We start from the raw sequence: 70,132 nt of genomic DNA on the forward strand, positions 1-70,132 counted from the left end.
ACCATGCATAGTTAGATACCAATAGCAATGGAAAGCACCGAAATTTTGTCCTAAAGAATATCCTCCTAGTATTGTTAAGTTTTTTACTTGGGTTTCACATTTTCATCTTTTTGAAGGTGAAATATCTTGAAAATTATAATGGCCGAAAAATCATTGAATAGTCAAGTATATGCATTTAATAGAACTTATTGTAAACGATACAAGATAAACTTCTATTTTTAAATTATTATTTGTCAAAATTAAACTCTTAACTATCATAGTTGAAATTAACGGAAAATTTAATTAAATAAATGTACACTATTTAGAATTGGTATTATGAATTATTCAAAAGATAATTGTGAATTAATTATATCCGGAACTTGAGCGTCCTCGACAAGTCTGTGTACAGTGTCATAACCCCACGAGAATCAAGGCAGCGAATAGCCGTAAATCGGGAAAATCTTGTTTGTTGCGAAACATCATCAGATGCAAAACACTTACTCCGGAACAAGAAAAAACAAAAAAGAAAAAGAAAAAGAGTGAATAGAAAAAAGCATAGAGATTCGACACCAAAGGGTTAGTTGCATTTCATTAAACAAAAAATACATCCAAAATAATTTTTAACATAATAAATAAATAAATCACTAAATCACTTACTGTCAACTGCTGAATCCCTTTCTTCAGCGGAAAAACTCCGAATAATTTACATAATAAATTATTAATGTAGTAGTAATAAAAATAAAAAATAAACCCCACCCATGGGCAGAATAAAACCCCCTATATCTGACATAGTAACTCTTCCATACAACATTGAAGAAACCCTCACCTCCTTTGGCGGCTCTCAATTTTTCGAACCCCAAACCCTAGTTTCATTTCGATTTCTTCTCTAATAATTACACTCACACATAGTTTCACGCGTAGTGTTATCATTCATGAACGTATTGTTTGAAAGAAGTTAAGTAAAGAGAGAGTAGTGGGTTGTGGCTCGGTGGAGAAAGTAGTAAAGTAATGGAGGAATCGTTAGGGCAGAAATGGAAGCAGCGAGAGTTCGCTTTGGCATCAGTTTCCGACCTCTCTTCGGCTCCTTCTTCGGCTTCGCCGGGAATTGCTCGCTTCGACTCTGACGGTCTCCAAATTCATCATCAATCTCACCAGATTCCATTCAATGTCGATCCTCGAACTGTTCAGGTCCATTTCACCCCATGCTTCTCTCCTTAGCTATTTGCAATAATAAAAAATGAATCTTTTTAGCTATGATACTATGCTGTGCGTTTTATCTTATTATTCGGCGGCAGGCTTAATTTTGAAATTTTGTTTTTTCTTGTCGTTTCGTTGTTATTTTTCGACCAATTCTAATGCTGCGTTTTGCTTTCTTTATTCACTTAATGGCTAAGCATTCACTGAATTAGATTAGACGAAAATCTTCATTAGGATCTCTTAGTTATTATTGTTTATTTGTGGTTTAACTTAACAGCTATTCAAGGTGAGTCCTGTTCAATCGGTTTGCGTGGTGGAAGGATCTGATGTTGGTAAAAAGGTACGAAGCAGAATCTTTGTGATAAACTATATAGGCTGGAAAATTAATTACAATACTTGTGTACTTGTTGTTTGTGTTCATAAGTGTACAGTGTATACTGGGTTTGCGAGGTACATTTTGTGATATAGGCGTGATATTGCTGTTAAGTAATTCATTGGTTTGTTCCCAAATGCTTATGCATTTTTAACAGTTCTATTTTTGAACCAGACATTGTATTCCAGGGGAGTCACAATCCAGTTTAGAAATGATGAGGAGAGTGCAGCCTTTCATTGTGTAGTCCAACAGTGGAAGAAGGAAGTCAATGCTCAAGGTGCTGCTTTGAAAATTTGTGTAAAACTTGTTGTGGAATGGTCTCTGTCATATGACATTATTCCAATTGTGCATCAGCAAAGGCTTTTTTTTGGTGCTTTCATGTTTTATTATTATTAATTATTTGCTTCAGGTCATGTTTGGTGGTCAGAGTGATATTTATGCACCAACTGACTATTTAGTTAGTTATTAGACCTCCAAAACATGGAATGAACAGGTGTAAGCCTTTTCTTTTACACTGTTTGGTAGAGAGGGAAGAAATGGTGAGAGTGAAAATAGGTAGGTGAAAAAAGAAGAGAGATAAGAAATCAAGTGGAAATATTGGTTGTTTGTTTCAAGAGAAATAATGTGGAAATAAAATTATGAGGTTGTTTGGTTTGAAAGAAAGGAAAATAAAGAAATTAAATCATTACTAAAAAATACCATTTTACCCTTCAAATATGTAAACATTTATTTTTCCGACCGTAGCCCCTATATGGCTTGCCATATAATCAATTATACTATCAGTGTAATCGATTGTATGGCTCCTCTCCTTATAATTGATTAGACGGAAGTATAATCTATTTGGTAGAAATTGCAAGAAATCAATTAAGGAAGTTAATAATAAGAGATTATTTTGTCCTTTTGTTTTATCATAAGCAAGATTTGTATCTTATACTGCCCAAGCTTTATAAGCTCTACTTAAGCCATATCTCTAGTTGATGTGGGACTAACCACCACCTTGTAGGTTGCAATTAAGGCAACCCCCAAAGATGCTGCAGCTAAGGCATGTTAGGGGTAGGGAATTGACATGTTCTTCCATAGAAGTCAGGCAGCTAGTAGACCACCTCAGTGAGCAAGCCAGGGAGGTGGCCAGTGAAATTTCAATGGGAAGAACACCCATAGCTTTTGCAATGTGGATGGCTAGGCTAACACTAGCATTCACTATCTCCATTGCACTTGCTCAAAAGGTAGGAAGGCTTTGATATCATCTTAGAATTTGGGCTTAAGGCCTAATTCAACCACACAAAACCGGCTTATAAGGTGAGTACTACCCAAGCTTTATAAGCTATACTGAAGGCATATCTGTAGTCAATGTGAGACTAACCACCACCTTTGAGGTTGCAATTAAGGCAACCCCAAAGAGGCCACAACTAAGGTGGGCTAGGGGCGACCACAATTAAGGCAAATTTTCAACAAATCTCAATAAGCTAACACACTTCCATGCTATTTCTTCGCATATGAGAGTGGAAATATACTCATGTGGGCCCCACTGTTTTTAAAAAAAAATCTCTCCTCTGTATTCTCGCTTAACCAAACGAGTGAAATTTGCTGCCTCACACCTATTTCTCTTCCTCTTCGCCATTTCTTTACTATTTCATACATACCAAACAAAGTGTTAATGTATTAATCTTATTCAAAAACCTTTTTCCTTCATCATATTTGTAACTTGTCTGCTGGTTAAACAAATTCTCTTCTTTCATGCACTGATTAATTTGGAAGTTGATCTTTAGCAAACTCAACAAATTTTATTAGGCTAGTGAAACCTTGTTTGATGCCAAATATTGATGTTTAAAAGAGGAACTGAGATATTTTTATTTTATTTTATTAGTTAAGGGTAAAGAAATTTCATATTGCAGTAATTCTCATGCTATATTGGATGATGTTACCTTTACTATTTTCTATGTAGTGTTGAGTGTTAGTTTTCCAGTTTTCCTTAATGTTGCTGGCACCTAAATTGTTATTTGGACAACTCATCCTCCTGCCAAACATTTCTGTTGATTATATTTTTTTTAATTTTAAACATGGATTATGATCATGGAGGTCCTTTTATTTTACTTGTTCTTTTAAGGTCCTTTTCACTCCATTCAGCACTCTTGTTTCTTTTTCTTTTTCAGTAAAGCATGATATTGTTTAATTTTATATTTATTTTTTTAATCCAGAAGGAAATGTACGAAATGGAACTATTACAACTTCCAAAAGCAAATTTGATGAAAAGATAGAGTCATCATCTGCAAAAATGTATTTTCATTATTATGGACAACTTCTGCATCAGCAAAATATGCTGCAGGACTATGTGCGGACAGGTTATACTTTGTGTTCTAGTGGTCCTCATTTTGTTTGAGAATTCTTCCTATATGTGTTACCTTGATCTGACAAATTAGCTAATATTGTTTCAGGGACCTATCATGCTGCTGTTCTTGAGAACCGTGCTGATTTCATTGGTCGTGTTGTAGTTGATGTGGGTGCTGGTAGTGGTATTTTGTCATTATTTGCTGCTCAAGTAAGCTAAGCACATTAATTGGGCATTAAGTCTATTTGTAGCATATGATGATACGTGTCATTGTTTGATTTCTTACTTAATGAAAGTTCTTGGTGTTTCCTTTCCCCCTACAATTAGAGCCTTTTCTAAGTTTTTGGCGTTCACTTTTAGGCTGGTGCAAAGCATGTTTATGCTGTGGAAGCATCTGAAATGGCAGAATATGCGCGGAAACTTATAGCTGGAAACCCAACACTGGCTCAACGAATTACAGTGAGATCTGTCTCCTAGTTTTTTGCTATAATTGTTATTTATTGGGTATCTTATTATTCATAGAGTTGTTTTGTTTAATAATTATATATAGGTGATCAAAGGCAAAGTTGAGGATGTTGAATTGCCAGAGAAAGCAGATATTCTGATCTCTGAGCCCATGGGTAAGCTCATTTTCTACTTCCTTCCAGCAAACTTGTAAATAATGCCGATTTTCAATGTATAATTTATATATGTATCTATATTGTCAAATATGTTTTGTTTTTGCTATCTCTAGTGGATAGTTAAGTTGTAGCATGGCATGCTGAAGTTCCACTCTTTTATTGGTTGGACAAATTTCTTTGTTATGCAGGCACCTTGTTAGTCAATGAAAGAATGCTGGAGTCTTATGTCATTGCCAGAGATAGGTTTCTCGTTCCTACTGGGAAAATGTTTCCAGGTGTGGGAAGGTAAATTATCACCCTTTTCTGTCTTTCTTTGAGCCTCTAGCATGTGACAATATTAAATGTGATTATGACAAAATGATTCTACTGAGGTAAGTTATTGGCAAATAATTCTCTCTGCTTATTCAAAGTGACATTTCTATTTAAATTTATTTGTAACCCTAACATCTATTGACGTATTAACAACTTTTATAAATGGTAACATCCATTGCTATTTTAATGACAGTTCACAATAGTATCAAGTACATTATGTTTAAAAAACGTGTCATTCAAGTTTTACACCAACGTTTTGTTTGAATAATTGAGTCAAATATGAATTTTCAAGGTCTAGCTGCTTGCTTGCTCAGAATGATAGATATATGATACATTGTTCAATTTCAAATGATATAGGATTTTGGGTGCATTTGGATAAACTTTAAAAAAACGTTTCTATGATTTGACTTTATTTTCATAAGCCATTCTTTGCAACTTATGAGAAATGAAAAAAGCAGTAAAACTTTTTTTGTTTTAAAAAAATCCTGAACTAACTTCTTTAATAGTCAAAATTATTTTAAACTTAATTATCATAAAATTCTCTAAACTTTTTTTTGAATTAAGAACATTTTTCCTTAAAAAAATGAACATGCCCTTTAAAGCATTCAGTTTTTCTTCTAAATGCTTCTAATCATCTAATTATTTTATTGTCTTCTCCTAACCTTGAATTTATTACTGGTGTAGGATTCACATGGCACCTTTCACTGATGAATATTTGTTTATTGAAATTGCTAATAAGGTGTGTAATTAATGCATGCTTGTGTTTATTTTTCTAGATGAGTGTCTCTCTATGTCTGCATTCTCCCTCACAGACATTTTGTTTTATAGCTCATACTTCAGATAAGTGTGCGTGTGTGTTTATTATCTGTTTCTTGAAATTACGTTGCATAATTGTTTGCACATGCTTGTTCAGACACCCCCACATTTTTTTTCAATATCTTATATTTATACAGTTTTAAAAGCAGTGTTATCATTGATGGATGGTGGAGTATGGCAGAAGGATAACATTTGGCCACATAAACACACCATTGCGGCCTATGGCGCTGCCATAGCCTCCCTTCACATATTGCTAATGGCGGTTGGCAAAAAATCCACCATGCCATTCTGCCAAGGCAGCCATGGTGCCACTATTTAACAACAATGTTTTAAAGGATTGTTTTACCATCTGGAATTGGCATCACGATATAATGATGAAAGAGGCTGTAAAAGTATTCATAGGATTACAAAGAAGCCAGTCTGGAGTTTCTCTTAACTGAGCTTTGCTTCAGTTGTCCAGTTAAACAGATTTCACTGATATTCATCTATGATTCCTTACACTAAAGGGGGATTAGAAAAAAAAAAACAGCAAATTTGCATCATGGTGTAAAGCATCATAGTGATTATTGTTAAGTGGAAATTTGCTGTTTTCTGCCTGTTCCTTTCTCTGTCTCTGTAATCTATATACTCCTTTTCTTCTTTTTAACTCATTATTTGTTGTTGTTCAGGCCCTGTTTTGGCAGCAGCAAAACTATTATGGTGTTGATTTAACACCCCTACATGGGACTGCATTTCAAGGATACTTTTCTCAGGTATCATATGTTTTCTGAAATTTATTGAAGGTTACTATACAGTAGGCTGGATTACAGTGTGAAATGATTGTTTTAGGGGAGGATCCCTCCTTGAACAGGGAAAAGTTTAAATGTGATACTTTCTTTTCTCATGCTATTATGTGTAACAAATTAAAATTTTGCTTCCATTTTTACCTTTTTAATGTCTGATTACTTGCAAGCTTATGGATTTTATAAGAAATTATGACTGTTATGATTTATTCAGATGAGAATGATGCAGACTTAGAAATGCACGGTTGTGGTTTGAATTGGCAAACAGAAATAGGTCTAGATATGAAAAGATTTGTTAGCCACTATTGCCTTCAGCCATTAGGGATATATTTTTAATGTTGTGTAGTACTTGTATACTCTGTTGGTTTATTGCCATTAATTTGGCCTGTTAATAAAAATAATTATGTCACTAATGGGGTCTTTCTGTTTCCTCCATAAAGCCTGTGGTGGATGCTTTTGATCCAAGATTGTTAATAGCTCCTTCAATGTTCCATGTGATAGACTTCACCAAAATAAAGGTAAGAATCCATGAATCACCTTTCCTTTGTTTAAAGTCAATTTTATTTTCTGAGATTGTTTCATTTTGTTAGGGTCCTGTTGGTTCTGGTAAATTGCACTCTGATCAAACAAGCTGATTTATTTTGATTGCATCCAATTTTCCATTTAATCAATTTCTTTTAATGCGAACACTCTTCCTTTTTGAAACCCTTTTAATAGAAGTCCCAGTCATCTGATAGCTTGTAATTGTTTCTTGAGTTGTTCCCTGGAAGAAGAAATTCTTTGAAACTAAATAAAGAGGCATGCATTTTTCTGGTTATGAATCATTGTTTTATACAAATAGTATACTTTTGGCCAAAGACTTAGTTGTGTAATGTGTGCATTCCTTTTGTTTTTATTCTATTCTTTCAATGCTTGAAGTAAAGTTGACTATGATTTTTTGACCACTGACCAGATCACTTTCTACTCTGTAGGAGGAAGAACTGTATGAAATTGATATTCCTCTGAGATTCATAGCCTCTGTGGGCACCAGAGTGCATGGGTTGGCATGTTGGTTTGATGTGCTATTCAATGGAAGGTACACATTCCTCTTTATTAATAAGGTCTAGCCTGCTTTTTATTTAGAAGGTTCGGTCACTGTTCTGATCTGTTGATTTTTCTGTAATTATTACAAATCTGCAGTACTGTGCAAAGGTGGCTTACCACTGCTCCTGGGTCACCGACAACCCATTGGTACCAGTTGCGCTGTGTTCTCTCTCAGCCAATTTATGTCATGGCAGGACAAGAAATTACTGGCAGGCTTCACTTGATTGCCCACAATGCACAAAGCTATACAATATACTTAACACTGTCAGGTTGGTAATCTCTCTTTTCTTTTTCTTATTATTGCTACACTTGCACAATCATGTTAATGAGCAAAATCTCTATTTGCATTAGCTAAAATGTGGGGTCCTGGTGCTGAACAAGGAGGAATTCTTCAAACATCATCCTGTAAACTTGATCTGAAAGAACCTTACTATAGAATGTCTCAACCGCAAGCTTATGCATTAGCTCAAGATCAGCAACCTCAACCACTTATACAAACACAGGTATTGAAGTTATGGTCTCATCTGTCTGTTTCCATGCTCACTTTGTGAGTTGAAATTCAGAAAAATTTGAAGCTTGAAAAAGCTTTTTTTTTTTTTTTTGTATTCAGAGTTTTTCAGATTAAATTTAGTGTAGAATACAGAAAGGATGACAAAGTAGGAAATCTTAATAAGTATATTTTTGGTCTTTTGACTAAAGTATTCTTATAGACATTACTAGGAGACTAATCCTTCACGTATGTGTAACTATTTAGTATTTACTAACCAAGAAGCCCAACAACTTTTCTCCAGATTTGAATATTTGTCTTCAATTTAGAGAGAATTAATCAAAGTCAGAAATAATTGTTATTTCATTTTCAAAAATGATTTAATGGTTAACTAGCCAGAACATGCAAAATTGGAAATTGCCCACATAAGAAAATGAAACAGAATCTTGGCTATTCCCATGTTGGCTCCCTAGGACAGCTAGTCTATTGGATCAATTGCCTCAATGATTTAACAGCAATCCAATCTTGGGTTTTATTGTTTTTAATATATTTTTGCTGTTTGTGTTGTCAAACAATGACTTTCTTTGACAGGATATACATATTCAATCTCAGGATTTGGATGAACCAGAAATAGTGCAACAGCCTTTGCCTAATTCATGTGCTCAGATTGATTCACTGATGCGGAATGTTTAACTCCTAACCCAAATTTCTGTTTGTAACATGAATTTACCATGCTGCAGCAAGTTGGGGGCCGTTTGTCTGTATTTGGACATTCCCCCTTGCCTGTAAATTATCAACATTGTTTTCTATTGCGGGTGATTGTGACCCATTCACTCGATTTCGTATTTTAACCAACATGAGCTAAAATTTGCCCTTGTAAGATGATCAACTTTGCAGAGAATGAGGACCCGTCGTAAACATACTCTCTGCTTGTACTCTAGTGATTGAAAATAGATCATTGGGCTAATTAAAGCCATGTTTTTCAATGTATGATTATTTGTTAATTTATGAATTGGAAATCAGGTTTTTATTGGAAATTCATTAAAGGTACTTTTGTTTTTTTAGTTTTATATTTTAATGTCTTTGGCTCTCAAATTTCACTTAAAAAGCATTTGTGCAAAAAGATGAAAACATATTTTTGAAGTCTACCTGCATAACTTTTTGAAGTGGATCAATCAAGTCTTGTATAGGTAAGCCATGGTGTTCGACAGAAATTGGGCAATAAAAATTGAAATGTTTGTCCGAAATTATTACATGTATTTGGAATAAATTTATCAGTTTGGATGGGGAATTTTTAGAGAGGAATTTACTTTGTTAGGGAATTTCAAATGTTATAGAAGAATTTATTGATGGGATGGGAAATTTAAAAAATTCTAGTTATTTGTGAAAGTATTTTGATTACTTAAAATCGTAGAATTTTAAAATCTACCAAAAAAGTAAGAATTTAAAATTCTTTATGCTCACTCTTCTCCATCTCCTCTCTTGTCTCTCGATCAATACTGACATTACATTATCTGTATTTTTAATTATTAATTATTATTGTCTAATATTAAAATCATTTTCAAATAATCAAATATTTAAAAATTAGCTAATTTTTATTTCAATAAATTTTCATTGAAAATAAAAATTTACATTATGGTGAAAATTGAATTGTCTCGTCTAAATAGAATTTGAAATTTTAAAAATTTGAATTAACTTATCCAAGCAAAATTTGAAACATGAAGGAGTTTTAAATTAAAAAAAATTAAATTTCAAGCATTTAGTTTCCTAAATAAATTCCTCATCCAAATGCATCCTTAGTGAAATTTGTACTAATTAGCATATCTTTTCTTTTGACCTTGATGAATTGGCTCTCCTTTAATCTTCACAATAATATTAGACGCAACGACAATCTGTATGCAACTAGGGCAGTTCCTGTGTACTTTAACAGAGAGAGAGAGATAATAAAATATTCAAATAAATTATGTGCGGACACGTGGATGAGAAAATGGAGATCGGATGGTCTTAATAAAATCATTGACGATACGAACAGAGATTAGCAGATTAATTCGTACAGCATTTTAAGGTAAATCTGTTCCTGACAAGTTAGCCTCAGTGCCTCACCCCCATAAAAATGCAGGAATTGGTTTGAATATTTCTCCCAACGGCAGTCACCCTTTTTATTCGATAGAATGACGTGTCCCTTTTTCCCTAAAGTGGTTTAGTTTTTTTGGTTATTCCCACTATGTTGACCTAAACACACCCAAAAAATAAATAAATAAGTTGAAGTTCAAATGAAATTACGTGTACAATCAATTGCTCAGTGCCATAGAATATTATTTATTCAATTTGTTCTAAAATTTTCCTATAAAAATGTTCTAAAATGACATACCAGATGATTATTGAACAAAAAATGACATTTTGGAATAAATAACTCAGTGGCATACAAGTTATTTTTATTTTTTAATACATAATGCCAGACAGTAGTGAACAAAAAATGATATTTTGGAATTCAAACTTTGCTTCTAAAATTTAACTGACTGCTGCTACTTGAGGGGGCATCTGAACAGCAACAACATCGTGGCAGCGGCTGCAGAGGGTAGGGTGGTCCAAAAATGAACCAACCTGCTCTGAATAATTCCAGCATCTTTCACACTTGGAACCCACAGCACGAGATATGCCAATCCAGATTTTGTTCTTCCCTTGAATTAGGCATTCACCACTATATGGTATATTTACAATTTGTTCGTCGTCCAATGAGGGAAGAATCTCAGCCTGCACATTATCAATCAGATCACAAGATCATTATATATATTCTGTCGTGCCATTATTTGTGCCTCAAGGCTCAATATGTAAGAATTGCTATATCAAAACACGAATCCTAATCTGATAGGCCATGGGCAAGATTTTAATACTCCCAGCATCCCCTTAAAGATTGCATTTTTCAATTTCCATGATCTTCAAGTCATTTACTGAGAGTGAAATGACTATAGACATACCTGAGATGTTATGAGTAGACGCCGCAATGTATCAGCATCATTTTTGGCTGCACTTAGTTCACATAATTGGGATGCCAGGCGGGCATCAGATGTATAGATATGAACCCTTGCATCTAAACTGGCCCCAATTAGTTTGCCTGTTCGAGCAACTTCCAAGACTCTATTTACTTCTGTTCTCAGCTGGCAAAAGAAGTTTTCATTAAGTAATAAGCACTAGCTTAAAACAAATATCTGATGTGATTAATTTCATAATTGTATAACTTTGCAGGGAGAAAGAAAACGACACTGAATTTAACCGATAAAAAAGTAAAAAGGAAAATCACGGTGGTCACATTTTTTACAGGAATAACCAAATCATACGACCCTCTGAAATTTCACATTTTTATGGCAGTATAAGTATATTCTTTAATTTTCTGTCCATCATGTTTACATCCTTATATGATGTTGATAGCTATTGCTACACTTTGTATTTTGATCATTTTGAGGTGACTATGTAGCCATGCTCTTATTTATCTTTTTCATGGCCAGCAGGACTATCCTTCTTACTTTTCTGTCATTAACAACTTTGAAACATTGATTCAGATTTACATCAGCTTATCTTGAAATCTGACATAGAGAGTACCTCAAGAATATTCTCCCAGAAATTAATTTCTTCAACAGGGAGGGCAAGCCTTCTTTCATTCGAGATGGGCCATCTAGATTCAAATACATATTCAGCAATAGAACCATCTTGAGTTATATACTGAAAAGGAAGATTCTGCCACACATCCTCAGCTAAATGGGGCAATATTGGTGCTATTATTCTCACAATGGAAAGGAGATGAGCTGCAAGAACTGTTTGGCAACTTTTCCTCGTATAACTTGTTGATCCACTGCATATTTTAAGATTATAGATATGTTATGGAATTAAACAGAAACAATTAAGAAAATGCAAAACAGGTTTCTATTCCTTGATGCCATAAAAGGAAAGAAAACATTAAGCAGAGAAACTTACCCAACATAAAGTCGATCCTTGGCAACATCAAAATAGAAATTTGACAGGTCAACAATAACAAACCTCTGCAAAATCTGAGAATGAAAGGCAAAAATGTGAATTTTGAAAATTAAACAATTAAATTAGAAAATTTCTGCCAAAATGAATGACATGCTTAAGCAAACAAAAGTTAGATATAAAGACTTCCCATGTCACAAACTTGCCAAGCGTATAAAGCTATTATGAGCACTGGTTTCCTAAATGAACCCTATGCTCTGGTTTTCCCCCTTTCATCCCAAATATCACCACCACGAAGTCATCATGAAATTTAAGCGTTGCATTAACACACATTACAAATGCAGAAAATGTTTCATCAAGATACAAAAAAATACCTGAAATATTTTAAAAAACTGGTAATTTTCATAATTTCCTTGAATGGCTTTTACAACATTTTCAAGCTGAAAAAGTGCATGTTGATCGATCCTCGGAAGTTCATGGTATGGAACAGTGTATTCTGTCTGTCAATGAAACATGAACAGAGATATGACATAGTGGGAAAAATATATAAGCAGAGACAAGCAAAGATAAATGTGACAATATTATAACATAACCAGGTGACAATAGGCAGTAACTTTGGACAAAGAAAAAGAGTAGTCATCCATTCAAACTTACTTTCCAATCATGAAGATTTGCCAAGAGGTATCTCAAAGTTCCTCGCAACTTTCTGTAAACCTCAGACATTTGCCGAAGAATCTGTGGGCCAATCATCACATCACTTGTATAATCTACACTAGAAACCCAGAGTCGGAGGACATCAGCTCCATATGCAGGTGATTCCTGTGAATAAGGCAGGAAAAACCCCTTGAGCCATGGCTTTGATAAAAGGGAAATGATAATTTGATACAAATCCAAGACCAATTTAGTTGATGATACATCAACATTACTAACCCTTTGATTTTTACTTCCTTCAATCACTAAACGTGGATCCACAACATTACCCAAAGACTTGCTCATTTTTAAGCCTTTCTCATCCAATACAAATCCATGTGTTAAAACACTCAAATATGGAGCCTTCCCTGTATCAGACAAGAATGACAATTTTATAGCATCTATGATAGAATACTAATTGATAAACTCTCAAAATACAACACAGAATAAAGAAAGTCATACATAATACTACAATACACCTGTTACCCCAGAGATAAAAGTCTTTTACAGAGAGTATTCTCTGCCACTACATACCGTGAATAACAACAGACTATCCTAATTACACACCCTACTATTAGATATAATCCTAATACATAAATGTCATCAGTTATTTTGTATGAATAACTGTCATCATGCAGTTTCTAATACAGAACTAATGTAGAATTACTTATAAAAAAAAAAGTTGTATCATAACACATATATTCCTAATAATAAATGCCTTCAGTTCCCATTAATTTATAAACATATGAAGATGTTCACAACCACAAAACCTTGAACACAAGTAAGCATGCATATATCTACAGGTATTACCAGTTGAATTATATAATATGAACAAACAAATACATAAGCTAATGGTGTTGTGCATGTAACTTCTTTGTTGCCTTACCAAAGAAAGGGATAAATTAGTTAAAGATAATCAATGTAATGAAAAAGTCAAGTTGCCTATTACCTTTTGTAGCTACACTTGTTAACAATGAACTCTGAAACCACCCTCGATGTTGATCTGTTCCTTCGAGATACAAGTCTGCAGGATAACTAAGGGAATCTCTTTTTCCCAAGACTGCAGCCCAGGAGGAACCTGAAGTTAGAAGTAAACAGCCAAAACAAATCATCAGCATTATCTCAGGTAGCTGAGGGTCGGGAGTAAGGGAGTAAGGACCCAGGTTAATGTTACTAAGGTCTAAAGAGCAATAAGAAAAGAAGGAATATCACCAATGACCAAAAAACTGGATAATCCAGTTATGGGCATGGATCTAAATAAAATCTCAATTATATTAAACATGTACAGTAGCAATCACTGACAAATGTATTTAGCGGGTAGTACTATGTAGAGCAGTCCCTGAACACAAAAGTGGAAAAGGAAGTACTTAAGGAGCTCATGAAACCATGCATTTGTGGAAAAACTATTTGACACCAGAATATTGTACCTGAATCAAACCATACATCCATAGTGTCAGTTCCCTTTTCATATTCTGCTGCCTTATCACGATATTTAGTTGGGAGAAGATCCTCTACTGTCATGTACCACCATGCATCACTACCCTTTTGGGCTATGATAGCTGAAAAACTCTCAAATTAAAATAAAAGATAAATTTCAGTATCTATTACCTTCACAGAACAATTTAGATAAGCATAAGCCATTAAACAATTTTAAATATTTGCCACTACATTCAAATATGTAGAATAAATCATTGTTTTGTTCATTAACATTTGAGATGGTACTTGTACCAAAAATAAAAAAGAAAAAGTCTGATAGTTTATACTGTTGAGAATTAAGAAAACAGGAATTTGCCATAATTAGGGCTCTTACATTTGATATGATCAATAGTCTCTTCATTCATAAGAGGTTCTCTAGACTGAAGATGATAAAATACTGGAATGGGAACACCCCATGTCCTTTGTCGTGATATGCACCAATCGGAGCGAATAGAAGTCATTGATGAGATTCTGTTTGCTGCCTAAGCAGTTCATGTAAATCAGCAAAAGACAGCACCAAAATATGATAAGAGGCACATCTATAAGAAAAAAAAAAACATTTTACAAATTAACGGTATTATATAGCAACGGAAAGTTGAAAAATAGTATACCTGAGGTGGAACCCATTTTACATGGCCAATAGCATCCATAGCAGTGTGACGAAATCCCTCCACAGAAGCAAACCATTGCTCTGTTGCTCTAAATATTGTTGGTTTTTTTGTTCGCCAATCATATGGATACTTGTGTTCTGTACCAGGAAAGATGGGAAATGATGATGATATATCAATAGTTAGAATTCTCATGATTGGTTATAGAAAATTAGAAAGAACTTACCATATGATTCTTCCATGATGAGTGAGAGATGTTCATCCAAATATTTTACAACAGCAGTGTTACCTTCACCAAGAACATCAAGCCCACTAAACTGCCCAGCTTCTTCAGTGAATCTTCCATCATCATCTACTGGAGAAAGTATGGGTAGCCCATACTTCTGACCAGTCACATAGTCCTCCTGACCATGTCCAGGAGCTGTATGGACCAGTCCAGTTCCTGTCTCTGTGGTAATATAATCTCCACCAATTACAACAGGACATTCCCTATCATCTACTGGATGGATATACCTGAGACAACAACATATACCCTCAGCGTAAAGTTTTCTTCCCCTATTATTGTACTCCACCCAATCCAAAATGACTGTTGTTTAAGGTTTTTCATGTAGATTAAGAAAAACAAGTATTACAAGACAATAGTATTTATTAGGGGAAATTTTACTAAAATATCCTTACTCTCTACAATATTTATTAGAGGGCAAAATAGGAATAGATGTTTTAATATCTCATTGAAATTTGAAAACTGAAAAAATAGTAAATATTGAATTTTTTTAATGCCTAAACATCAATCAATTTGGAATGGAGGGAGTAAAAGGTAAAAGGATTATTAATGTAAGCACCCAAGCACTTGGTGAACCCACCCTTAAAAGCTAGTTGTTAAGGGGGGAGAACCAAGCACTTAAATACTACTCTATGTGGGACTTGGGCACCCCTTAATACCCAAGTCCCTATCAATTAACATGCAAAATTATGGAAACAAGTAACAGAAATAAAAAAGGAAGTAAAAGAAAGTAATTATTCATTTTCATACTTCCAACAACCTGTAGTTTTCCAACTCTGAACCCAATTGTCTTGTCTTGACAACAAGCTTCACACCCCATTTTGCCTCTAAACTTGGCACAAGCTCTGAAGCAACAATGAGAAACGGCAACTTCTCATCCTTCAAAACAAGTCCAAGCCCTTTCTTTTTATTTCCACCAGATGAAGGGTCAGGCTCTGGTAATGACTTTATTTCAACAACAGCATATTCAAGCTTAGGATTCACCGCAACAGCTGAGCATAGAGGAGCAGAAAGCAGATAAAAAAGAGAAAGAGTGACATATGACAATTAAATTTAAAACATTTAAGAACAAAAAAGAGTTAAATCTTTGAGTACTTATAGCATGTTTGGAAAACCGTTTGGATACACATAAACACCTGTTCAATGCCAATGACAAAAAATTTCCTTCTGTTTGCTGCATTGGAATGTGTAAACGTCATTTTGCAGCATTCCAAACAGATTTCCAAACATGCTCTTACTACTTAACCATTATGTCCTACAATTGAAAAATAATTTTAGCTACGTTATCATCCACATATGCAGAAATGATGTTTTCAGAGAGAAGATGTATTCAAACAACTTTGTTCTCTTTTTTCTCGTTTAGCATACATAGTATACAAGTTCTGCCAGAAAAGGAGCTACTGCCTTGCCTTGTTGAAATTATAGGGATTTAAGGAAAGGAATCTGAGTAATAGAATATAATATCAATAATTCAATATACAGTGTATAATGATGTTTTACAAAGGCAATGCACTAACCCCTGTTTTCACTAATACTAGACTCTTAATCCTAATTAAATATGAAAACAAATAATGATATATAGTGAAATATGAAACCACTTCTCCAAGAATACGTGAGGCTCGAAAATATTGATACATAACGAAATTAAGAGAAATTTTCAAGATATTCTAACATGTCTAAAGTCTGCTTCAGTAAAGTCTCAATTGTAAAGAATAATACATTATAATTTCATGCACCAAATAGTTAACAAGAACTAATCATATACAAAATATTGGCAAAAGGACAATCTGTGTTGACTATAGCATGTTAAGCAGTATGCTGAACTATCATATAAAATGATTCTGATTAAACATGATTAAAAAACCATGGATACAGAAATCAAGAAATATCTGTTTACCACTGAGACTGTGTGAGCGGAATAAGTTTATGGCAGGGAAATTAAAACCACTAAGACAACCATAGGCAATGAAAAAAGATATCCAGAAATAACAAGCTAACATGGAAAATGCAACAAAATATGAAGCATACCTGCATTGGCAGGAATAGTCCAGGGAGTCGTAGTCCATACAGCCAAATACAAATTTGGAAATTCTTGTAATAGGGAACTTGGTGTTAAAGGAGCACTCACAACTCTAAAAATGGCATATATGCTTCTTGAAACATGCTTTTCAGGATACTGCATAGAAATCAAACAAGTAGCAATGTAAATTATCTAAGCCACACCATATCAGGATTTAGAGAAAAACAGGATAGCATGGACATACACAGAGAAATGCAGAAAATTTTTGTATATGTAAAAAATATGCAAGTTCCACACACACTATACACCATATTAGCAACATTAGTAATTACGATTTATAGTTCAAGGCAAGAGGAATAACATAGTATATTATTATACCTCCAACTCAGCCTCAGCAAGTGCTGTCCGTGATGAAGGACTCCAGTGAACAGGTTTTCTGCCTCTGTAGATGTAGCCTTTCAAGGCCATCTGGCCAAATACTTCAATCTAGGAAGTTACAAGTACAAGTTATGAGAACTGTATAACCATAACCAGTACAGTTTGATGTCAAGACCAGAAAAAGCTACAAAACTAAAGCAAAAACAGCATTCTGGTTAGCTATAGAAATTATTTGGTTGGTTTGCTTGATCATTGATAAGGATTCTGTTAAGAGTTGATAGCACAACATTCCTAACTGAATGTAAAGACATAAACTTTCACAACTATATTACATAACAAATAGGGCATTGAAGTGCTGAAATCAATGTTCGATTTTAACACGTGTAAAGGTAAATGAGAAAGGCTGTACCAGCTACCTGGGCTGCTTCATATTCTGGGTTTAGAGTAAGATAAGGATCATTCCAGTCTGCCCATACTCCATAGCGCTGCCAACATTTAGTAACATGCATAAGGTACAAAATTTCCCTACTAATTAATGAAAAATCAATGTGATTTTATTATATAATAAAATAAAAACCACTACAATATAAAGACAAGAAAATCAAAGAGAGAACTGCAAAACAAAGAAGGGACCTTAAAAGATGACATCTGCTTTTTAACAGTTTCTTTGGCAAATTTAGCAGCCTTTGCCCTCAACTTTAATGGTGTGAGCTCATTTCTAGCATTTTGATCCAGTGACTGCAAAACTGAAATAATTCAAAAAAAACCATGAGGAGTATAATAAACAAAAATGATAAAATACAACATAGATTTAAAAAGGATGGCTTATGTAAATCAAAGTAATAAAGGAAATAAGATAATTTTTGGATGGGAATTATCAAAATTCCAAGGAATTTAAAATGAATGGAAATTTAATTGTTTCGTTTCTTTTTAAATTATTTTGTTTGGATAAAAAAAATTCAAATTTCTAGTTTTTAAACTCTTTATTTGGATAAACTAATTCAATTTCCATCATATATAAAATTTCATTTTATTTATTTAAAATTGAGATCTAAATATAACATTCTACCAAAAATAAACATTAGCCAAATTTTAAGGGATTTAAATTTCAAAAAATAGTTTGAAAATTAGAAAATTTTGCAAAAAAAATAAAGGATGACTTATACCATTTTTTTCAAGATAATCAATAACTGAAAAAAATATTAAGTAATCAGTATTTTGATTTCAACATAATTTGTGACTTTGAAAATAATGTTTCATCCAAAAAACAATAATGATAATTTTTTTAATAGGAGTTTAAACTTCTATCTTATCACTAAAAAATATATGTATGTGCTAGTGGAAAGGGATAAGAGAGGTGTGGAAGAGAGAGGGTGAGGGCGGGAGGGAGGGAGGAGCAAGAAAGGGAGAGAGAGAGAGGTGTGCAAGATGGATTAAGCACAAATACCTCTCTTGTTTAAAGTGTCATGGAGTCAGACACATTTCTAACTCTAACACTTACCCAACATGTGTTAGATACTCCTCATTAGGTGTCCAATTAATAAATAAATAAAAATTTATTGGCCTAGACACTTGAGCCGATGCGCCCATATAACTCAGACACTCGAGTCAAAAGCTCCATCTGGATGTATGGACGCTAATATTATTTAAAAAATATTCATTTTATAACTTTCAGAAAATTAAATTTAAAATATAAAATATAAGACATAGCTAGTTAGAGAAGGTGAATAAAATGAATACTTTTTAAGATGTAAAACTTGGAGGTGTTGAATTTGATACCATCTTAGAATTTGGGCTCAAGGCCTAACTAAAACCGACTTGTAAGGTAAGAACCACCCAAGCTTTATAAGCTCTATTTAAATCATTTCTCTAGTCAATGTGGGACAGAACACCACCCTTGAAGCTGCAATTAAGGCATCCCCAAAGAGATTACAAGTAAGGTGAACTAAGGGTGGCCACAATTAAAGTGGCTTTTCCAACAACCATAATAGCTTATAGGGAAATTAAAATCAAGATCACGAAACTCAAACAAATACATTGAACTCTAGCACTCTAAATGTCATATAATAGATGGCAAATCTGTTGACGTATTGAATAAACCCAGACACTTGAGTAACATACCAACAATATTGTTCCCTACTTCCCTCCTTCACACCATATGGCACATGCATAACTCATAAGACTTCACCAATACATTTACAATATGAAAAGAGCTTGCCGCTGCCTTCATGACTATAAGCCAGATCAATTGCCCTTATTTCCAAACAAACACAAGGATAAAAAAATTCTCAAACTAAAATTTGAATTGCTAATAAAAGTTTGAGCTATTTAAAATATATATGTAATGCAAAATCAATTGGTGCAAAAATGTACTTTCTACAACAAAAAGGGTTCGCTTCAATAACATGTACATTTTATTGGCATTTGCAACAACTCCAAATGCATTTATTGATAAAAAACACATTACAGAACTATCTACATACTTCGTGACTTCAACGTTGACATGCGCCAAACATAAAAATGAAGGATCAACACAAGACATTTCTTGAATTCAATATAGAATCAGAACTAGCCACTATCTAGTTATACTAACATTAATACTTGCCTTTTAGTTCAATTGGTAGGCCATGACAATCCCATCCAGGTATGAAGTTAACTTTGTAATTTTGAAGGACCTGCACACAAACAAAAGCAAAATATTCTCAAAATATCAGTGCCTAGTGCCTACTTGAAAATTGTATCAGCAGTTTAGCAAACAAAATATATTGCTGCATGTGTCTGATATAATTAAAACAAAATATGGTTCAAATGTTATATTATGGCACCAATAAAACATACCTTATAACGATTTATAATATCCTTCAAAATTTTATTTAAGGCATGCCCTATGTGAAGATCACCATTGGCATATGGAGGACCATCGTGAAGAATAAAATTTTCCTGATCAAGTAATTTAAAGAAGGTTAATACGTTCATATAACTGGGAGGAATAAAAGCTGAGAGGAAAGTCCAAAACTTACTCCGCTATTTTTCTCAACAACTTTTTTGAATACTTGATTCTCCTCCCAAATTTTCTGAATTTCAGGCTCCCTTACTGAAGAATTAGCTCTCATACCAAATGCTGTCTTGGGAAGATCAACAGTGTGCTTGTATTTGCCATCTTCTTGCTTGATTCCTAAATTAATTAACAGGACAAACAGCAATAGATTAGAGAACAAGGAATAAAATGCAATGCAAGATAGCAAATAGACTCTACCTTCAGAAGCTTTCTTTCCTGCCATCACTGGCCCTCTTGATCTTCGCTTTGAAGCACAAATATTGTCCCTTGAATAAGTACAGTAGTTTGATATGTTCGAGAAAGGTACCACCTTAACTGATGAGATCCCCCAGGAATAAAACAAGTCAATAGAGTTAGTTCTCCTGGAGGAAGAACAAGCTGTTCGTAACAGCACCTGAGAAAGTTAAAAAGCATGTCAACAGAAAGTATGTAGGAGGAGAATACCATTGTAGTACACTACAGATTATTATAGAAGAGAGAGAGTAATCCATCAAACCATCAGATATAAAGAATTAGTAGGTCTTTAGTTTTTACAATCAAACAGAAGTTTACTTGGTACTTGTCTTTAACTACGAACACTCTCAACAGTCAAGGAACAAAGAATCCATTGCCTAATTCACACTTAAATATTTATTCCAACACAATAATTTGAAAAAACTAAAAAAATAAGTTATTCAACAACATTCTTGGGAGCACAGCAACGCAAGCAAGCAACCATATTCCAAACTTTTACGGTGATTTTAAAAGAATGAGAGAAAATTGCAAACACATGACTTTGGTAAAAGCAAAGAACCATTTCAATTTTCACTTAGACAATTCATCGAGCACATCGTGTATCTCGAGCTAAAAGGATAAGAAGGCCGCCCTACACATCCAATGCGTGATTAAAAGGAGAAATTCGATTTCATAGCAAACTGAAGGAAAAGCAAGCGTTGAGTCAGTAGACAGTGTACCCTGTAAGGAGAGGTTTGCGCCATGGAGGATTGCGTTGGTTTGAAATTGAAAGCAGAGGGATTTGAAGTGAGAGACTTGAGAAGAGACATGATGAAAGGAAGAGAGAGGTAGACACCTCAACTAAGCGAGGGAAAAACGAAGACACTCATTCATTCATTCGGATAACTCCAAGTCCAACCTAAGCCTCACTCGCCCCCATTTCTTACTTGCGTTCGTATTTTCGCCAACAACCATTGCTTCTCAAAATACTACTACTAGATAACCTGTTTTAAATTTGTTCTCTCAAAAAAAAAAATGTATTAATTTCATAACAAATTATTGGTTGAATTATCAATTTAGTTCTTAAATTATTTTAAATGATTTAATTCAATTCTTAGATTTTTTAAAGATTTATTTTGATCATTAAATTCTTAAAAATGAATCAATTTAATTCCTAATATTTTAAAAAGTTTAATTTGATCTTCAAATTTTTAAGAACTTGAGAATCAAATAATTTAAGATAACTTGAAGATAATATTTTGGATATATACAATTAATGCAAGTATAAGATTAAGGTGATTCATCTTCTAATCTTACAATTACAATCTTTAGATTCAAGATACTCCCTCTATAGTGAAATAGAATGAAAGAATAAAATCACATCAATTAATATCATTTAATTTTGATAATTAAAAAAAATCAATTTATTTTTTAAAGTTCCCTTTGCATTTAATTGTGTTTCGATATGAGATTTATAATAGCCTCACCAAAGCATAAGTGTGCATAACATATCTTTGTTCATAGGTCTTGTGTGTATATATTATTTGCTTGATTATAAGATAGGATATAATATAATTAGAATATTTTTGAGATATGTTTAATCTTCATAAATCTAAAATCAAGTTGTCTATGAGTGGTGAGGATAGTGTCGATCGAACAAATATAATTATAAAATACTTAATCGGGTTGGTCTAATACTAATCGAAAGATCCAAAATACATAGAACAAAAAGAGAGAAGGTTGTTAAAAATAAAAATCTAATTAATGATAAATATTTTAGAAATAATATCATTAAATATGAAATATTAGTTAAAATTTAGTTATATTTTAGTTCATCACGCACAGTTTAGTTTTTTTTTCTTATATTTCAATCTTAAGGAAGTGCATTGGTTATATTATATGTTATTATGCATAATATTACTATTAATTGACTTTATGGTAGGTCTTTATATTTTTTTGTCTTATTATTGTTTTAGTCCATAAAATTGGTGTGTGTCTTTTTTTTAGTCTCTGAAATTTAAAAAGATTTTTTTAGTCTTTGACATGATAAATTGACATTTGTGTCATTTTTTATTATTTTATGACGATTTTTAAATACAAATTCAAGCAATTAAAAAAATAATTTATAACAACTAAAAAGTGCACCGTAGTACATTAATTACCTCAGGAGTTGTCGACTAATTCAAAACAAATCAGTATTATGATTTAATTTAAAAAATCAATCAATTGTTTTGTTAAACTAGTTTTAACAACTTTTAAAATAAGTATATAAATTGGTCTTAGATATCAAAACTAATTTTAAACAAGATTTAACTCCTATTTTAGTATTTGAATTTAGGATATGTATATTTTTTTAGCCCCTAAAATTTAAAACTGTTATTTTCCAGAATTTTGAAATTATTTGTTTTAATCCTTAACGTGATAAATTAATATTTTATGATGATTTTTAGTTCCCATAAATTAATTTTTTATTTTTTAACCGCTTAAATTTACATTTTAAAATTATCACAAAAATATCAAAAAATCACTACAAAATACCATAAAAATATCATAAAATGTCAAATACAACCCCCAAATTCAAATTCAGGGGAAAACACACTCTTTAAACCTTTATTTTTTTATATTCTTTACTTGTTTTTGGTTACATACTCTTTAACTACTACGGACTTTTTTATAACCTATAATATTTGATCTTTTTTTGAGTTTTTTCTCCTTGAAAGAAAAAGTTGTACTAAACACAATTGAAAAAATCTTCGAAATATAAGTAACATTTAATAAATAAAAAATTTCCTAACCAAGTTTTTATGACACTACTGTTTAGGACCACATAAACTCCCTTTAAAAGGCATTACTTTCAGTGGTTAAACATGAAGAAAATGCTAATTGAAATTATGGTTTAACTAAGAAAATGCTAAGAGGAAAATCTTTCAGTATTGATGGTCTGAAGAGGAAAAGCAGCAATAAAGCTACTATGAAAGTATGAACATAAAGATTTCTTGCAATGCTAACAGTCTGATCCTGAAGATCGTTGTTACAGCCATGACTCCCGATAATTGACATCACGAAAAAGCTGAAATGTGAATTCAACTATCATATTTCACATATTCATTATTTGTGAAGTGAACATCTAGGTCAATTCCAATTGGCAGAAAATTTTAGATGAGCAGGAGACTTCAACAATGAAGAAAATAGATGGCACAGAGGCTGGGGATGGTCCTGGAAGAAACAATTCTTCCAATTATCAAAAAGAGTTTGAGATCCTGAAATAGAAGACACTTCAGATACGATCTTCAGAGAGAAACACAAAGCTAATAATTGGCTTCTCCATCTAAGTCCATTGGGAAGCACACAGTCCCCAAACATATTCTTTCCACACAATGGATGATTCTCAACAAGGGCGACTGGACACATGAAACTTGGACTCAATTGACATAGATTACGTACTGCTTGAGTAATTGATTGTTGAACAAGATAGGATTTTTGAGCAACAAATACTTCATAGCTCAAAGGGGATCCTGATGGTCCATCGAAAGGAACAGAAGCAGCATGTGTCAGAGTAAGAATTGCATGTTGCCATATTGAGGGACCGAGAGAACTTGTGATTGACCTTAATATTGGTAAATCATTTAGATCTCTGGTTTGGGCATCTACTCGATCAACATAGAGAATGACATCTGGTGGAAACTTTTTCATATACCTCTTTACAGATGACAATATCTTTCTGTTGTAAGCTTGCTCCTTTATACAGGACTTGAGACCAGGTGTGTCAAGGATTCTGATCTTGATTCCATCAATAGTTCCAGAAACCTCTTTTACAGAAGTAGTGGCAGGTTCAAATGCATTTGTCACGACCTTCATATCACCAAAAATAGAATTTATGGTTGCACTCTTTCCCACCCCACTTCTCCCAAGAAGCAGAATGTTCAAAGAAAAGTCCAAATCATCTTGACAATTTTCTTCAAGCTTCTTTGCTGATGTTTTTGCTGATTTAATGATAAATTCCTGATTCAAGCGCCTTTCAATATCTGCGACCAACCTGTATAAAACTTTTGAAACCAAGGAATCTTCAAGAGATAAGCTTATTCGCAGGACAAGCCTCAAGAATTTCACACTTATGGCCTGTATATTCTGTATTTTCCCCTTTTCCTTCTCAGTTATGTTGTGCTGGAAACCAGCTCGAGCATCGTAATATGGTAACTGTAAGGAACTGAAAGTAGCTGGATCTTCAAGACAGATAACACTGGATTCATCAGCAGAGGTGACTGTACCTGAGCTGCCATCTGATTCATCATCACTATCAGCATAAATGAATTGGCCTTTTGCATCATCCCTAGTTGGTAAGTTCATTGATCCATGTGAAATCCTGATGGTCTGTTTTTCTTGAGAGTCCTTTCCAGAACCTTTTGAACCCAGAAGAATAGAGAAAGCTGAAATTTGTTCCCTGAACTGCTCAAGGGCAACTGTTGTCAACCCTTCCACATCCCCATCTGAAGCAGAACCTTCTCTGTCTGATTCTTGGCTAGCCGTGTTTAACTCAACAGTAGTCTCTTCTTTTGCAGCGAATCCCACTTTAAGTGCTTCCACATGTTCCGCTGAATGGTAATCAGAAAACAATTCATCTTCTAGACTAACACCTAGACTCGTTTCAGACAAATCCTTTTCCAAATAACATTCTTGAAGATGCGTGGGGTCAAGAACTTCACAAGACTCAACACTATGAATTATGTTACTTTCATAAGCATCATGATTGGATTCAAAACCAGCAGAAGAATCACACAATTCAGCATTTGAGTCTACTACAGATCTAGTTATACTTACCAGATTCTCACATCCCTTTACTTGATCATCGGCAACACCTCCACTTCCATTAGCTTCAGTGGTTTGAGTCGCTGCACTATACTGAACATTTTCAGCAGATTCAGGTTCACATGTGATGCAATGTACTTGGGAGTTGTGTTCTGGTAGGTCATGAACACTCATATGATGTTCCTGTAATATGCTGTTGCTGCAATCCTCAAGACTGGACTTCAATAAGCCGGTGTCACCAACAACAATTGAAGCTCCTCCATCCAACTTCCCTTGCATTGTGGTATCAGTCTCAACCAGCTCAACACTCTCCAGTTCATTGAGTACCACTCTTGGCACGCCAAATCCCTCTTCGTTGTTGAAATTGTCCTGTGAATGCTCCGACGTAACATCAGAATCTTTTGCACTAGAGTATTCATGATAAGCAACCCTAATTCCAAGAACCGGGTCCAGAACATGCTCATCCACATCCAATTCCTCGTCACTGCCACTGAAAAATGCGAAATCATTTGCAAGCAGTGATTGACTAACAGGTAACAAGTTCGTAAAAGTCGACGCCTCGTGATTTTCTTCTTCTGAGTCCAGCATCTTAATTCTGGGCGCACCTTCCTCTTCTCCTTCTTCTTCTTCATTGTCGTCGTCTTCGTCTTCGTCTTCGTCTTCGTCTTCGTCCACTTCATCATTAAAGGTAGACAAATGGGCAAAAGGAGTAACCCGCAAAGGTGCAGCATGCATGGGAGATAGCTGCACACACTCATCATCTTGAAAAAACTCTTCTTCTTCAGATTGAGAAAGAGTATCATTACTTGCAACATCGAGGTCGGAATCATCAGCTTCGAGAGTAAGAGGAGCTCGGATTTGAGGAGGTGCAGACATGAAGAAGAAGCTCTTCGAGTCTGAAGAAGCCATGCGGTGGGAAATGGATAGAGACTTCCGCACACAATTTTCAATTCAAAATTTGGATTTCCCCAACCTATCCTTTCGATGATTCTATTTAAAGACGAAAACAGTTGGGCCAAAACCGAACGACGCGGGAAAGTTGGGGGGGATTGCTTGGGGAACCCAGCATTTTTGCTGGGGCACCCAGCAAATTTCCTAAATGCCGAAAATACCCTTATAAATAGCAGTAGGATTTTTTTATTTCTGCAGCGTCATTTTTTTCCCGTAAAATTTCCGTAAGTCTTGCTTCCATTAAGGGCCATTTGGAAGTGTATTTGTTCTCCAATGATGTACGTGCGTTGGTGAGGAGTATACGGTAAATTTTGGTCAATTTTTGTTGCTGGAAAATGAGAGAAGTGCCAAAAAAAGTTGACATACGTACGGATTGCCAATCCTTATAGTTCATATGGATCAGCAATCCGTACGTACGTCAAATTTTTTTTTATACCGGCCTCTTTTTTATACGGATTACAATTTTTTTTTTAGTAAAAAAAACCAAAAATAACAAATTTTTTGCAATGATAAAACAAATGAATTCACATAATATTTTAATGATTAATTTTAATTCATTTATTGCTTAAATTTAGTTATTAATTTTAATTTCCTAATTGGTTAAATTTAGCAATGATAAAATTTAATTTAGTCATTAATCAAAAATATTTTTTTCCAAAAATAATGGGATAATATTAGATATTACAAAAAACTATTATATACAAGTTGCAACAAATTTAGAATCTAACACATGGTAAAACAATTATTATAAGACAACTATTATATAAATAAATTGTTCAGAAGTAATTAAAATGTTCGAAATCCTAAAATGTCTATAAACATGACCAATAAAGCACACGGTTAAGGGTGAGATCAATGAATTCAAAAACGATTTTCATGTCAGCTTTCAAGGATAAAGTTTTGCATAAATGTTTCCATCCAGCTTCAATTTTAAGTGTCTTCTTCCAATGATTGAACATAAGCCGACATTCTGCAACGTTCTCCAAGTGCAAATGAGTTCAGCGTTTGTCTTTAAGAAAATAACACATGCTGTTTGAAACGTCCCGATATTAAGAATAATATTATGTCAACAATTTATGTAAAGAAATTTAAAACTTGAAAAATAAAGAAATGTTGACAACTAAATTAGGAAGTTGGTAATTTCCTGCTCAGTGAAATAAACCTTGAAGGTGACAGAACCCGACACTTGATGGTATAAAGAGTGTCATATTGGAAATGATATGGGCAGATAATTGGTCTTGAATATGGTAAGAAAAAATGCACTCTTACCATAATAATTCAAGGATACAAGATGATCTCTGATCAACTGGTAAAAATCTCGTAGTGTTGTACACCCTGCTACAATGACTAGTTGATCCAAATCTTTGAACGTACTGGACGGTGTACATGACGTTATGATAATTTCCGTCTTTATCAATCAAATGTCGTACACCGTCCAGTACGTCCTTCCACTTGACAGCACATACCTTACCAATTTCACCGAAAATCTACGTGTCGTATCACAAGATAAGGTTGGTTAGTTACACGAAATAACAGAAAAAATCAAATGTTAATTAAATCAAAATAAACATGACCTGGTCCCTGGCGTGAACGGTTTGGAAAAAAAGTCTCTGGTGGAGCCGCGACATTTTGTATCATGTTTGCCAATTCCCTCTATTCCCTGTGCTCTTCAATTGTTAATTCTGACATGATTAACATTCAAGCAATTAACAAGCATTCAAGCACAAAACATAATTAATATTCAAGTAACTATATGTTAATTCTTACTAGGCACATTCATACGAAGTTGTTCCAGTTCCTCATTGAAGCTGGTCCAACATGATGATGACGCACGAGAGCGTAACATTCTGAAATATATTTGATAAAATAATATTTTTGTATTTTTGTTCTACTTTTCCTGTTTCTAATCTAATGTTTGTGTTAAAAAATTAATATAATCTAATATAAATTGTAATCTAATCCTCTAACATTTTCTTATTCTAATCTAATGTTTGTGTTAAAAAAAACTAATCTAATATAATCTAAATTGTAATCTAATCCTACTAACATTTCTCAGATAAACTGAATAATAAATAAATCATTCATAAAATCAATAACAGACAAACTAAAATCAATATAAATATCCTTCATTTTTCCTATTTTTGTTCTAATAAAAAACCTTTTTAAAAATAAAATAAAAAATATTTTTTTTTATATAAAGTCATATGGATTGGCAATTCATATGAAAAAATGTTTTTTTTATAAAAAAAAAAGCCATACGGATTGCCAATTCGTATGACCTTTTCACAAAATAAGCACGGAACAAACATAGAATCATAGAACAAGACGCCCAACAATACACAAAACACAAAACAAGCAGCAATGGTGCAAACAAAAACACAAAACAATACACAATACAAAACAAGGCAGAACACGAACCACAGAAGGAAGAAGATTCACTAACCTCAACAGGAGAATAAGACGCCGCAACAACGAGGAAATGAAGAGGAGGCAGTGAAGAGGAGGCCGCAACTGACAGTGGAGAGACCGCCGGAGAAGATGAGGCAGTGCAAAAATGAAGCCACGAAACGGAGAGGGACCGTTCTCTTGGAGGAAGAACAAGAAGCATTCTCTCGAGGAAGGAAGAAGAAGAAATTTCATAAATGCATAGTGACTCGTATGGATGAGTCACCGTGCTACTTTTATATTAAAGGATGAAGGACATTTTCGCCCTTTCATCCAGGTTGCTGGGTGCCCAGCAAAAATGCTGGGTGCCCCAAGCAACTGCCAAAGTTGGGCCAGAACAAGACCAAGCCTAGTCCCAGGAACGATGATTACGCTGAATTCTTCAAATGTGTAAACTGAAACGGAACGAAAGTTCAGCTCCTTCTTCTTCTCATGGAGGAAACTAACCTAAGCAACACGCATCCACACTGATTCCAAACCGAACAGAGGTTCCAATGGCGAGTGCGCATTACACTCTTTCCTCTGTTCTCGCGCCTCAAGCTACCGGACGAACCACTCTTCGTATTCCAATTTCTTCAAAACGCCACAGGAAAAACCATTTGCGACCCAAAATTCTGAAAATCCTTACTAAACCTTACCCACTCACCCTTCCTCTTCTACCATCACCACCGCCGCCGCCACACCCTATCGTCTTGCCTCAAGAAAACAACAACCTCTGTGTCGAGCTTCCCGCCGAAGAGACGCTCGCCGGAGAACCAGATAAATTGGAAGAGTTACAAGTCTCGGAGGGCACCACGAAGGACAATGGTGTTTTCCAGAACGTTTCTGCCGTGGATATATTGAAATACGGCGGTATGTATTTTCTTGGGTTTTTTGTGTTGCAGACGATTTACACCGTTTGGATTGTGGGGATTTTCAAATTCAACCAGAAGGATAGGGATTTGGAGATAGATAGGGATGAGAAAACTGTGTCATGGCCTGTTCATGGTGCTAGCAATGTTTTTCTTTCTGAGGAACAAGTTTTAATGGATAAGAAAATCGAGGAAATTAAGTTAATGGCCAGAGAAGCGCGGCGAATTGAATCGGAGAAGAAAGGTAAAGAGGATGAGGATGAGGATTTTGAAGTGGATGATGATGATGACGACGAAGGTGCTGTTTCTAGTAATAGACTTGGTATTGAGAAAGAGATTGGTGAGCGATTGTTAAAGGTGCAGAATAGGATTAATGGTAGTGCTAAGGATATTTCAGCAGCGTTACAGATTAATTCTCGTGGGAATTCTGCAGCTGGAGTGGATAGGGGTGTCAATAAGAATGTGAAGAATAAGGGAAATGAGGCATTGGTGTTCAAGAAGAAGTTTAAATTCAAAAGCCCTTCTACTAAGGATACAAAGACTCCCAAGGGCTTTCCAGGGAACCGAGATTGGAAAGAATCTAAGGCAACGAAGAGGGGTTCAGAAAGTAAGAAAGCAGCTCAAGATCATGGAAGTGATGATGTTTCTGATCATGCACAAATGTTACATGAAGATAAACGAGCCAATCAGCCGGAGCTTGTGACGCAGAAGAGTGTTTCTAGTGTTCCTTCGGAAGAAGGAGGAAAAGTTGTTGATGACAAGTCCAAGGTGATGCAAGACAGTATAAACGGCAATTCAAGGCATGAATTGGCTAAAAAAAATTCACAAGCTAACAGAGTCAAAGTTAAGCAAGCGAATACTAAAACTGATGTGTGGTGGCTGAACCTCCATTATGTTTTTGTAAGTGCAAGAAAGTTCTTTTTGTTTACTTGTTTCTCGGTTGGATAATGTCTACCCATTACTGCACCACCATGAATCTTCAAAAACTCGCCATTCTTAAAAGCAATGAAAGCTTTAATTTTTTCTTGTTGTATTAAGTATATACTATAATTTAATCCTTAAAAACTTTGACAAAGCCAATGTCCTGCATTGTAGGACACAAATACACTGGTACGTCTGTTGTAAGTTAGCTTGAACCATCATTTAGTTATTATACATGTCCCTGTGTGTATCCAGTTACATCTGATCATAAAGTCACTCTCTATATTTGTGAAGGTCATTCTCATGCAAAGAGATTCCGAGGAAGGATTAGAAGGTCTATATTATGGCCTAAAGTTCACCTCTAAGGAACAGGAACAAAGTGATGATGATTCCTATACAGTTGCTTTTGAGGATCATGCTGATGCCAACAACTTCTGTTTTCTATTAAAATCCTTTTTTGAAGATTTGGGGTCTTTTAGTGCTTATGCAGTTCCAATGCCAATACAAGTAAGAATCTTATATGCCCTAACATAGAACTGAAATGTCTCATTGCTACATCTGAACCAGGCATATGAAAATTGGAACTGATCATTTAGTGGCCAATTGTATGAACCTTTAATTAGCTGTGGAGTGTGCAATCATGTTTTATACATTCCTTATCCTAAGGGGCACTTCTAATATTTTGCAGGAACTGAATGAAGAAATAATATCACGTGCCAAGAAAGTGGTAGTTGTGAAAAAGAGGCAGCTTCAACTCTATGCTGGGCAACCACTTGCTGATGTTGAAATGCACTTGCGCTCTATAATAGAGCAAGATCAAATTGCACCATAATCACATTTATATGACCGTTACTTTATCAAGTCCTACAATAAATGTCCATGATGAAGTCTTGAAGAAACGGCAACTCTACCACAATTGGTGGTCATGGTATATGGGGACACTTAGTGAAAATTTGTAGTGTTTCACTTCCATCAAAATCAAAAGTTGGAGTTGATGGAGCCGATTGCTGGGCACACAGGTGAAGAATGCTTTTTAGTGACTGAATCTTGGTCTATCTTTTGAAAAAATTTCCTAGTATTTTTTCAATGCACGGTATTCCAAAGGGAAGTGCCCGTGCTAGAGCCACTAGATACTTTTATCATTTAGAAGTCCTATTGGTTATTGTGAGTAGGTGAGGGGGCAGGATATGTGGGGAAATTAGTTGTAATGTAAATTCTGAAATTTTGAAAATCAATTCAAATTGCAAGAATAATAAATTTGATCTACAGGGCAGTGCGAGCTTGAAATAATAATGATATTTCCAGCTCGGAATATGAGAGGCCAAGTTTTCCGAATTCCAATTGATCTTAAGTTGTCCAAAAATTATGGCAACAAGATAAATGGAATATACTGCATCAAACTAGAAGAAATTTTCATTCCAGCATTACTCCTCATGCAGAATCATGAATGTTTGTTTCTACACTTACATCTAAATTTCTGAACTCTGCTCAAGTATGAGTCGTATGAAAATATAGATTGGGGGTGCTTAAACAAAGCTCCTTGTGCAATTTTATGAGCGTTTGTGGTTTTTACACATAAAGCTTTAAGGATTAACAATCTTAAATATTGAAAAAGTAGGAATGGGTGGTAGCTTGGATTGCAGACGCTCTGACACTTGCTTCTGTTCCTTACCCCCATGCATTAAAGATGAAATATTTCGTGCTCCACTAAGGTCGGGCCTAGCAGTGGGGGTTTAAGCAGTCATTGAGCAAGGCCCTATCTGCTTCTTCACACACAAACCGTTTTTCTTGGCATGCTTTCAGCAGCTGCTGCAGTAGCTGTTGAAATGTGAACAATAAGTCAAATTTGGGCCATGCATCATAGAATCATACAACATTACGAATCTACAAAACAGGGTCACAGAAAATGGTAATTGAACCCACACCAAGCCACCAAATGCTTCAGTGGTGGAAGGTTTAAGCATCTTGCTACCACATCCCATAACAGATTTTACACACAAACACTCGGATTATTCATTGTCTTGGTCACCTCCAGCACAACTTTTCCCGTTTACATTATACATTCCCCGAACTCAGAAACCAAACACCCATAATATGTTTGGAGGTGAAGAAAGAAATTAACTAATGACTGTTTTTTCTTGTTTGGTTGGGGAAAGGTATAATAAGAAAATGATAGAAATGTTGACTTTTGCAAAAAAATAAATCAAAATTTCCTTTCTTTTTCACTTTTTCTTTAATTTGAATTTCAAACCTTTTTTTTTTGTTTCCTCATTTTCTTTCTATCATATCAAACATTTTTTCAAAATTTAATACTATTAACAAAGGGGTATAAGTGTAACAGTAAAAGGAAAAAAACAGTATTTCACCACGCAAACATAAATAAATAAATAAAACAATACTATCATAGCTAATAATTCAAATTAGGTGGCAAATCATAAATAATTAATTTATCAGATTTAATATTTTATAATACAATTACAATAGCACGTTTGACAGTCACCTATTCACCTTCATCTACAACACGCTTCAATTAAAATTTATTTATTTCTGTTAAAATAAGTTTTATACTGTTTTAGATTAAGTTTATTTGAAAAATGTAAAAATATGAATAAATAAATTGTTTATTTAATATAAAAAATAAATTTTATAATTTAGATGTTACTAATAAGTATTCAACAACAACTTATAAATATTTATTTATTAAAAAATGACTCCATTATACATTTTTCACACAAAGATAAAAAATATTAGTATTTTTTACTTTTTAATTAATTAGCAAGGATTAAATATGCTTTCTATCTTCTATTTTCTTAATCTAAACTATTTAAAAAATATTTAATTTCTATTTATTTATTACTCTTCTCTCCCATTTAGTCTTCGTTCTGTATACGAAAGTAACGTAAGTTGCAATTGCAAAAAGGTCCAGTGTTCCATTTCGGACAGGGAAAATTAGGAAAATGAACAATACATTATTACAGTGATTCGATTACAACGGAGCGTTGCACTGAATCGGCAAGAAAAAGCCAAACACAATGAATAGAGAGAAGAAGAAGAAGAAGATTATTAATTACAATAAATAAATAAATCGCCGTGCAAATAAAACCGTTGGATCGATCGAGAATGAGAATGAGAATGAGAATGAAAGTGTGCGTTTGATGAGTATGGAGGAACCTCAGTTCCGCGAACATCCCAAAGCCAAAATCGCCACCATTCCGCCGTCGCAGCACTCCGACGGCGCCGCCGCCGAATTGCGCGGTGCCGATTGCAACCTGGCTTCCCTCTGCGAGCATGTCCAAATCGAAGGCTTCAATTCGGGTTCCTTCTCTGATATCGTCGTCAATGCCATGGGTTCCACTTATCACCTCCACCGTCTTATCCTCTCTCGCAGTTCGTATTTCAGGTAAACGATCCTCACTCTCTTCTCTTCTCTTCTGTTTGTTTCACCTGGCGTGCTTCTTCTCTTTCGCTGTTTTCTCTCTTTCTTAGTTGCAGATGGAGCCTGTTAAATTACTTACTAAGTGAGACGTGCGAATTATTCTTCCCTGTATACAGAATTTTGCAATCTTTATCATGCTTAATTTATTCTTTAGGTTTATTTCTATTGTTGTGTGAATTGTTAATCCAGACGCTGTATAATAAACCTATAGTAGTTATACTAAGGATGATTTCTGATTGGTTAAGTCACTGTCAGTACATGTCTATTGAACTCTTTATTTTGTTGGTCTTACAACATTGCTATTATTTATCGTCTCAACACTGATGTGTGTTAGGAACATGCTTCATGGGCCTTGGAAAGAAGCCGGTGCTCCTGTTGTGGCTCTTCATGTTGATGATAAGAATGTTAATGATGAGGCAATTGCAATGGCTTTGGCATATCTATACGGACACCACCCTAAGCTTAATGATAATAATGCTTTTCGTGTTCTTGCTGCTGCTTCCTTTCTTGACCTTCAGGTATGATGTTTACATATTAACCGTTTATATGTTTTATTTTATTAGTTATTGTTAACTTGCTTCTTAAATTTTCCAATGCTTTTTATTTGGTGTATCTATACATCTATCTATGCAGGATTTATGTGGAATTTGTACGGATTTCATTATATCTGAGCTGTGGACTTCAAACTTCTTGGCTTATCAGGTTCAAGGATCCAGATGCTTTTATAGCCCCATTGTCAAATTTAAATAACAATGCATAATTTTATTGGTTAGTTATTGGTGGTGTATGATTGCAAGCTAGGTGTTTGCGGAGAACCAAGACTATGGCATGCATGGGGAGCGTGTTAGAACTGCTTGCTGGGGCTACCTCTGTCAAAGTGGTGGCATGGAATTGAAAGAGGTAATGCGGAAAATAGAAGTGCTGGCTTGCATCTGGTGGTTTTGGGTCTTCTGGTTCTTGATTATATGTTTATTACGAAATCGAGGATTAAGTTAGAATCATTGGATTAAACAACATTTTCTTGTTGCAGGTGCTTCCTAAACTTTCATCTCAAACATTACATGCATTACTGACTTCTAATGATCTGTGGATACTCAATGAAGAGAAACGGTAAGTGGTTCCTGAGTCTTTATTTGGTTTTGTGGTTAACATATTGCTTTTGTAAACTGCATAACACTCTAAAACTTTATATAAAGGTTCGAATTGGCTTTGTACACATTCCTGGCAAAAAGTGCTCATTGCAAGGTTGAACATCCTGCGCATGGAATTTCTGGCACTGAGTCTGCAACCGGTATCCACACTGATTCTGGTAGCTCCAAGGGAAAAATTGTAACTGATAGCTGTACTAGTAACAGGTTGGAAACTGACATGGGGAAAATTGGTCTTAAAACTGATCTAAAGGACCCTAGCACTCCTAGTCTTCTAGTTGAGGTTGCAGATCCAGTGGCAGACTTCAAAGATGGGGGGGTTTCTGTTTCCAATGAACAGGTTCCACAAGCTTCATATGTCAGTTCACCAAACCTGAATCCAAGATATTCTTGTGACATGGAAGGGCCGTCATTGGGTAATTCATTGCCTGATACAGATGAGGTGAGAACATCGTGTTATGTTGAGACACCTCTTGGTGCTGGAGCTACTAGTATGGGAGCCACTGGAGTGGGTATTGAAGGGACATCTGAAGAAGGACCTTTCTACCATTTAGACAACAATAGTTGGTTAGTTAGAGATCAATCAAGATATTGCTTTTCATCGAATTCTTGTAATGAGCTGACATCCAATGATTGGGGAAGATATGGAACTCCTTTATTTTCATGGAATGGCCAGGTTGTTGGCAGAAGACAGCTTAAATCTCACCCCAGAGGAAACTTCAGAGGTCATGGAGATGAATATGACGCATTTTTCAATATATTTGAAGGGGGGTCCCTTTTATATTGCAATATGTCTTTTGATGCACTTCTAAATGTCAGAAAGCAACTTGAAGAATTAGGTTTCCCTTGCAAAGCTGTAAATGACGGTCTTTGGCTGCAGGTTGGACTTAGATTAATTTGTTGTTTAAATTTAGTATTGCATTTGCCATATCAAAAAATGCTTATATAATTTCAAAGTTATATTTTTCATTATGCCTCTGAAGTAACCAAGTTTAACAAGTTATAATTTTTGTTTTGCCTCTAAAACAAACCCAATATCTGGCTCAAAAAAAAAAAACTTCTATCCCTGAAATATTTAAATATATTAATTATTACAATCTCAATCTTTGCAAATCAATCATTCAATATATAAGTCATTGAACTTGGTATAGAAATTATTGGTTATGAAATGTTGTTGACATTATTGTTTTGGTGTTTTAATCTTCATTCCTTTTGTAGATGCTTCTTAGTCAGAGGGTACAAGAAATTGCTGCTGATACATGCAAAGTTTGCTCCCTCATGAACATGGCCTGCACTTGTCAGAAGCAATTTGCATTTTCACATGGAGCTTCTACCTCCGGATCTTACGTGCAAGAACACAATCAGAACATTATGCCTGGCAATGTGGGAAATATATATGTTGCTGAATCTTCTGCAGGCGAAAGAAATGGCCTTTTTAGACCTGTACGAGTACATGTTAGAGGTGCTATTGATGGGCTTGCAGGTATTGGCCGTGGAACTACATTTGTTCCAGCATCTGCTTCACCTCCTACACGTTTTGTCTTTTCTCGTGTACCATTTGGAGTTGGCAACAGAAACTATCCTCAGTCTGCGGCCAATGATGATTCAGAGGCACGTGCTGACCCAAATGGAGACCTGGCTGGAGATGGGTTGACAGCTTTAGTTGGGCTAAGCCTGGGAGGGAGTAATGGAACTAATGTACATACAGAGCTAACACAAAGGGGGTATGAAATGGGCTTGCAAAGCAGCATGTCTGGAACTACCGCTGGAGGTGCAAGTACTGGTGGCATTCCCATGCAGATGTTAGAGACACCGGAACATACCATTGGTATAGAATGGGATAATGTCAACAGTACTTCCATATCATTGGATTTGAAAGCACCTTTAAGCCATTTTCCCCCTTTTCGCTTTGGGTAAGTTAACCTCTTTGCAACTATTGGCAATTTTTAACATAAATAGGGTATATTGATAGTTGTCATATGGGCTGGGTTTTGTGCCACAATTTGCATATTCACAATATTAGAATCTTTAATATTAACACATCTTTTTTTCTCTTTTATTTTTCCTTGGGATGATTTTCTTCTGATACTTTCATTACCAGAACCTGGTTGTTGATGCTATTTTGCAGGATTTTTAAGACTTTCTTAAACCTCATATGCATCAAATATTCATATACTTGTATTGTTTGTGTGCCATCTTCCTCTACTTTTCTTCCCTTCTTTCTTCTCCTTGTTTCCTTTCAATTGTGTTTCTTTTTTATATAATTCTTCTCTCTTTCAGATATATGTGTCTAATATTTTATGATCAATGTTGTTTCCTGAATCCATGGAAGGTGTCTTGCAATGCAATCTGGGTGTGATTTTAGGAGGACCTCTTGCAGTTTCTATTATTTCTTGTATTTCTGTTTTCAGTTGCTTTGTCATATAACTCATACATTTTGTCTTGCCCCTGCTGCTTCTGTTTGTGTTTTTCTATCTTCGGGGTTCCCAAATTCTTGGGGCACTAAGCTTCATCAATATATTTAAATGTTCTGTAAATTTGTACTGGTTTTGTAGTGTACGTTTCGAGGATGTGCATAGGCTTGGTGAGGGCCAGGTTAAGCATTCCCCAGAAGTTTTCTATGCTGGTTCTTTGTGGAAGGTACATGGACTTCAATTCATCATTATATTCATTTATGATGATTTTTGCATCTCCTGTTATGAATAGAATTTTATTTTTTTTAATCACCAGGTCAGTGTACAAGCTTTTAATGATGAAGACCCCCAAGGGCGGCGAACCCTTGGTAATGTTTTAATACATGAAATTCCCACCTTTGGGATGTGAATTAAGATTTATTAAATAAAGAAAATCTTTTTTGTCTGTCTGGAAACTTATTTTTAATGCTAATGCAGGGTTGTTTCTTCACCGTCGGAAGGCAGAGATAACTGATATACATAGAAAGGTTAGCTGGACTGTTTTCGTATTTGAATGAGTTGGGGCCTAAAGATAATTTGGAATTAGATTATGCTATTAAGTTTGAAATTCTTTATTTCATTAATATTAATATAGAGTAATGCCTTTAGTAGTAGTACAGCGCCTTTTTTATAGACAGCTGATTGCAGTGATTACCTTCGTACATATAGATGGTCAATTAGATGTTAGCTTTGATTTCTATATCTATGAAATGTATTATCAGGTGCATATGTATGTTGACTCGCGTGAAAAGGTGACTGCACGCTACCAGGTAATATCAGCAATGGATTACAGCATTATTAATATTTGGTGTTTCATGATGTTCTATCATTTTGATTAATAATTTTGGGATCGTTCTGTTTTTAACATTTAGTTGACTGTTCCATCGAAGAGGGAAATGACGGTGTTTGGAAGCTTTAAACAAACAGGCACTCTTCTACCTAAAGCTCCTAAGGGATGGGGATGGCGAACTGCTCTGCTATTTGATGAGCTTGCTGATCTTCTCCAAAACGGTGCCCTAAGGGTCATTGCTGTAGTGCAGCTTGTTTAAAATTAAACGGTTAAAACATTAAGTTTTGCACACCATGGCTGAACATGCTGATGATTTGAGAAAGTAAAATTACTAGTCAGTTTTTTTCTTTTGTAAAACATAAACTTTCTTTCTTTTGTCCAGTCTTGGGGGATGGACGATGGTGAAAGCCTCATTGTACATGATAAAAAATGAGAATTATGAAACTGCATGCTATTGTATGAATAGTATGGGATCAGTAATTCAGTTTACTATACACCATTTAGTCTGGCTTTCTCCATTGTATAAGCAAGATGTCAGCATCATGATGTATACACATTATAGATGTCTTTCTTTTTTTGTGTAACGTTTATCTTTTTTTGTTTTCAGACTAATCATTGTCTGAAAATAATCCCTAAACCATGACGTTTCTACATACGTTAGCGTCTAGGGTTACGTTTAGTCAGAAGTCGGTACTGTTGACTTGGAAATGGAGGACTATTTTTATCAGTGTGACCTGCTTATCTTTAAATTCTTCCAATTATAGGTCATGTGAACCCGAAATGGACGAATGGTAACCTTTTTATTCTGAATGAGAACTGAGAACTTTAGTTGTTCGTCAAGATGATTGATTTCAATTATGTGAAGGGTGGAAGTGGAATTTGAGATTCTTGAACATCACTTTACTCTTCCTTTAGCTTTTAATTTTCAAGCTTTCGCAAGTTTAAAATAAATTGGTTAAAATATAAATTTGGGAGGGCGAGCCCTGGTGTAGCGGTAAAGTTGTGCCTTGGTGACTTGTTGGTCATGGGTTCAAATCCGGAAACAGCCTCTACGAAGTTTTTTAAAATATAAATTTGATTTCTGTGCAATATTTTTTAGATTTGATTTTTATATGAAAATCCCTAAACCAATTTTTTTTGTATGAAAATATTGTCAATAATCTTTATGTATAATTTTTTTATTTCTTAGATTATTTGTTTTTTACTCTAAAGCAAAATACTCACTTTAGAAGAGTTGAATCTTTTTTTTATGGTAAAAAAAGTAAAAATAAAAATTAACCCTTAAATCTTTTTTTATTTCTTTATGTAGGAGTAAAAGTAATAAATATTAACCCTTAAATCTTATTATACAAGGTAAAAATTAAAATACTCAAGTTATGTGAATTTTTTTAATAAGTCGTCTGTTTTTTTTTTTTAAACGGTAGTCTGACTTTAAAAACACTTTGATTATCCATATATATATTTTTGGTATTAAGATCATCCATATATGATTGTGTAATTTAAATTTATTTATTTATTTTAGTTTCTTATAAAAAAACATTTATGATGTGTAGATTACACAAACTAAAATACTAATATTTTACAAAATTTATTTTATAGAACAATCTAGTGATTATTTTTTTGAGATTATTTTTATTAAAAAAAAGTAGAAACAAATTTATGTTTGCTTATAGTTATAAATAATATTTTTAAAAACTAATTTTATGAGATAAATAATTTCTATTTTAATCCGATTTTAAATTCTTTTTAGTTTTCGATTATTTGGATGAGTTCAAACAAATGCATAAAAACTATTTTAAAAAAAAGCAATGTCTTTTTATAATAAAAAATTATTTTACAAAAAAAGAAGGTACTAATAATGAACGGGCCCATAAGTAATTAAATATGCATGGTTTAGTTGATTGTTGACCATTCATCCAATTTTTGGTGGCATATAATTCAAAGGATGGACTGGTGAAACAAGAAGAATACTAAACAATGAAGAAGCATGGGAAGAGTACTAGACAAGGAACAATTGTGATAGCGTCTTTCTTTTATCTCCTCTATATATATCTAAGTTATGCTGCAGAATAATCAATCGCCCAAAAATGAAAAAAGACAATCATAGAGGATTAAGGAGAAGGAACAAGACCGTGTTTCTGCCACAGGAATTGATCATTCAAATCTTGTTGAGGTTGCCGGTCAAGTCTCTTATCCGTTTCAAATGCATCTCTAAGTGGTGGCTCTCTCTTATCAATCCCCCACTTTGCAAAATCACATTTTGAACTAGCAGCCGCTCGCACACACAGACTTGTGTTCTTAGACACTTCTTCTTTTACAACCCGATCCTTAGACTTCAATGCTTCCCTTCACGATGATTCTGCTTCCGTTGCATTAAACAACAACTTTCTTATCACCAATAATGTTCAAATCCTAGGTTCCTGCAGAGGCTTTGTACTTTTGGACTGTTGTGGAAGTCTCTGGGTGTGGAATCCATCACAGGTGCCCACAAACAAGTATCTTGCTCACCAATTGATATGAATGTATCTTTTTACACGTTTCTATATGGTTTTGGGTATGACCCATCAACAGATGACTACTTGGTGGTTAAGTGTCTTACAATCCAAACTTGGATGATTATGTGACCAGTTTAGAGTTTTTCTCTCTCAGAGCCAATGCATGGAAAGAAATTGAGGGTGTGCATTTGTCTTATACTCTTATATGAACTGCTGTGATGATATCAGACTAGGGTGGTTCTTGAATGGTGCCATTCACTGGTTGGCTTTTTGCCATGATGTATCGATGCAAGTTATTGTTGCCTTTGATTTAGTGGAAAAGAGTTTTTCAGAAATACCTCTGCCGGTTGATTTTGACTGTGACTTTAATTTTTGTGATTTGGCGGTACTTGGAGAATCTCTCCGTCTACTTGTTTTTTGAGCAGAAATATGGGTCATGCAAGAATATAAAGACGTTCCCAATCAATACTTCTCCCTAATTTGCTCTACAAAAAGTGGTGATATTATAGGGACAGATGGAAGTGCATGATTGACAAAATGTAACAATGAGGGACAGATGGAAGTGCATGATTGACAAAATGTAACAATGAGGGACAGCTGCGAGAGTATCGATCCTATTCTAATGGTTCAAGTGGATACCATCAGGTGGCTGTGTATTCAGAGTCTCTATTTTCACTGGTGAATGAGAAGAATTAGGCTGTGAAATAATTTTTGATACCTTTACTATTTTCTTGATACTTATTCTGTGTTATGATTTATGAATCCTTCTAGTATAATAAAGCATGTAAAAGTAATAGGCAGAGTGATGAAGCTGTTGTTTTTTTGCAAAAAAAAGTTGTGGTTCCATCATTATGTTCTGTTTGATGATTATTTCATCATGACGTTATTACCGCGTAATTGTTTGTAATTTGTATCCTTCCACTCTCTCACGGGGGTTTTAGGCTTTCAGCTTAAGCCTTAATAGTGATTTATGGCATTCCTATCATTACATGTAGGAAAATTTTAAATTGGAACATTCAGTTAATAACTGACAACACTATTGATATGAAGTTATTAATAATGCGATGTCCAATTTAGTCTAAGATACATGTCAACATTTTGTGAAATCAGTACTATCTATCTCGTAGGTGTTTGTTTTCATATTTGTGTATTGATTTGCACATGATTTACCATAACTTATGAAGATATATTTTATCAATATAAAATTGGACTTTTACTCCACATATTGACATGAATAAGAAGTAGCCAAGCAGTGCACCAAAGAGGCAAGAATTACTCTGCCTATTTTTGCCATCTGAAATGACAGAAATGCTAAATACTTACTGATAAGTTTGAAGATATTAATCTTTTGCCTTTTGTAATGACTAATTTATTAAAGAATATGAATTTTCTGGTCTGACTGTGTGAACTGAGTCTGTGAAGGCTTAGGTAAAGCATACTGTGTGGATTCATTATTGCCAATGGCACAACTAGGGATGTTATGCCTCGGTTGTTTCTTCTCTCACCATTTCTTTTTCTATTTAAAGCTTACAAATTTTTTTAGCTCAGCTTTCTCACTATTTCTTCCAGGAATATTACAGTAGGAGTATCAAATAGGTCCTAGCTTAGGTATTGAGGTTGGTGATGATATGGTATTCAATGAACATCCGTTAGGTAATTCATTCCCCTACTTTTGGTTTATACGTTTAGTTTTGGAGCATTTGATACAGAAAGGTCCATCTTATGGATGAATTGGTTAACATGTTACAACAGCTTAATTCTTAATAGATGTGTCTGGTTCAGCATGATATCTTGTTTATGCCTTTTGTTTTTTGTGTGGTTCCAATTATGTGCATTCTAAGAAGTTGGTTTGTCCTAAGATTGATATGCTGTTAGTTGTGTGTTTACCTGAGAATGCACACCATTTGCATGAAGTAGTAGTATAAATGTCAACATATAATTGTTGTCTGCATCTCTTCCTTGACTCTTTCCTTTTCTTCCATTGGTGGTTAAGTTAAAGATGTAACATGATACACCTTAAATTAAATCCTTTCGTTCTGTGTGTGTCTTTCTTATACAATACAAAAGTTATTTCAGCATCCTTTAAAATAAGCATATGAGCAGGTTGTGCCTTCGGTTGTAACTTAAATTTTATGTTGATTTGTGCTTATTTAGGCTCTTGCCCAATTTTGTATCTTCTGAGTAAGCATGTATTGTCTTCCTGTATTCTGACAGAGAATCACCAAAAAGCTGATGTTGTCTCTCAGTTGATCCAAAACAAATAGAGGTACAGTAACTAATATCATAATGCAAGGACTAACTTTGATTTCAATGACAGTTATACTAAAGTTTTAACCCTTTCCCCACTAGTGTGACTGGAATGGTGCAAGATGCCACACCAATTTCACATCTTTTTACTGGCCTATGGCATGAATCTTGATAGCCCAAGTTTTAGTAATTTCTTTAATTAGTAAGTTGATGAGCAATCATTTAGCTTTAGTACAAAGAGCAAATGAACCATCATCATCAGCAGTCTGTATCTTATATAGTACAATGGCAGGAGAGAAGATGGAGTTTTACTAGGTAATGAAGAAAGTAACTTTCAATATCTATCACTTGTCACCAGGAACACATTAGTGTCATGGAGAAGTAAATGAAAAAAGTTTGACATGAAAGCATGACACACAATTTAACACATTTTCTTGGGTATGCTTCAAAATTGTCAATGCCTACTCTAATTGAAGATTAACCTTGCCAAGAAGTGAAAATTTTATCTCCTTATGGGAAGCATACTGATAAGAGCATTAAAAATCTGTATAAAGAAGTCTTGGCTCAATTATAGATCTTCAATTAGATGTTAGATCTCTGACTTCTATATCTTTGAAATGTATTATCAGGTACATATGTATCGAGTCACGAGAAAAGGTAGCTTGCTGCATGCTACAAAATGATGAGCTTGCTGATTTTCTCCAAAACTGGAACCCTAAGGGTCATTGTTGTAGTACAGCTTGTTTGAATTAAACAGTTAAAACATTATTCCGGCTTGTAGTCTTTGCTTTTATTTCTCCATACCAAAAAAAAAAACATGTTCATGAAAATGACATTGTCAGACCTAATATTCCTGAATGTAATTTCCAGAAATAAATTTTCTTGCCCCGTAAGGAATCAAAATATTTACTGTGAATAGCACTTTGTTGACATTGTAACAAAAAAATGATTTTTTTTATTTGACCGTTGTAAAATAAGTAAGGAAAAAAATGAGTAATTATATTGTACCAAAAAATGATTAATATGTGTGATTTTTTTAACATGAATGAAACTGTTTAAAAACATGGTAGATAACTGTTAATTTAAGGTAGAAAAAGGAGAAGATTTGGAAAGAAGGCGACTTGCTGTTGTTTGTACCGCGAAAGAGAAGGCAAGCAAAAAACGTCATCCTCGGCGGAACAGGCGCGGAGGCTAATCGTTAACCAAACCAACACAGATCCCATAACGCTTCGTCTAGGGTTTCGCTGAATCCCCAATTTTCCTAACCCCGACCGGACATGCTCCTTCCCCGATGGCCGTCGTAACCAGCAACGGCAAGCGCCGCCAACATTGGCCATCCGCGAATTACCACTTTCCATCTCCCAATTCCAAAAGACCCAGAGTTTCAACAATGTCCCAAAACCACGCGCAATCCTTGTTATCCTCGACTAGTATCATTTCAAGAATCTCTAAGTACCCCGAAACCAAGCCACCACTGCATAGGGAGGTTCACGCCCCGTGTAGACCACGTAAGTTTGATTCTCCTGCCTTCAATAGAAGTTTTCATTATCCTCGCAAAGAAGAGATTAGTTACGACAAGGGCAACGTGCTCAGTAAAAACTACCAAAGGGCGAAAAATTCTGCGTTGGCTAGCATTAGGTTTGGGGAAAAGGGCAAGGAGGTGATAGAAGTGGATGCTGATAGTTCCAAGGGTATGGTGTCGGAGGATTCGAGTGTGGAAGAAGATGGACGAGAGCACAAGTGGCAAGAAGGTGGTGATTTGGTTGTGACTGAGGTGAAGGATTTGGATGCTAATAAGGATATGCATGGTGTCCCTCAGCAGCAGTCAACTTCTTCCGTTGTTTCTGAGTTGACTAACGGTGATCTGAATGTGGTTAATGCTGAGAAGATGTTGGACACTCTTTCTTTGACTCCTGAGCATGATCTTTCCTCCGTTCAAGCCTACAAGAAGTTGCTCGATGCTCTTGGCCAACGAAATGATACGCTTGAGAGGCTGAAGGCTGAAATTCAAGTTAACGAGAAGCGTATGTCCACATTTGAATTGTTGCGCCCAAAGAAGGAACTAGTTGAGGTAAACACTTGTTAACTGGCCCATCTCTGTATATTTTTTTGATTAGGCTCGCTGTAATTGTTGCTTAGCTGTGTGTTTTTGTTTTTTGTTGTTTTGTTCAATTTTTATGAATGATTCGTTGCAATGTGCCTCTGTGTTATTAAGGCATAAGAAGTGGTCTAAGTTTTATTGCAATTGACAAAATTTTACTATGGCTTTCAGGAAGTTCCATTGGAACCTTTTATTCCTCTTACTAAAGAGGAAGAAGTTGAGGTTGCACATGCCTTTTCTGCCGACAGGTATGTTTTGAAAATTTGGCTATATGCAATTCAGAAAGGTTTAAGCTGTACCATATCTTATTGATGGCCTGCTTCTACAGGAAAAAGATCTTGGTTTCCCATGAGAAATCTGGCATTGAGATCTCTGGAGAAAAGTTTCAATGCCTTAGACCGGGTGCATGGTTAAACGATGAGGTTAAACTTGTTCGCTTATTGTTTGTTTAACCTTTGTTGAATGCTGTGGAAGAGAAGAAGTTGATACCTAGCTATAATCGTGGTTTGAAATTGTTGCACTGTGAAATCCAGTGATCTTGTACCTTGCCTTTGCAGGTAATAAATATGTACCTTGAATTGCTGAAAGAGAGGGAGAGAAGAGAACCACTGAAGTTTCTGAACTGTCATTTTTTCAATACCTTTTTCTACAAAAAGGTAACATGCTTTTACTATCCGCATGAACTGAATAGTGCTTGCACACTCATGCAGCTGTCCACTGTGCTTTTTTTTTTTAATCTTCTGGGGCATGTTTCGTAGATCTTTGTTAGGCTTCATTTCTTTCATGCAAAGTAACAGTAATGGAAATGTTTTCTAAGAAACACGTCTTGAAATGTTTTGCACAATGTTGTTAAATAACTGTTATGGTGCTGCGATAACACTTTGCCATCGTATGGCGCTGTCCGCCATGGAGCCTGCTGCGCTGCGGCACCCATGGTGGACCCCCCCTCTTTATTTTTCTCTGCTTATTCTTCATTTGTTCAGATGTTCCTCATCTCTTTTGTTCTCTTCTTTGTTTTCTCTCTTATTCTCAGTGTGGCTGTTTTTGTTTTTCATCTGTTCAATGTTTTATGTCCTGTTTTCTCAAAAATTTCAGAATTTAGTTCTGTTTTTTAGAATTTCAGAATTTAGTTCTTTGTTTATTAGAATTTCAGAATTTAGTTTTTTGTTTATTAACATGTTCTATGATTTTTTTATTAAACCTATAATGATGTTCCCAATTCTTACTCACATACAGGACAACCCAAAATCAAGTTCTTCGAGACTTGTGATATTTTCTTGGATTTTAGTCTATGATTCTGTTGTTTTTTATGCTATTTTCAATTTATTTTTGCTGTTGTTTTTAGTGGATTTTAGTCTATGATGTTATGTGTTTTTATTTATTTATTTATGATATTTTCATGGATTTTATTCTATGGTGTTATGTGTGTTTTATCTATATTTGCTCTGCAATTCAGTCATATTGATCTGTCGTTGATGCTTTTAATTGTGAATTCTTCTTACCAGTTAATAAGTGGCAAGAATGGGTATGATTTCAAATCTGTGAGGAGATGGACCAGCCAAAAGAAATTGGGATATGGCCTACATGAATGTGATAAAGTAATTATGTTGAAAAAATTATCAAGTTTTGCTTTTCTTATAACCAATCAAATTATCAAATTGGTTTTTATGCTGATATTTTACATTGTTTGTTCCTAGATATTTGTACCTATTCATAAAGAGATTCATTGGTGCTTGGCTGTTATCAATAAGAAAGATAAGAAATTTCAGTATCTGGACTCACTGAGAGGAACAGATGCCCGAGTGATGAAAATTCTGGTAATGTTTTTGGTCTATTTAGTTTAACTGTATGTTTCAGATTCATATCTGCACATTTCTTGTACAAGGATTTTGGAAGTAATGACAGTGAATCAGTGACAGTCATAAAATCTTTATTTGGTTTCAATCATGAATCATCAACACTTTTAATGATGATACAATCCCCCCTATTTTTTTTTTTACCTAATTTTGTATCTTTCCATTTTTAATATTGTATGATCTGCAAGTTGAGTAATTGGATAATATCCAATTATTTTATCTCCTTTAGAATATCAAATACAGTGTGAATGGAGGAAGCCATGCTTAAACTATTTGAAAATCAAAATTTATTCCTGCTTTAATTTGGATACGGCCTTTTAGTTTTCTTTTCAATCTTTGGAGAATCTCCTGTCCTTTTATATCTCATCCCCCTTCCTTTGGTCATGGCTCAAGTCCAACGACAAAGACTTTACAGTACATTTTAACCAATGGGCTACTAATCTAACATTAGGTTTCTGTACCTAGCCTAGGAGTAAGGGGGATGGATTTTTGTAGTAGGGTGTTACATAGCTGGGTGCTGTGGTGCTGGCTTGGGTCCTATCAGTAAACATAGGAACCAGCTGGCCCCAAAAATACTGTAATTTTAGTACCACTGGTACTCCATATTAATATATCATATATATTTTTGCTGAGCAAAAAAAAATATCTCATTAGCAGGTCAATGTTTAAAATTATGTTGAATTTCAAAATTAACCAAACTTTGATTCACACAAGCTGGTTATTGAAGAAAACTTCGGTCTGATGCATAGAATTCAATTTGATGGGTTGAACATCTTGTTTGTCCAGACCATATATTGACGTCTGGGGAAGGCCAAAATGTATATTGACATCTGGTGAAGGCCAAAGATCATGCATGTGTCTGTAGTGCCTCAATCCAGTCATGAAGAATAAATTTAGGGGGATGAGGAAGCTAAACAAACAAATTTGACAAAAGGGAAATAGATAAAAAAAAAATGATAGAAAACATGAGTGTAATTTCAGGCAGCCTACCAATAAATAGAACTTTTTTAAATTAGAAACTAATTGAAGTAGAGGATTTGCACAAAATCAACTTAATATAAATCAAAATCTAATTAATAGATAAATCAATGAAGAACTATTGAATAAGAAAACCACTAATTATGAAATAAATTATGATTAGTGCCCAAACATTTATGTGTTGGATAGTTGACTTAGTATTTGAATTTGAACATTTAATTTTTGGACAATCGATTTAGACATTGTGCATATAGATATACTTTTTGAGTTAGTTGTTGTTATGCTCCTACTTATGGTAAATTAGAATTATGTTTGATATTAGCTACAGTTTTAGGTAACGTGAGATTTTTATTATGTTATACAAAAAATATTCTTTGCTTTACCAGTGTTAACAGGTCTTGTTAGTTTTTAAATATTTTACAAACCAAATAAATGTGATTTGCTTTTATTAGGTGCAGGTTTTTGCCTAAAATTAGGCACCTCTAGATTGTGTCATGTTTTTAGACTTTTAGTTATGGAGACAAAACATTTTCAAGTTTTTGAAATTACATATTTATGTCATCACTGTCACTATTCCATTAAGGAAGAAGTCCGCATTTCCCACAGGACTTAATTGGATGGGGAACTCAGGAAAGATATATAGGTGTATTCACATTTGGTTGGGGCAATTCCTGATGTTTTTCTTGATGTCTACCAGGCTAGCTATATTGTAGATGAAGTAAAGGACAAGACTGGAAAAGATATTGATGTAAGTTCTTGGAAAAAAGAATTTGTTGAAGACCTTCCTGAGCAGCAGAATGGGTTTGTTTTCTTCTCCTATTCACTTAATGAACCATCATTAGCAGGTGGTGGAGCTAGGATGTTTTAGTAGGGGCTTGGTAGGAATTAAATAAGTGGTGTGTTTAGACATCAGTACTTTACAAATACCATCTCAATTTTCATTCCTTTTTTTGTACCTCTGAACAGTATTTGCAGCAGTTTGTGGGCGAATTATTTTCTAAATGCAATTTGATATTTGGACAGGTATGATTGTGGGGTGTTTATGATCAAATATGCTGACTTCTATAGCAGAAACTTGGGGTTGTGTTTCAACCAGGTACGATATTATAGTTGTTCCATTTCTGTAAGAAAGCATGCCTTTGTTTTCTGTTCATTTTATTGCATATGGAAATATTTTCCTTTTTCTGAAGTCATTAACTTGGTCAGTCATTCACCTGTTTGATACTTTCTTACTGCCAATATAGATTGCGTTGCTGCCAAGAATTTTTAATTATATAACATTTCAACATTCAAATCTTGTAATTTTTTTATGTTGTGTATGGTGTGACCAATGTTTCCTTGCTCAATGGGACATTCTAAAAAGATCCAATGGATCTCATTTTAAACCTCGTCAAATTGGCTGAGGAAGCCTCGTTTTAATGACTAATTTTTCATATGGTTTCTGAGTTGAATTCCTTTTTCCATAACTCCATTTGTAGGAACACATGTCTTACTTTCGGCGCAGAACAGCTAAAGAAATCTTGAGATTAAAAGCTAACTAAGCAAAAGAATATTCATTTTGTATTTCCATATTGGATTTTGGTCATAAAAAATCGAAACAATCATTAATGTCAATCAGTAGAGCACTTTTTGATGAAGGATCCTTCATTCGTGTCACTATCTTGACCGTAACCATTCAAAAGTTCTGGCATTTGCTAGAGATTGTGGACGGGACTGATCATACTTATCATCCCGATATATCCAGGTACACCATGTTGGTAGTGTAGTATGTAGTAGGTTGTATATGCTACGCAAAGGTGAATCATAGATGAGATGAGGCATTAGGTTGTGGTTTTAATTATGTAATGATAAATGTGCTCCCTCGCCTTTTTTGGTGTCTGGTTACTATTTGCGTCCTTTTCTACTGAAATTTGAACTTGGCTGTGGGGTGATGTCATATAAGGTGCATTAAGAGCATTGAAGGAAACGGGGTATTACTTTGCTTTTGATTATGACTTAATCTGATTTTATATGAAACAATGTTATGCAGCATTTTATATTTTGTTTAGAACAAACTAATTTTTAGGAATTGGATTTTATTCATCAATAATTTTCTTAAATGATTAAAATAAAAATTGATTTAATTTTGAAATCTGTAGTAATGTGAGTGGATTTAATTTCAATTTAGATTTAACTGTCTGAATTGATAATTTTATCCATTTTTATTTTTCTTTTTTTTTTGTGTATTTTTAGTAAGATAGTAAATTGTTAAAATGGAATGAATGTCATTCAATATTAAGATGTTCTAAATACAAAACTTGATATATAAATTAATATTAGGTTTTCAACATTTAAAAAATAATAATCAAAATCAGGTTCTGTTCAAGTTAAATGATTCTGAACACAGCCTTTGATTCGTTTGAAGCGCTGGGGCATGTAAGATTATGGATGATAAATTGATAATTAAATATACATTTTGTATAAACATTAAGCTTAATGTCACTTTTGTTCTATTAAGTTTATTTTAGTTTCATTTTGATATGTTTTCAACAAAACGGATCGTTTTTGTATTTTTTTTGGTTTTTTTCTAAAACATTTAATTCTGTCAGTGTTTTAAATTTTAAAACAATAAATTTTAAATAGTAATGATTAATTATTAATTATTACTATCTTTATTTTATTTTAAAAATTATAAAACAATCTAATTCCTAACCTCTTTTCTTTCCTAAACACCAACAGCCATTATTACTTCACCCCTCCCCCCACCATGCCCACCACCTTGCCCCCAAGTTCCTCCTCTCGCATGCCTCCCTCGTCGCCTCCTTCTCCCTTCGGGGAAATCCTGGTCGTTGAGTTGAGTGAGGGGGGAAGACACGAGAGTCAATGAGGGAGGGAGGGATTGAACTTGTAAATTATATTTTGTAAATAGAAGGATTGCAAATCATGAATGTTTTACAAAAAGTGGTGGAATGTTGTTGAATGTAGCACTCCACGACGCTTCTCATAAAACTGTCGTAGTTTGTTTTTTCTCTATTTATAAAATGGTCACCACTTGACATTTTAAGATGGTTATTATAAACTATCATCATTTTGGCATCCTAGAATACATTTTTATAGCAGTGTCTAGTGAATGTGATGAATTTGTTCATGTTGCAATGTTTAAGGAAGAGGGTGAGGGTATTTTTGGTATTAAAAAAACCATCAAAACACATGTGCAATTCACATGACTTATTTTACAACAACTTTTAAAAATTTAAAAATTAAAATAAATTAAAATTGAAAATTTAAAACATAAATTAGGTTTAATTTAAAACAATAAATTGAATGATTTTGTTTTATGTTATGTAAGAAAAACAAATTTAATGTTTATGCACTAATGATTGTCTAATTATAAATCATTATTTGAATTGTTTTAAGATAATTATTTTAAAAATTAATAAACTTATCTTACATAATAAGTTGTGATCGGATGATTATATAAAACTTTTTACACTTTTAATTCATAACTTTTTTCTATGAATAATAATTCATCTTGTCTATTATACAAACAAAACATGTTGTCAAAAAAATCCTTAAAATTTAAATTTGTTAATTGTCATTAAAACACGAGTAATTTTATATTTTATGAGTGAGTAATTTTATATTTGTAAACGAAGTATAATTTTTTTAGGTATATTTATGGGCACACACATAAACCAGGAAAATATCTTAACAAGCTTAGATAGAGAATGAAGGTAGAATTATTATATTCTATATGGTATGATCCTTTTCAAATCATTCATGAATTGAGTGACATCTTGATTCGGTAGATTCATTAACGAGTCGAGATTATCGCCAAAGTCATGTGAAATAGAAAGGCGTAGGAGATATACGCAAAAAAGACGTAAGAGAGGATCTATATTACGAGAGTCATGTTATCAACTTCTGAAAATGCGATGTTGGAATTCTGACGTATATTTAGAAAGGATGGGAGAGCTACTTTGGTGAATTAAAACAAGAAAATCAAGCTTTAATTCAAATTAAAGTCCCTAATTAATCGTTGGATCTCAAACCTCCCATGCTTCAAGCCAAAGCAAAGACTTTGGTTCAAAAAAGAAGTGAAGCCCAAGGTATGGCATATTATGCATGATTTGAAAACGATTTTCATTTTCTTTTAAAATAATAAATAGGTTACAACGATGCCAAAATAATACACCCAGCCGGCCATTTCTCATACTTTTTTATTTGAGATTAAATAAAGATACAAAAAAAAAAACTACATTTTTCATTTGTTTTTAATCAGGCAATCAAATATTATAAAATAAATGGTACCAGAGGTACCTAAAGGTAAAGCGTACATAGTGTGGCATTATAAGAGAAAAGGAACGCAGAGGTTAAAATTTACTTATAGCAAAAATAGTTTGTTTATAAATAAAGTCTAACCTCCAAAAAGAACTACCCTCCCCTATACCTCTGTAAGTGTGTTCTCCTAATACACTAGACATTAAGTCCCCCACAACAACTTCAGCAGTACACAAACTAATTACAGAAAACCAAACTAAGAAACCAAAAAAGCATAACTCCACTTACTTCTCCAAGTCTGATTTTGAAATTCATCGTGACTCCATCTCTGTTAATTTTGTTGAATATACCAGTTTCACCTTGTGACAGTTGATTTATGGCTCTTGTTTCATAATTACCTTTATATTAGAAATCCAATCATACATGGAACACTAGAAGTTCTTCAATTTGGTTGTGTTCCATTTCCAAGATCTGACTTTGATGAGCTCCATAGCCTTTTCCACATCGAGAGGATTGTCATTGAAGAGCAAATTATTTCTTGTGGTTCAAATAGTCCATAGAGCTGCTTCAGTCGTGATTGTATATTGGTTTAAGAGTGATGCCAGCATTTTCCTTGGTTTTAATTATATTATGGTTAATTCACTAGCAATGCTCCAACGCTTTTCATTAATCATACTATAATAGTATTTGAAATACCATATGGCTTCTTTGTCCGTCATACAAATAGTTAAAATGTTGTTCGATTAGGCATTAGAGCAACACTGACTTGACACAAAATGAGCCTATTACAATTAAGTAGGTAACTTGAGATAACGAGTTTTTAGTTTTGACATTTGGACTTAATTTGAATCCTTGACCTTTGAGGCAATCAATGTGTTTAGGACTATCTAGTGCAAAATCCTCAGATGTTGACGAGATATGATGCCTATATGTATATGATCTAACAAAATGAGCACATTTCTTTCTTTTTGCAAAATCCTTAGATGTTTAGGACTATCAATGTGTTTGATTAAAATAAAATAAAATTTTCAAAGAACTAAAAAACTAAAATCATCACATTAATGTTATTCACGAGTTAAGAATTTTTTGAAGGAATTCATAAGGTAAGAATGAGTGTGACTTATATCAGTGTAAAATAAAATAAAAAAATCCACGCTAAATTTATAATTAGAATATTTTTTGGCGGGTACGTCAATGAAGGTGAAGAGGTGGAAGGTACGTTAACTTCTTACCTTTCTCGAAGCTTGAACATAAGCCGTCCGGGAGAAGCCACAAATAGAACATTGGATTACCTATTTTATTTAACTTGTCATAATTAAAAGTTTAAGCAAGAAGATAAAACAATCATATAAATTAATTGACATTGAATTTGTCCACAATTTACATTTATTTGTCGTCCATATAAAATTTTGGACAGCTGATTAACTGTGCTTCATTACAACGTGAAAAGGAAAATTTAAACAAGAAGAACAAAAATTTATAAACTATTCTATGATCAAAGTTTGAGTTGGAAAATATGCACGTGTCTTGAATTCGGCCATTGATCCTCTCAAGCTTTTTCGGTTGAAGAAGTGGACATAATAGCATGCATGTCACGCAACATATGTTATGTTGGTCTGTTGTAAGCTTAATTCATCTTGTCTATTATACAAACAAAACATGTTGTCAAAAAAATCCTTAAAATTTAAATTTGTTAATTGTCATTAAAACACGAGTAATTTTATATTTTATGAGTGAGTAATTTTATATTTGTAAACGAAGTATAATTTTTTTAGGTATATTTATGGGCACACACATAAACCAGGAAAATATCTTAACAAGCTTAGATAGAGAATGAAGGTAGAATTATTATATTCTATATGGTATGATCCTTTTCAAATCATTCATGAATTGAGTGACATCTTGATTCGGTAGATTCATTAACGAGTCGAGATTATCGCCAAAGTCATGTGAAATAGAAAGGCGTAGGAGATATACGCAAAAAGACGTAAGAGAGGATCTATATTACGAGAGTCATGTTATCAACTTCTGAAAATGCGATGTTGGAATTCTGACGTATATTTAGAAAGGATGGGAGAGCTACTTTGGTGAATTAAAACAAGAAAATCAAGCTTTAATTCAAATTAAAGTCCCTAATTAATCGTTGGATCTCAAACCTCCCATGCTTCAAGCCAAAGCAAAGACTTTGGTTCAAAAAAGAAGTGAAGCCCAAGGTATGGCATATTATGCATGATTTGAAAACGATTTTCATTTTCTTTTAAAATAATAAATAGGTTACAACGATGCCAAAATAATACACCCAGCCGGCCATTTCTCATACTTTTTTATTTGAGATTAAATAAAGATACAAAAAAAAAACTACATTTTTCATTTGTTTTTAATCAGGCAATCAAATATTATAAAATAAATGGTACCAGAGGTACCTAAAGGTAAAGCGTACATAGTGTGGCATTATAAGAGAAAAGGAACGCAGAGGTTAAAATTTACTTATAGCAAAAATAGTTTGTTTATAAATAAAGTCTAACCTCCAAAAAGAACTACCCTCCCCTATACCTCTGTAAGTGTGTTCTCCTAATACACTAGACATTAAGTCCCCCACAACAACTTCAGCAGTACACAAACTAATTACAGAAAACCAAACTAAGAAACCAAAAAAGCATAACTCCACTTACTTCTCCAAGTCTGATTTTGAAATTCATCGTGACTCCATCTCTGTTAATTTTGTTGAATATACCAGTTTCACCTTGTGACAGTTGATTTATGGCTCTTGTTTCATAATTACCTTTATATTAGAAATCCAATCATACATGGAACACTAGAAGTTCTTCAATTTGGTTGTGTTCCATTTCCAAGATCTGACTTTGATGAGCTCCATAGCCTTTTCCACATCGAGAGGATTGTCATTGAAGAGCAAATTATTTCTTGTGGTTCAAATAGTCCATAGAGCTGCTTCAGTCGTGATTGTATATTGGTTTAAGAGTGATGCCAGCATTTTCCTTGGTTTTAATTATATTATGGTTAATTCACTAGCAATGCTCCAACGCTTTTCATTAATCATACTATAATAGTATTTGAAATACCATATGGCTTCTTTGTCCGTCATACAAATAGTTAAAATGTTGTTCGATTAGGCATTAGAGCAACACTGACTTGACACAAAATGAGCCTATTACAATTAAGTAGGTAACTTGAGATAACGAGTTTTTAGTTTTGACATTTGGACTTAATTTGAATCCTTGACCTTTGAGGCAATCAATGTGTTTAGGACTATCTAGTGCAAAATCCTCAGATGTTGACGAGATATGATGCCTATATGTATATGATCTAACAAAATGAGCACATTTCTTTCTTTTTGCAAAATCCTTAGATGTTTAGGACTATCAATGTGTTTGATTAAAATAAAATAAAATTTTCAAAGAACTAAAAAACTAAAATCATCACATTAATGTTATTCACGAGTTAAGAATTTTTTGAAGGAATTCATAAGGTAAGAATGAGTGTGACTTATATCAGTGTAAAATAAAATAAAAAAATCCACGCTAAATTTATAATTAGAATATTTTTTGGCGGGTACGTCAATGAAGGTGAAGAGGTGGAAGGTACGTTAACTTCTTACCTTTCTCGAAGCTTGAACATAAGCCGTCCGGGAGAAGCCACAAATAGAACATTGGATTACCTATTTTATTTAACTTGTCATAATTAAAAGTTTAAGCAAGAAGATAAAACAATCATATAAATTAATTGACATTGAATTTGTCCACAATTTACATTTATTTGTCGTCCATATAAAATTTTGGACAGCTGATTAACTGTGCTTCATTACAACGTGAAAAGGAAAATTTAAACAAGAAGAACAAAAATTTATAAACTATTCTATGATCAAAGTTTGAGTTGGAAAATATGCACGTGTCTTGAATTCGGCCATTGATCCTCTCAAGCTTTTTCGGTTGAAGAAGTGGACATAATAGCATGCATGTCACGCAACATATGTTATGTTGGTCTGTTGTAAGCTTTTCAATGAAATGTCCAGTCTAATACGAAAGAAACACTCCAAAATGGGAGACGTAATAAAATCAAAATGTACGTATGGTCATATTTTTCCTAGGATGAAATGATATTTCTCTAAAGTGAAATTTAAATCAAGAATCCTATGTAACAATCTGCTTCATCGTTTAGATCCTTTTCCACTTTGCTTGATTCACTATGCCATTTTCTTGTTTTTGTTGTTCAGAGTTAATTGATTCAAATAGTCTAATTATTCATCTTAGTTGACGTGTAGTTTTTGTTTTCTTTTACCCAGTTGTGCTGAGCCATGCATTTGGCATCGACATAACCTGACATACAACTTCTACAATTCAAAGGTTCAATTATTATTGTGACGCTTGTACTGTTAGGACAATACTCCTACGTACGTATTTCTCTAACTTTTCTCATACATATATTGCTTGTACTGTTAGGAGTATATATATATATATATATATATATATATATATATATATATATATATATATATATATATATATATATATATATATATATATATTAAAAAACATTACTTTATTACTTACGTACATTACACAATTCCAATAGGTATTTTAATTTTGAGATAAATTGATATTTGTACACTTTTTATGTACAATGGCATGCATACTACTAAACCATCCTCTCCACTAGGCTAATCCTAGTGATTCACACAATTTATACGCTTTGGTTTAGTTTATTAGAATAAAAGAAACAAAATTATAATTTCCTATTCTTTTCTGTATTAAATTAGTTTTTGTGCTCATTAACATTAATGTGATCTTTTTTAAAAAACATTAACGTAATATTAATTTTTTTATAGTTTTTTTCTCCAAGAGAAGTTGAACTAAACACAATTTTAAGAAATTCCTTAAAAAATAATAGTCTTTATGAAACAGGAGTATTTTTTTTTTTTAAGACCGGAGGAGGATATATTAGTCTTTATGAAAAGATTTGCTTTCGTCGTAGCCGTTTTAATAATATTTGAAAATTGAAAATAATATATAATATATAATATTTTTACTATCCGTAAAATTTTGCTTTGTTTTTTTGTCGAAGTATATATGATATCATCATCTCTTACCCCTCTCCCTTGTTTGGTTTGTCTCACTTGTTCCGCCATCGTTTCATTCCATTTTCTTCACTCACACACCAAAGCAACACAAAAGAGAAAATTACAAGCAACGCTCTCCCATCGTTTTCGTATTTTCCACCACTTTCAGATCTGCCAATCACCATTTCACACCGCAGATCTCGATTCTCCGCATTCAATAACTCCTTTCACTCGAATCCCAGGGCTCGCCGATTTGGATTCCGTCCTCTCACTCCGCTCTTTCATGTTCTTCTTCGGTTTCCAGTTCTCTCCCCATCGTAAGTATTCCTCCTTTTATTCTCCCTATTGTCGTGTCATGTAACGGTTTTCCAATTCGAATTCCAACGTGCGTGTTTGTGCGAAGCGTGTGAAAACAGATCTTGAAAATTGGCGCCCCAAAGACGGTCGCAGCGCCACATGGGTGGCCAGATGCAGCAGAGCAATGCCTCCGCCACTGCTCTGTATGACCACGCCGGCCCCGGATCCCTGCACAATGCGGCAGGACCGGCCACCGATGCCGGCGACGCCGTCATGGCGCGATGGTTACAATCCGCCGGCTTGCAGCACCTGGCCTCTCCATTGGCTTCCACTGCCATCGATCAACGCCTCCTTCCCAACCTTCTTATGCAGGTATTCTCTATTCTCGCCTCTCTTCCATAGACAACTACTTTGTTAGGTTCTCGTTTCTAAATTATTTGTTGATTGTTCGCTTTCTTAAAGAGTTATGAATTATCAATTTATTAATTTACTGTCTCTTTTTTTTTCCTCTCCTGCAATTTCTTTTATGTCCATGCTGTATATCGTGTGGTAATTTGTTCCTTCGAAGTTCTGTGTCGATTATTTGAGAGATAATCATGGATACCCGTACGGCTGGACATTTTCTCCCTTTTCTTCATTTATTTCGCTACTGTTGACTAACATGCTATCTTCCCTCGATTCTGCTTGATGAAGTTATTCGTGTTTGTTAGAGAAAAGCTGTTTAATTTATTTTGTGAATCATAAATTCATAACGCATTTTGCGTTTTGGATAAATTTGTTTGTTTTTAACATTTTGCAACACTTGACTATTTTACTATTTGAAGTTTGAGCAATCCTTTATTTTGAGGAATGATAACATTGATAACCTTTTCGATATTTTTGAGAAGCTTACATTGGTTGTGCTAAATTTTGTTTATTTTTCTGGCTCATTGCCTATCTGGTAGTCTATGAGATGACTTAGATGAACATGATATTGCCTTAGGGTTATGGAGCACAGTCTGCAGAGGAAAAGCAGAGGCTTTCTAAGTTAATGAGAAACCTCAATTTTAATGGGGAATCTGGTTCTGAGCCATATACGCCCACTTCCCAAAATTTAGGTGTTGTATCAGATGGGTTTTATTCTCCAGACTTCAGGGGAGATTTTGGGGCTGGGCTTTTGGATCTTCATGCCATGGATGATACAGAGCTTTTGTCTGAGGTAAAATTCACTATGTGGTGGTTTCCTGTTCATTCAATTAAACCAGCAGATTGCAGTTTGATTCCTTTTCTACACATTTTGCAGAGATAATATGTTCCACATGTAAAGTTGTCTTCCATGTATCTGAGAAAATTAACCCAATATCACTACTAATTTTCATGAAAAGCTAAGCTAAGCAATTTTTTATACCATCTTGTCCAACTGTTTGTTTTGATGATGGTGAAAACTTTTGGTTATATAAGCAGATATTTAGACGATAATCATGGGTTTGAATATCTGAACCAAGGTTATCAAATTGAGATTCTAATCTTGAATTTCCAAGCTAGTTATTGAATCATAAATCATAATTTGAATCAAATTTTAAGATTCGGAGACAATGAAAAATTGCTTCGAATATATCATATAGGATGATATATAGTGTTCAATGTAAATTTTAACCTTGAAACAGATAAACAATGTAACCATAAGTCTTGTAAAACAAATTATCAGTTATATCTTTAGTTTGTGAAGCCTTTATCTTAGACGAGTGGAAACAAAGAAATCAAATATTCAAGCATTGAATGAGTGGGTGACAAATAAAGTAGCATAGTAATCAAATAGGATAAGTTCAAACATGCTCCTTCAATTCCTTTTCATTCAACACTTTAAGCTTATATGATTTTCAATTTTTTTTCCCCATGAAAATTGGTTAAAGAAAAGTTAAAATAAAATAATGAATATAGTTGAATCGATGATACAAATCGATAGGTAGTCAGAATCGTAGGATTCAAATTCTGAATCGGAAGATTCTAATAAACTATGGTTTGAACCTGTAAACTTTAGCAATTCTGTTTGAATTTTGTTACTTCTTTATTGTGCATGTTTACTCCCATTGGTCCCACATATTGTTGCATTTCCCTTAAGTTTCTTTTGCCTTTGCAGTATATGCATATGTTTTATTGTCTCTGATTTCATTTCTCTTTTCAGCATGTTATTTCAGAACCATTTGAACCATCACCCTTTATGCCTGGAGGCACTAGAGGTTTTGTAGATGACTTCAATTCAATTAGCAGAAAGCAGGAGAGAGGAGAAGCAGATTCTGATGCATCACTTTTCTTACCTACAAATGAAAAAGAGAATAATACAAGAGAAAATAATGTTGCTAAGATTAAAGTTGTGGTATGTCAATATTTATAGAGATAAATGACATGCATATATTCAGGGCAGTGTCTAGGTATTTAGGGGCCTAAGGCCAATTTTTTAAAGAAATCTGAAATGATATTAATTATCAATTTTATATTAATTTTTTAGATTTCTAAGCTACAATTTTTTTATTAATGCTTTATAATCAAGTTGTTTTAATATGTGCATGAATAGCTTCATGCTTGCACTTTAAAACATGTAGAAAGATATAGTTTTCCTATGCTGAGGTGTTGCAGTCAGTACGTATTGAACTTTTGAATTCGATTTTATGTTCTTTTGATATTTTAGTATGCCAATAAGTAACAGCACAACCACTTCTCTTTTTTATCATCATTTTACCCAAACTAGCAGAAGAATTCACTAAAAATCATCATTTGGAAAAGAAACATTTGAGTAAAATGCATCTTTCATTATTAATTGCTACATATTAATTCACTAAAGCATTTTGTACCTTTTCATTCTTAAATTAACATGTAATTTTAATTCTGGATTCCTAACATTTAAGAGAGATTTATAATTATCATTGCTAATTTTTTAAACAATTGTTTTTCAATACATGTCCTAGGTACGCAAAAGACCATTAAATAAGAAGGAACTTGCTAAGAAGGAGGATGATATTGTAACTGTATATGACAATGCATATTTGACAGTCCATGAACCCAAACTAAAGGTTTGTTTTGTTGGAATGATACACTATAATTATTGATTTACCATTTATAATTATATCAGTTCAAAGGTTGAATTGTTTAGGACTCAGTATTAAATTCTATTTTATTTTTCTATTCTCGTTGTTACTTACTGTTCAAAGATCTAATTGTTTGTTCTGTCATGAAAAGGTTGATTTGACAGCTTATGTGGAGAAGCATGAGTTTTGTTTTGATGCTGTTCTTGACGAGAATGTTACCAATGATGAAGTAAGGCTGCTCCTTATGAAAGATTGAAATTTTATGCTGTTTCTTATTTAAATTAAATTAACCTTTTTTCTTCAGTAGTTATGACGTCAATATTTGGCTTGTTTGTTGTTGTTGGTATTTGGTATTTATGAAAGTGACCTTCCTTTGTCTTGGTCTTGACTCTTGAGTTGTTAATCTAAGGCATGATCCCTGCTTTGCAATAACAGGTATATCGAGTTACCGTAGAACCAATTATTCCCACAATTTTTGAGAAAACCAAAGCTACTTGTTTTGCTTATGGTCAGACAGGTAAGCAAATTATTCTTCCTTGTTCATATCATATCTGTACCAAACATTATTAATAAGCACTATCCAATTTACTTTCCAAACCTTTTTCTTTATTCAATATAATATTCTCTATGTATGAGCTTTGTGTGTTTGTGTGTGTAAGTAGTTGTGGATGGTTCTTGATTATGTTCTGAGCATAATGGCATGGGGATTCTGTGCTTTTCTTTTTTCTTGTGTAGTATTGCTCTTGAAGTTTTAAATGAATCAAACTGCTTTTTTTGGACATACTTTCCTTTTTAATGAAGCAGTATTTTAATAGGTGGCATCATATAAAGCTTGTTCATACATGTTCCACTGCTACTCCTTTATCCCCATATTTTCACTACATTACTTTCATTCATTATTGTGACGCTAATAATGTTTTACTTTCAGGAAGTGGCAAAACATACACAATGCAACCGTTGCCGCTCAGAGCTGCAGAAGACCTTGTTAGACAATTGCATCGACCAGTATATCGAAATCAGAGATTTAAATTGTGGCTTAGTTACTTTGAGATATATGGTGGAAAACTTTTTGATCTTCTTAGTGATAGAAAGTAGGTATTTCTTTCATGTGTTGGTGTATTTGTCCTTCAGGCATTACTTTACCTTTGGTATGAATGCTTTGTATTTGTGATATGGACCTTAACTAGAAGATTGTGTTTTTAGGTAGAGTTGGTTTCAAGATATGTAATTACTTTCCAGTAATGCTGTTCCTTGGTAAACTAAAAGCATGTTTGGTGACAATTTAATATTCCAAGTAATGTTTTCCAAAATTTGAATGATAGAAAAAATAAAAGCTGGAATGGAAATCATTAGTTGGAATATATGATAACTTCCAGCATTCCTATGGGAATGCTTCATTCCCACCTTTCATCACGGGAATTAAAGACTAGTATTGCAGAGTATGAAGATTATTCATTCCTGGAATCAATTATGCTTGGGAATTTTTTTTGAAGTTTGTAACAATTCTATTCCTAATTTCATATTCCCAGGAATAATTTTGCAAAACCTGAAACAACCACTCTTACTGTTTGCATCTAGCAGTATTTTTTATCATAGTATTACACAGTCCACTAAGAACATAACTTGTGGACAGCAGCATAATCATACATGCTACTGAATTGAGTTTAAATTATTAATCTATAAAATTTATATCAAACCTCAACCGTCAAGAATATTTAATTTAGAATTTTCCTAAGCAACATAAACTTCATTTTGTCTTGTTTACTCAGTGCTATCAACTTGCATGTTATATTCTTGCTTGAATGCGTGATTTGTTAATACAGATTGCTGAGTGGCTGTGTTTGTACACTGTGAATAGGAAACTCTGCATGAGAGAAGATGGACGGCAGCAAGTGTGTATTGTAGGACTGCAAGAATTTGAAGTTTCTGATGTACAAATTGTCAAAGAATTCATTGAAAAGGGGAATGCAGCAAGAAGTACAGGGTCAACCGGTGCAAATGAGGAGTCCTCCAGATCACATGCTATCTTACAACTGGTTGTAAAGAGGCACAATGAGGTAAAAGAGAGCAGGCGGAACAATAATGATGTAAATGAGGCAAAAAGTGGGAAGGTTGTGGGGAAGATTTCTTTTATTGATCTTGCTGGAAGTGAAAGAGGTGCTGATACTACTGACAATGATCGTCAGACAAGGTACTTATCTATATTTTTTAAGAATGTTATGCATGTTAGTTTTTTTTTTTTTTTTGAGAGCCACATTTTAACAACTCCTTTCTTGACCTATAAACCATTCTAGTTGGCAAAGGTAAATGGAGCCAACTTGTTTTGGTTTATTTCACTACCTGATTTGTAGTTACTGTATATGTGTCTGCTATTGTGAACTTGTAATAAAAATGAAATTTCAATTTAGTATATATTCAAAGTTTCAAATAATAAACTGAGGGGCTGCTTAGTTGCACAAATCGTTATAATAATGCATGAGTACTTTGCAATGGGGATGTAAAATGGATGTTTTTGGATAAATTTTGCAGTGGATTAAATGATGGTAAAAATATAAAGCATTAGTCCATTTATGATATGTTACAAATGTATTAAAAATTTAATCTACTCATGACTCATTTATAAAAGGAATCCATCTAACCTATCCATTAATATTTTTTCATGGATGGATATCCAATCATCTATTTAAGATTGTATTATATTTTTTTTTCTTGTCAACAAAAGAAAAAATCTCTTCTCACGAGGATTGTTTTCAAAATATGCTCCTATGATGATCATGATCCAATATCTTGACCCATTGGTTTAAAAAATGATGGATGGTCTATAAATTATGTGGTAATAATTGTTCATTCAATCCATTAAGTTTTATGGATTTATACATCAGCGGATTAGTTGGATTTGTGCATCAACAGATTGGATGGTTAGTGGATTATGGATGCAATTGTCATCCCTATCTGTAATTTGTAAATAAATGTGAAATTTCCAATTGTGTTGTTTGTTTATTGTTGTCTGACTTATAGTATGATGTTATTTTCATGTAACTGCTGCAAATATGTCGTTGAGTTCCTTCCATCCCTGCTTAACTGCTTTGTTTCATATAGTAACCAATATCTTCGTTTTGGCACTTAATGTATCATTACTACAGGATTGAAGGTGCTGAAATCAACAAGAGCCTTTTGGCTTTGAAGGAGTGCATTCGTGCTTTGGACAATGACCAGATCCATATTCCTTTTCGTGGAAGCAAGCTTACAGAAGTGCTCCGGGACTCCTTTGTTGGAAATTCAAAAACTGTTATGATCTCTTGTATATCCCCAAATGCTGGGTCATGTGAACACACACTTAATACCTTGAGATATGCAGACCGGTATGTGTTTTCTTATTGCAAGATTAAGATTATATTCATAACTGGGTGCACTTTTTCCATTCACATGCATATTTTTCAGATATTAACCATTTCTTCGTAATGTGAACAGAGTTAAAAGTCTATCCAAGAGTGGAAATCCTAGAAAGGACCAGGCCCCAAATCCTATACCACCACCAGCAATTAAAGAGGTTTCATCCACATCTTCACTTCCAGGTAGTGTTGGTGCAGAGGATTTTAATAATGGTCAACGTCAAGAGGTAAAAACAATGGACATGAGCAGGAAAGTTGTCGAAAAGGAAAGTTCTTTGTACAGCTCCGCTGCTGATGTTGACAAACAATCAAGTTTTTCTTCTAGTTGTCAATTCAATGGGCGAGAGGAAAAAAGCTCAGCTTCTGCCCCAATGGACAGGGAAAAGTTTGAAGTAAAGAATTCTTACGGTGGTGATTCTACCAGTCAGAAGATGAACTCTTATTCCCTAAATGTTACAGATGAGAAAGTGCAAAGGGTGTCTCCTCCACGCAGAAAAGGGACTAAGGAGGAGAAATCTGAAAGATCTGTAAATTGGGTAAAACGGGATGTCGATGGTTATGATCATTCCACCACAAGCTCCAAACAGCAGAGCACAGGAAATTATAACATTACCACTGGATCGGGGCAGTCTGAAACAGAATCCTCTTCTAATGTGAATATCAGCGCAATACTTGAGGTTTGTCAAATTTTTGGATTTACCTTCTCCCAGTTTAAAAGTTGACTGTAACACTTTTTAGTATCTGTTTAATTTGTACTTCTGCAGGAGGAAGAAGCACTAATTGCTGCTCATAGGAAGGAAATTGAAGACACAATGGAGATTGTTCGTGAAGTGAGTTAAACAAATAACTAAAACATTCTTCCTTGTGGACTAGTTTGTTGGAGCTCATTTTTGTGTTGCTTTTTGTTATTAGGAAATGAAACTACTGGCAGAAGTGGACCAGCCGGGAAGTCTTATTGACAACTACGTGACCCAGTTGAGTTTCGTGCTTTCTCGCAAAGCAGCTAGTCTCGTCAGTCTCCAAGCACGCCTTGCAAGATTCCAACATCGACTAAAAGAACAAGAGATACTAAGTAGAAAAAGAGTGCCCCGTTAAGAGACTCGGTTTCTCTTGTTCAGTGATGACGTGTATGTTCTTGATGTCATTTCTCAGTGTTTGTTAGCGATATAGTTTTAAAGGTTTTTGTTCATTTTATAAAAAAAAATGGATCTTTTGTTGGGTATTCAAATTAAATTTACTCAAATGTATATTTGTCCCTTCTGTGATATTATTATGCCCACCTTATTATTGCCTTTGCAAATTGGATTTATGTGTAAATTATTTTTTATTACGCCATCTTAGTCTTTTACTGTCATATTATTAAAAAGCCTAACTATAATAATTAAATAGTGTTTTTTTAAGATGTTATTACTTACCGTATTATATAATTTAACTATTTTTAATTGGAGAATATTGCAGAGAGAAAAGTATAAAATTATTGCAGATTGGAAATTAAAAGAAATGGAACATTCTATGATTAGAGTATGAATTTTTATAAATAAAAAAACAAATTTAGTTGCTAATTTTCAATTAATAATTATAATGTCTTTTTCTTCTTGAAATATTTTTTCATTTTGATAGAAACAATATCTATATTAAGATAATGGTAAATGTATAAGGAAGATGTTAATAATACACTTTGTAATATTCTTTTTTAACGCTTTTTAATTATTTAAAAATTTGATTTTTATTAGTTTGAGAATAGTATTTAGACTTGCAATTTTTTTATACTTAAATATGAAATTTACCTAATAAATGAGTGTTGGAAAGAAATTGTTGAAAGATATGTAGCTAAATTGAGTAATAAAACACAGATACCTCATTATTTTAAATATTTATGTCTATTATTTTCCTTTATTTCTTTTTTTTATCACAACATAAATTTTATACTTTTATTCTTTTTTCTTCCTTTTTTTATATGTCAAATAATCATTGGTGTTCATGTAATATTTTTTTTTTCAAGTCATGATGACTCTAATCTTTGCATAGCCTCTTGAGAGACATTAGGTACTGTTTGGTTTAAATTCTCATGAGTGAAACTGAGATGAAAGTTTTAAAAATTGATTTAAATACTTTACTTTAATTTAAATATTTTCTCTCTTCTTACTTTTATACCTCTTTCATTTCTTTAAACCAAACACATGCTTACTTTATCCATACTCCATGTGTTTTGAGCATGGGAAACCAATTACTTCGTTACAAAAATTAGTCCTTTAAGGAGTTTTGGCACAAAAAACACCTATTATTCATTCAACCGTGTCTTAACCTGTCATAAGGATTCAACAAAATCATCAAAAATATTGCAAAAGATTTTAAACTTTTTTCGGAAGAGTTAGAGTTGCATGCACATTTTCGCATTGAGTTAAACGTTTAATATATTCTGTCAGTATAAAATGTCTTACTCTCTTAACTAGTGAAAAACTATGATAGGTGTATCTTTCAACATAATTATTTTTAAAAACAATAAATTTACCGTATATATTAATTACACAATCTCTATATGGATGTATAGAATATTTACTCTTAGCATTTAGTACACGTAAAGGTGAAATAATAATCCTTAATCTTTTTTCTAGAGTTTCCAAACTTTGTTTTCAGTCCCTAATTTGACAGCAGGAATCAATGGGTATCGAAATCATTTTCAAGTTATTGGAGTGAAATATTGTATGCTCGTACAACATTTTTTGTTTTTTAGACGTCATTCCACATGGTTTTCAGTTATTAGTTTTTGCGGTTTATACAAATACTAGCACTGTCAATTAATCTTTGAAGTCTTTTCTTTTTTTCATAATCATAACATTTTTTCAGTGATCTTTCTAATATTTTGAAGGTATACTTTTCGGGTTTTTTTATTTATTAAAAGATAGGTATACTGTTACAGACTTACAGTGCATGCAGTTGAATATAGAACTGATTTTGAAAAAATTGAAAGAGAAACTGTATTGAAATCTATGTGTTTTATTCAATATTTTTCTGTTTTTCTCGTTCTCTTTATTTTAAAAATATTTTACAAACAAAATTAAAAAAATACAAATCCTCTTGAATTATTAATTAAGTACCCCACGCTCCAATGTCTAGGATCCACCGTTAAGGAGATCTTAAGTGCCAACCGTAATACAGTGTGGAAGTGAGACTAGCCGAAATATTCTCTCCTGGTAGCCTACACGTCCATTATCCGTTTAAAAAATATTCTGAGTATTCATGGATGTTTCAAATTAAAAATAAATAAATATTCTTTTTAAAAAAAGGGATGTTTAACATCAAGTAAAACTCTTGAATTAAAAATCAAGAATATAAAAGAAACATTAGTACAACATAATTAACATAGTATCTCTTAAACATAAATAAACATATATCAAAGTATAAGTAAAATTATAATTTTAAAGGATAAGTTAAAAGAAAAACAAAAGTTTAAATAGATTAAAAATACATAATATATATATATATATATATATATATATATATATATATATATATAAAAGGATATTTTTATAATTTTACGGATATAGCTACTATGATACTGTGTCCTACACATTAATACAGCTACTATGATACTGTATCATACACATTAACAAGTGGATAAAAAAAAAATACACAAACTCATGGATAATATATATTTATTAAAAATATTTGTCATTTACTTATAGTAAATTTTATCCGCAAATATATGTGGGTATGGAAATTTTTTCCATCCCTATTGGAGTCAGTCATATATTTTCTGTGTCGAATATATGCTTTCAATTTTTTTACGAAATTGAAAGCCTAAAGATGCTTGGTTACAATTTCGTTTTGTTTTAAAAATTGGCTGCCTCAGAAAATCAGTAAGAAAAAAAAAATCACATTCCATTACTCTCTACAGTCCACAATTTTTTTTAATCTTTTTGACCACCTTATCAAGTTGGTAAAATTCTGTTGTACACTTGTAGTATATTTTAATACGTTTTTATTTTCAAAATTTGAATTCATGCACGATCAACTATTAGAATAAAACAGTCCCTATTAACTGATTATTAAGCATTAGAGCACCACTGATGGAAATTATTTTAGGTTATTAAACTTAAAAAATAGTTTTTATGGAGATTTACCATTGAAAGAGAAAATTTGTTGAAATTCTTAAATTTTATATAAAGTCTACAAAAATGAATTAAGCAATTTTACTATATATATATATATATATATATATATATATATATATATATATATATATATATATATATATATATATATATATATATATATATTATGGCATAATAGATGCTATTAAAGATTTTTTTTAAAAAAAGTAAATATTCATTTTGTTTCTAATTTATACACCAGCAGTGACCAGTCTTTTATTATCAACACAAGGGGAATGAAAGAAAAAAAAGAAATCAGATTGTGCTTATGTGAAGTGTGAAGTTAAAATAACCGTAGCATTTCTTTGAAAGCAATGCCGTAACTTAAGGGTCAGTCAGTCAGCACTGATCGTCAAAGCCATGGCTGATGGCACCCACAAATTTAAATATCTTTTTCCTTCCCTAAACAAACATTTAACACGCATTTCAATTTTCAGTTTTAAACCTGAGAACTCAATTAACTCCTTTCAAATTTAAAAGAAACCCTAAGTTCTCTTCACTATATCAGAAAAACAAAACAATATAATACTGTACGCGACAGCTAAGACCAACACCTCCACCTTGTTGTCTCTCTGCTATCATCACTTTCCTTTAAAATACTAATTAAGTCTGCTAAAACATCCATGGTAGTTCAAATAGCAACAGTACTCTATAAGCAACTCATTAATAAAGCAAACTTCAATAAAGAAACTCTTATTGGTTGAAAATTATAATACTCCAACTCACTTCTTGAAATGTCACCCCATTTCTTTTATTTTAAGCAATCTAACTAACTTTTTTGCTTTAAATTAATAACTTAAAAAACCTTAAATGAATTTCATAATTTATTTAACAATTTTTTTATTTAATATTTTTTAGAATTTATATATTTAAATATATTTATTTATTATAAATTTTAATTATAATATAATTTATCATCAAAGATTATTCCACCAGATTGATCGTTCAGATTGATGTAAAATAATATTTTATTTCTAAATCTACCAATTACATATCGATGATGATTACTGTTATAAAATCGAATATGTGCATGTTCATATGATTATATTTTTATATGAAGTTTTAGGTCATATTTATGCATTTTGACGAAATTTACTATTTGGTGTAAGATTATAAAAGACGGGACTAAAGAGACTTAAGTACAAAAGAGCTAAAAATCATTAAAAAAAATTTAGCTAATGAAAATCATGGACATGGTTGTTTTATATGCACGCGATAATTTTGCATTCGTGTGATATGTCTAATGTAATCTAGCCATTAACATTGAACACTTCTTCCGCAATCATCGTTGAAATTCCTTAATTTTAAAAAAAATTAAACACATATTTCCCGACGTAAAGGTCATATAATCAATTTTATTAGGATATGGATCTGAAGTTCAAAAATGAACAGAAACTGGTTCAATTTGGTTTGGACCCCACGCTTTTCATAAACAAAACAATGTGCATTTATTTGTAATTTTTATCAAACAAATTTAGTGTTTTCAGGATCAAGATCATACAGATTGAAAAGTAACATATCAGAAGAAAAAAAATATATGAATCCAAATGCAAATACATATAAAAGTGTCCAAATCAAATAATCTTAATTAAATTAAGAAAATCAAATAAACAGATTCTATTTAGTTCTCAACGCTAAATAATCTTTTATTTTTAAACTTCTTTCTTCTTATTATTTTACTTGTGAGAACATTTTTAATAGGAATCTTGAACTCAAAAACTTATGTTTACTAGATCTAT

At 33.4% G+C, this 70,132-nt stretch overlaps 7 protein-coding genes and 1 pseudogene across 9 annotated transcripts; 6 read left to right on the forward strand and 2 right to left on the reverse strand.

Annotated features, from left to right (window-relative positions):
- Positions 1-745: 745 nt before the first annotated feature.
- Positions 746-9,015, forward strand: LOC100780736 (probable histone-arginine methyltransferase 1.3). 2 transcript variants are annotated; one of them, XM_003550228.4, is made up of 15 exons: positions 746-1,167; positions 1,454-1,516; positions 1,724-1,826; positions 3,748-3,891; positions 3,985-4,088; positions 4,239-4,337; positions 4,429-4,498; positions 4,687-4,783; positions 5,495-5,549; positions 6,295-6,378; positions 6,849-6,926; positions 7,380-7,483; positions 7,588-7,760; positions 7,843-7,994; positions 8,570-9,015. In XM_003550228.4, the coding sequence occupies exons 1-15, from the start codon at positions 988-990 to the stop codon at positions 8,669-8,671; spliced, it is 1,608 nt and encodes a 535-aa protein (XP_003550276.1). In that variant the 5' UTR covers positions 746-987; the 3' UTR covers positions 8,672-9,015. The 2 variants fall into 2 exon arrangements, with proteins under 2 accessions (XP_003550276.1, XP_006600356.1); XM_006600293.3 differs by having other exon boundaries at positions 8,591-9,015.
- A 1,344-nt stretch (positions 9,016-10,359) lies between these two features.
- LOC100783252 (isoleucine--tRNA ligase, chloroplastic/mitochondrial) lies at positions 10,360-21,679 on the reverse strand. The gene is made up of 22 exons (XM_006600294.4): positions 21,414-21,679; positions 20,659-20,854; positions 20,423-20,577; positions 20,241-20,342; positions 20,008-20,077; positions 18,036-18,148; positions 17,819-17,887; positions 17,403-17,510; positions 17,033-17,180; positions 15,765-15,996; positions 14,948-15,234; positions 14,725-14,861; positions 14,448-14,595; positions 14,065-14,196; positions 13,587-13,715; positions 12,878-13,005; positions 12,602-12,766; positions 12,322-12,447; positions 11,951-12,024; positions 11,579-11,828; positions 10,957-11,136; positions 10,360-10,732 (listed from the first exon to the last, which is right to left on the reverse strand). The coding sequence occupies exons 1-22, from the start codon at positions 21,501-21,503 to the stop codon at positions 10,490-10,492; spliced, it is 3,282 nt and encodes a 1,093-aa protein (XP_006600357.1). The 5' UTR covers positions 21,504-21,679; the 3' UTR covers positions 10,360-10,489.
- A 1,906-nt stretch (positions 21,680-23,585) lies between these two features.
- On the reverse strand, positions 23,586-26,443 carry LOC102668152 (translocase of chloroplast 108, chloroplastic). Its single transcript, XM_006600295.4, has one exon. It carries the CDS (start codon positions 26,386-26,388, stop codon positions 23,806-23,808), a length of 2,583 nt encoding a protein of 860 aa, XP_006600358.1. The 5' UTR covers positions 26,389-26,443; the 3' UTR covers positions 23,586-23,805.
- A 2,808-nt stretch (positions 26,444-29,251) lies between these two features.
- Positions 29,252-31,900, forward strand: LOC100786970 (uncharacterized). The gene is made up of 3 exons (XM_003550240.5): positions 29,252-30,626; positions 30,942-31,154; positions 31,336-31,900. Exons 1-3 carry the CDS (start codon positions 29,370-29,372, stop codon positions 31,477-31,479), a joined length of 1,614 nt encoding a protein of 537 aa, XP_003550288.2. The 5' UTR covers positions 29,252-29,369; the 3' UTR covers positions 31,480-31,900.
- A 1,628-nt stretch (positions 31,901-33,528) lies between these two features.
- On the forward strand, positions 33,529-39,201 carry LOC100795961 (uncharacterized). Its single transcript, XM_006600296.4, has 12 exons — positions 33,529-34,047; positions 34,418-34,601; positions 34,717-34,785; positions 34,885-34,983; positions 35,114-35,193; positions 35,280-36,111; positions 36,450-37,144; positions 37,787-37,871; positions 37,962-38,013; positions 38,123-38,172; positions 38,407-38,454; positions 38,557-39,201. The coding sequence occupies exons 1-12, from the start codon at positions 33,803-33,805 to the stop codon at positions 38,731-38,733; spliced, it is 2,616 nt and encodes an 871-aa protein (XP_006600359.1). The 5' UTR covers positions 33,529-33,802; the 3' UTR covers positions 38,734-39,201.
- A 1,354-nt stretch (positions 39,202-40,555) lies between these two features.
- LOC106796733 (F-box/kelch-repeat protein At3g06240-like) lies at positions 40,556-42,112 on the forward strand (annotated as a pseudogene).
- A 2,142-nt stretch (positions 42,113-44,254) lies between these two features.
- LOC100797013 (ubiquitin-like-specific protease ESD4) lies at positions 44,255-50,150 on the forward strand. The gene is made up of 9 exons (XM_003550489.5): positions 44,255-45,287; positions 45,489-45,565; positions 45,646-45,739; positions 45,875-45,973; positions 46,823-46,915; positions 47,015-47,134; positions 48,849-48,952; positions 49,175-49,247; positions 49,630-50,150. The coding sequence occupies exons 1-9, from the start codon at positions 44,508-44,510 to the stop codon at positions 49,690-49,692; spliced, it is 1,503 nt and encodes a 500-aa protein (XP_003550537.1). The 5' UTR covers positions 44,255-44,507; the 3' UTR covers positions 49,693-50,150.
- A 7,327-nt stretch (positions 50,151-57,477) lies between these two features.
- LOC100798612 (kinesin-like protein KIN-13A) lies at positions 57,478-65,433 on the forward strand. Of its 2 annotated transcripts, none has more exons than XM_003550262.5 (13): positions 57,478-57,802; positions 57,889-58,154; positions 58,765-58,980; positions 59,947-60,138; positions 60,728-60,832; positions 60,999-61,076; positions 61,283-61,364; positions 61,776-61,938; positions 62,706-63,038; positions 63,991-64,209; positions 64,319-64,916; positions 65,004-65,069; positions 65,152-65,433. In XM_003550262.5, the coding sequence occupies exons 2-13, from the start codon at positions 57,942-57,944 to the stop codon at positions 65,332-65,334; spliced, it is 2,448 nt and encodes an 815-aa protein (XP_003550310.1). In that variant the 5' UTR covers positions 57,478-57,802; positions 57,889-57,941; the 3' UTR covers positions 65,335-65,433. The 2 variants fall into 2 exon arrangements, with proteins under 2 accessions (XP_003550310.1, XP_006600360.1); XM_006600297.4 differs by having other exon boundaries at positions 57,514-57,802; positions 57,902-58,154.
- The last annotated feature ends 4,699 nt before the right edge of the window (positions 65,434-70,132 follow it).

Source organism: Glycine max, chromosome 17 (assembly GCF_000004515.6).
Source record: "Glycine max cultivar Williams 82 chromosome 17, Glycine_max_v4.0, whole genome shotgun sequence".
Lineage (NCBI taxonomy): Eukaryota > Viridiplantae > Streptophyta > Magnoliopsida > Fabales > Fabaceae > Glycine > Glycine max.

Bases quoted from the DNA above. Each gene is read 5' to 3' on its own strand.
- LOC100795961 (XM_006600296.4), top strand. From the start codon at position 33,803: ATGAGTATGGAGGAACCTCAGTTCCGCGAACATCCCAAAGCCAAAATC. The intron at 37,145-37,786 runs GTAAGTTAACCT...CTGGTTTTGTAG, and splicing joins TTTCCCCCTTTTCGCTTTGG to TGTACGTTTCGAGGATGTGC. The intron at 38,014-38,122 runs GTAATGTTTTAA...ATGCTAATGCAG, and splicing joins CCAAGGGCGGCGAACCCTTG to GGTTGTTTCTTCACCGTCGG.
- LOC102668152 (XM_006600295.4), bottom strand. From the start codon at position 26,388: ATGGCTTCTTCAGACTCGAAGAGCTTCTTCTTCATGTCTGCACCTCCT.
- LOC100797013 (XM_003550489.5), top strand. From the start codon at position 44,508: ATGGCCGTCGTAACCAGCAACGGCAAGCGCCGCCAACATTGGCCATCC. The intron at 47,135-48,848 runs GTAATGTTTTTG...GATGTCTACCAG, and splicing joins CCCGAGTGATGAAAATTCTG to GCTAGCTATATTGTAGATGA. The intron at 49,248-49,629 runs GTACGATATTAT...CTCCATTTGTAG, and splicing joins TGGGGTTGTGTTTCAACCAG to GAACACATGTCTTACTTTCG.
- LOC100786970 (XM_003550240.5), top strand. From the start codon at position 29,370: ATGGCGAGTGCGCATTACACTCTTTCCTCTGTTCTCGCGCCTCAAGCT. The intron at 30,627-30,941 runs GTAAGTGCAAGA...ATATTTGTGAAG, and splicing joins TGAACCTCCATTATGTTTTT to GTCATTCTCATGCAAAGAGA. The intron at 31,155-31,335 runs GTAAGAATCTTA...AATATTTTGCAG, and splicing joins CAGTTCCAATGCCAATACAA to GAACTGAATGAAGAAATAAT.
- LOC100798612 (XM_003550262.5), top strand. From the start codon at position 57,942: ATGGGTGGCCAGATGCAGCAGAGCAATGCCTCCGCCACTGCTCTGTAT. The intron at 61,365-61,775 runs GTAAGCAAATTA...TTTTACTTTCAG, and splicing joins TTTTGCTTATGGTCAGACAG to GAAGTGGCAAAACATACACA. The intron at 64,210-64,318 runs GTATGTGTTTTC...TAATGTGAACAG, and splicing joins ACCTTGAGATATGCAGACCG to AGTTAAAAGTCTATCCAAGA.
- LOC100783252 (XM_006600294.4), bottom strand. From the start codon at position 21,503: ATGTCTCTTCTCAAGTCTCTCACTTCAAATCCCTCTGCTTTCAATTTC. The intron at 20,078-20,240 runs GTATGTTTTATT...GTTTGTGTGCAG, and splicing joins ATATTATAAATCGTTATAAG to GTCCTTCAAAATTACAAAGT. The intron at 11,137-11,578 runs GTACTCTCTATG...TTCTTTTGCCAG, and splicing joins TCTGGGAGAATATTCTTGAG to CTGAGAACAGAAGTAAATAG.
- LOC100780736 (XM_003550228.4), top strand. From the start codon at position 988: ATGGAGGAATCGTTAGGGCAGAAATGGAAGCAGCGAGAGTTCGCTTTG. The intron at 4,499-4,686 runs GTAAGCTCATTT...TTTGTTATGCAG, and splicing joins TCTGATCTCTGAGCCCATGG to GCACCTTGTTAGTCAATGAA. The intron at 4,784-5,494 runs GTAAATTATCAC...TTACTGGTGTAG, and splicing joins ATGTTTCCAGGTGTGGGAAG to GATTCACATGGCACCTTTCA.